The following is a 69,994-nucleotide window of genomic DNA, read 5'->3' on the forward strand; positions in this document are numbered from 1 at the left end:
GGGGGCCAACGAAAGACACACACGAAAAAAAAATATACACTCCCAAACAAAACGACACAACCCTCATCGAGGTCAAGTTTGACGGTGGTATGCGCGATCGCGATCGCGAACGCTCTGTCCTCGGGCATGATATTCGAATTTTGAAATTCAAGCGCAACCAACCAGATGGACGTGCCGACGGAGAAACGCTCAAAGCACCGTGGGGGTGAACACCTCCCCAAAACGGGTGGAAAACACTCCCCAAGGAGTCGCCCAAGGAGCTTCTCGCGTAATTTACCTACCGTGCGGCCATTTCGATCGCCAACCGACGATCGAGCGACAACCGCGTTAATGGGTAGCGTTGCGCAACGGCAGCTTAATTATTAATTGTGTGCATACACTCATACACACGTATGCACGCACGCACGCACGCATCAAGTGCTCGAGAGGAGCGTCTTCGTGCTCAAGAGCAACGGATAAGACAGGTTTGGTGCGGTTCCGGCTAGATTTTTGTTTGCCCAGCTCCCGTGAGGCGCACATTTACAGGACGCCCGTCCCATCGACGATGGGGCACAATGTTGTTGTATTTATTTAATTTTTATTTATTTCGTGATGGAAGTGTTGCTGAATCGACGCGGCCGGTTTACGATCATTCTCGTCCGGCCAAAATCTGCTATTCAAATTCGCCCGGGCACGTTAAAATATGAATTCTTTTCGTGTTTCGAACCACGCCACGCGCTTTAGTGGAACATCATCGGAACAACCCTTCGCAACGACCTCGACGGTTTGCCTTCACCGTGCGGCGGCTAAAAAGTGGGAGCTAAATTTAGTAGCAACCAACAATTTCACAACATGAAACAACCGCGCTAGACTGGCGAAATAGCGATGACCGAGCATTGTATGCGCTCTTTTTCCGTCTATTTGATGCCCGTCGATCCTTTCCACACCACAAATGCACTCGAAATCCAACCCAGAGCTCATCCCAAAACAATGGAACTGGAGAAGGCGCTTGGTGAAGCTGGCCGTGCATTATTGCGCATTTTCGTACGACGTGCAAAGTGCTCGCTGAACTACATTTTATTTTTAACTGCATCCATGCGATCGCATACCAATCGGGGAGGGAAAAATGACGCACACCTCTTAATTCATGGCCACACCACGCTCCCTCACAGGGAAAACAATAAAAAAAAAACACAACCCTCTTGATAAGCGCGACGTGCACGAGCATCGCGAATCCGGCTCATACATTCTTGAGCGAGGAAAAGATTGCACCAACCGGATCGGTTGCGTCAGCGATGACTCATCGGCGCGTTTGGTGACGGTTCTTGCATTTATTGCCACCCAGCATTGTCCCCGTGCTCGGTGGCAAGAAAACCACCCACGGGCGCTGGAAAAGCCCACCGAGAATTTCCCCACGCGCGCACCAAATGCCCTCCAAAGCGTGACCACGCTCGCTGTTCTTTTGCCGATGCAAATCAAATCAAGCCTTGGGTTGCTGTTTTTCGCCTTCTTTTTCGTTTTTCGTCTTCCCCGGCTGTTTGTTGCGGGTTTTTTGGTCCACGATCAAGCGCTACGCGCATCTCACGATCGCCCCCAGCAGCAAGTGCAGCAACACCCCAAGGGGGCCATCTTCGGGGCGCGCGATCGCGACTGCCCCCAAAAACTTTCTCCACTCGGGCCTCGCCGGCCACCGTCGTCGCGGATCTTTGTGCGGATTTCGTGCGAAATGAGCATCGACAGCAACAACAACAAAATGGTGAGCAAAAAAAAAAGCACGATCACGGTTGAGCCCTCTTCGACAACCGTCCAAAACCAGTTCACCACCACCAGACGGCCCAACGGGAGAGCCCAAGCTCGAGTGAGACGAAGCACGCGAGAGCCTCGCCGTTGGGCGCCGCGTTTTAGGTTTCATAAAAGCACGATCGGCGCACCTTGGCTCAGGTCAGTCGTTGAGCAGCCGTTGCCGAGGTGAGCACGCGTGCCAATTCGCAGTCCCGTGCCGTTGTGAACGTGTGTGAGTGCGTGTGGGTGTGTGTGTGTTTTTGGCCGTTTTTTTTTCATTGCTTCTTGGTTTCGATTCATCTCCGTTTTGGGGTGGGATCAGCGTGGAGTGAAACCGGTGGAAAAGCGGGCTGTCGAGCTTTCGCGACTCGCGGGCGCATCAGCAACAGTTGCAGCAACACCAGCATCCGGAACGGTACACGCGCGCGTGTGTGTGTGTGTGTGTGCGTTTGTATATTCGGTAACGAAACGCGATCCTCGTGGTGCGATCGCCGTGTGAAGCAACACTTTTCCGAACCCATTTTCCGACCCGATACGCTTCCTCCAGCGTGAGTGAAAGTGAAAACCACCTCCGCCCCCGTCGTGTGTGCGTGTGAGATAGAGAGAGAAAGAGAGAGAGCAAATCTTAAGAAGTAATCTTAACGCATTCTGCTTCCGTTCCCATAGGGTTGAGACGCGTGCATCATTGGAAAAAGTGAACGATCGTCGAGTGACATCGAAAGCAAAAAAAAAACAAACACATAAAAAGAAACCCTTCCAAATCCGCGATCGCGAATTGCGGTGCCCTATGTTTAGGTTTGTGTGACGCGTGTGTCCTTACAGCACGCCCTACAGCAAAGCAGGCGAAAATGAACATCAGCGCCTACTCATCTTCCGACGTCCGTGCAGCAAGGTACGTCTTTTCTCTCGTTTATTTTCCCCGCGTATGTGTATGTGTGTGTGTTTGTGTGCTTTTACTAGCCGACGACGACTTTCGGCACCGCGGAAATGTGCGAAATAAAATTAAATAAAAAAAAAGGCCCTCAACAAACCAATCTGTTGAAGCAAATCCATCCGACAGCCGTAAATTATTGCCATCGATTACTTTTCGGAAGCAAAATTAATTCGATGAAGCGATTATGAGATCAACGGATCCGTGATGGGGGGGGGGTGGTTTTTTTTTCGACGCTAATTTGCAATCAATCCAAATTGCAAGCTCGCACAATTAAAGCCACAACGCTTGGCACGTTTAATAACGCATCGCAGCCTGCGCGAACAATTCTACCGTGCAATTCCGTGCTCCCTTCGGGAGTTTATGCAACCTGGCTCGATTTCTGCACACGGCCATTTAGCATTTAACCGGGGGAATGATGGGGGGCAACAAAAAGCCCTCTAAAATTGAATAAACATTGTTCGCTCAATCGAGAAGCGAATGCGCGTTTTCCATCGCCAGCTCGATCGCCCTCCATAATTTATTTCCTGCGCGGCCTACGCACGATGGAGAGCACCGAAAAGGGTGGCGGCGTGGGGAAGTGAAACGAAAAAAAAAATTAAAGAAAATCTCAAATCCTCCCGCTCGACATCGCGCGCATCATTGTTCTTCTCGTTTGGACCGTTTTTAACTCCTCCGGTCTAAGGTCTCGATCTCACGATCGAAACCGAGGGACGTTACTTTTCGGCAGCGACCCCGTTATTTGCCACCCCCGCTAGCTTGGTGCTTTGTTTTTATTTTCCTCATCTTTCTTTTCTTCTTCCCACCCACCAGTTGCGTAAGATAACAAAGTAATTTCATTGAAGCATCGGCTTTTCCGCTTCGACGTTTCTCGCCGCCGCCGCCGCCGCCGCTGCCGCCTGTCGAACTAAGTCCAGATTTGGCGCTTATTATGGCAAAGTCCACCGCCGAGCGAACAAACAAACGAAAAAAAAAACAAAAACCGCCACAATTTTATTGTGAAACTAATCCCTCAACACACTTTTTTTTCGGCCCCATCCCAAAACCCCTCACACCGTGGAATGTGCGAACCGCGAAATGTTGCAACAAAGCCGCAAACACAACCAGAGCCAGGGTGCATTAGATATTGCTTTGATCAGTGCGAAATCAAGAAAAAAAAACCTCGTGTGAACAATTAAAGTTATTCTCTGCAAACATAACGGAAGCGTTTCGATCGCGTCGGTGAAACGAAGCCGAACCGAGATTGATCTCGATCGTAGCCTACTTATACGATATACCGTGTGTTTATGGCATGCGACGAATCGTGTGATCGGCTCAATTTTGGCACAAAACTAATGGAGCCACACAGTTTATAGCACAACACTTAACGGTTTGGTGCTAGAACAATGTCACGCATTGACGAGCGACACTTGCAATCTCATTTTTGTTCCATCGCCCGATCGATGAAAAGTAACAAAACCGCACAACTATTCAACGCATCAACGATCAACGAACACGGAACCGCTGTTTGCCTGGCAACAGCAGCCTTTTCCCGAGTTGCTGCAGAAAAACCTGTTAACAGTCGACGAACCTTGCGCTTGGGTTTATGTCGAAAAGTTAAAACGCTTCCTGGAACCTCACTCGGGATGGCTCCATTGTGCCGACGAGAAGAAGATGGTGCCTATAATCGCAAATATTTCGGCCAGGAAGCGAAGTCTCCCGCGACCCAAAGCTGCCGAGACCGGTCCTGCCAGAAACTGACCCGGGGGGAGGTCCAGCAAACCGGCCGTGGAAATGGGAAAGAGAAAAACGACGACAAATTACCGTCGTCGTACTGTCTTTCCTGCACCTGCCAGCTTGCGAGTTTGGTGGGCCACAAATCAACCGGCGAACGGTGGTAAATCAGAATCAGCGAGCGTACACACGCACAAAACGGTGACGTAGGCCCGTATCGGTGTCGACGTAACAACAGCTTGTTGTTTGGACGCCTCGCATCGCGTTTATTTGACCACCCGGCGGATCCCAGAAACCTAAAACAGAGGTGGAGGATCCTTTCGCCCGCCGATCGTGCTTCATTAATAATACATAAGCTTTCCGTGGGGACAAAACTGGCGGCTTCACCAACGCCCGCCGACCGAAGGCCTGGCCCAGAGATAACCTTCCCTGGGCGGACCGCGTTACGCCACGATGGCGGCCAAAAAGCGAAGCCAATTTATTATGCACCTTACGGACGCGTTATACGAGTATGCTTGTGATTTTTTTTTTGCTTGTTTCTTTTCTCACTTTTCTTTGTTTATGTATGTTGCCCCTCTTCACGCAACATATTCGCGTTACCGTGGTCATAACTTGCACATCACTCCTCGTGCGAACATATGTTTCCATGGCACGTTGGCGCGCAACTCGATCGGTCGGTTGGTTGGTTGATTAGACACCCAACAAACACCCCGAATCGTTGCATCTCCCCGTCGCTGGCGATCGTGCTATCGGACCAACAGGCAAATTTAGGCCACGCGGGACCTGTTTCCAACCGGACCGGGTTGGCTTTCCCGGTGACATTGGACATTGGCGGTCCATTTGAGACACATCGTGAAGGACACTCCTATGCCAGCTACAAGTACCCACTTCGGTGTCACCATCGTCGACACCGATGGCAACTAGCGACGTGCCACGATCGCGATTGCAACCGAGCGTGGTGACTCAAGCGTTGGTTTATTTACTTATTTTTTTTATTATTTTATTTCATTCGCGGAGTGGCGTATTTTGATCTTTACATCCTCTCGAAACACGCCTCGTTTAATGCAGGATATGCATAAACACGAACGGTGCGGTCTTTGTTCATCGACTGCGACACACGCTACCGGTGAATTCGCGATATAATATGGCGTTCATAAACTCGACGCGATTAAGACGAGACGTGTATGAGCAGGAATACGAAAATGAGTCAATCGGGCGGACACCCGATCGTAATCGGATCGGTTAATTCGGATGAATTTTCATGAACAATCGCAAACGCGGAAGAACGATCAATCAAGAGTCGGTTCGTCGCTTGCACACGCGCCCAAGTCGTTCGTTGGCCGCATGACAGATTTCGCTTGAAACAGTTCACAGAACATGTGCCTTTTACGTGGAATCGTTCCCAACCTCAACAAGGGTACCTGTTCGACCATCCGACCATTCGTCTTTGCATTCTCGCACGCGGGGCACGAATTAACATAATCCACCGCGAAGGTGAATGAATTCTGCACCCAATTATGCCCCCCCCCCCCCTGGTCGGTGTCGATGGGATATTTTGACCGAGCATTCCACAAACCGATGATCCGACAGTGTGATCGTGACCGGTTTGACACCAAAACAACAAAAAAAACCCGCCAAACCCTTGATCGATCGAGCGGCTTAGTAGCGATCGTTCGCCCATCCAACAGCAGCAAGGTTCATCTAGCCAACTTGGCTAGATCGAGCAGCTGTTGTTGATGATGTGATGACGCTCCCACGGAAACACTTACAGCGCTCACAAACGAAAACTCCCGAGAACCCATCAGAATCGCGTACCACCTCCAGGTAAACTGCGCCACTCCCAATTAACATCATTAACCTTTTCCCTCTGGTTGCGCCCGTTTCGTTGGGTCGTTTGCGAAGGTACCTCGAGATCACTCCACCCCATGTGTGTGTGTGTGTGTGCTACCGGTTGCTACTAGTGTAGAGATCACCCGGCAATCCCGGATTCTGATCGAGTGCGATTTTCCGGAATCACTGCAATTCATTTGCTGTCAGTGTTGTGTGTGGGTTTTTTTTTCTTGTTTTTTTTTGCAATGCGATACCGCAACCACGTGTAATGCGAGAAGCCGACGTGAGGCAACGAACACACGCCATCCAAAGATCCGGGATCGTAACCGACACTCGCACGCTCGATAAACCGGCACGCAACGTAACGCGGCTCGTAAATCTGCCACCCTCAAAAAAGGAACCAAAACAGCTCTCTCGCGAGCTCGAACACGCCCAAATTGTCGCGGCCCTGCTCGTTCGGTTACGGGACCTCTGCTGGAATGTTTTATCATCCGGATCCTTTCAGGAAACCGCTTCCCCGGGTGGAGAAGGGATCCACACGAAAACTCGTCGCTTTCAACTGGCGAAGCTCGGCGTCGAACGGATTGCGGTTTTGTAATACGCACGTGCAGAAAACCGGCTCCGGTTTTGTCACCTCCGGGGGTTCGGTTGTTTGTCTGCGTGTGTTTGTGTGTGTGTGTGTGTTTGTTCACCCTCTCCATCCGGATCGACTGACATCATCATCATCATCATCATCATGCTGATGATCGGCACACCATCACGGCCCTTCGCTTGTGCCAACGCGGGAAGATGTTGCTTCCTCGCGCTGCTTTTGTTCCGTTCGGTTTGTCGCCATATTTCACTTTCTACTTCCCGCACCTTCCACCTTCGACACTCCCCTCTCGCTCCCCTCTCTCCCTCCCCCACCATGACGGGGGTGGGATGCCAGGGAGGTCACCGCAACAGCCGCCAATCCATCACACCGCGAGAAAACGCACCTCGCAACGCCAATGAGCTGTCAAACGAGCCCCAATCCACTCGATCTCTCGCCAACGCTCGATCGTCGTCTGCCAAACCCGATCGCTTGCCTGCCAGCCGCCAGCTGGCTTTTCTCGTCGACGCTTCACGCCGTAGATGCATTTCCTCGTTCCGTCTTTAATTAGCATACAAAGCGGCCGCCGAACGGCACAGCCAGCGCAGCGAGTTGAAAGAAAAACAACGTGTCGGTGATCTTCGCGCGTCACCCAAAGGCGAATCGCTCCACCACGACGTTTCCGATGATTGATCGCTTCGGTGGGAGGAATGTGTGGCACACGGCCTTTGCGTCACCTCGGTTTGGGCTCGGAAGGGTTATCTTGGCGTGAACTTGAGGTTTGACAAATGGTGACATTAAACACCTGCCCCATCTGGCAGCAAAAACCCGTGGCAGAAGAACGAACACGAGCACGCACATTTATTTACGCAAATTAACGCAAATCCACAGCGCCAGACGAGTTGCTGCAATCTGCTGGCTGTCCGCAAGGTTGTTGCTCCTGAGCCAACTCAACTCCCACCGATTGCATTTGCGAGGGCCAAAATTCTGCCGGACTCGTTGAATCGCAAAACCACCGCCACCACGAAGGCAGATGCACACCGTGTCGCGTTGCATCGAACCCAAGGCAAACCGGTTCCGGGGATGAGCACGGCAAATGTCCCCGGGTCACATCCGAAACGGCCCGCAGGGTGGCAGTTTAATTTTATTTATTTCCCCTCACGATTCTTTTTTTTCTTCGCGCTTCGCAAAACTTGGCAAAGCTGGCTCGCTCGATCGGGCACGATCGGGTGATCGCACGCTGCATTTGCATGCTGTCGGGATTTGCGGACGTTCTGACGATCGATTGGGATGTGTAGGTGTGTGTGTGTGGTGGCTCCGGATCCGTCACAACCGCCAATTAGCACCGTAATGAGACAGTTTAATTTCAATTCTCACCTTCACACCGATTCGGGCGAAACTGGCAAAAGGGGGATAATTTAATGTAATTAGTAAACCATCGCTAACACGCGGGTTCGTCGTTTGCCCGCCCGTTGCAGTCTTCTGATCGGTGCATCGTCATTAATGCGGCTTAGGATGAGCAGAAAACCGTCGAAATGAAGCATTTAAGCTAGAAAACTTCACAACACGCTTAGAACCAAAACGGGCTTTTGAATGCTTTTTTTTTGAGCATCCAAAATCCACGCGATCGACGGATCGATGTTGCTTCCGGGGCGTCCGATCAAAAACATCAAATGGCCACGGAAACAAAGCGACAAAGTGACGTCCAAAAAACGGCGCCACGACATATCTTGCCTGCAGATCCGGTCCGATCGGAAGATGTTATATTTTTTTTTCTTTCGTCCGCGTTACAACATCTCACCGCTCGATGCCGTCCGTAATCGTGCCTCACTCGCTAGGAACCGGCCTGCGCCAGTGAAAGAGCTTCCACTTCCTTTCGCGAGCACACCAACCGTTCGTCAGTTACGGCGACTCTCGCTAGATGAAGTAAGAGCCGCAGAAAAACGATCGAAAGTGAATGCGCAATCCGGTGCGAGATCGAACCCCGCGGTACGATCGTGCCTCGTGCGTGAAAGTGTGCGTTGCCGGCATGCTGGGCAGCACCTTTCGCACCTTCACTCCGAGTGTATGGGAAATGGGCGCCAGGCTTTCGTTTTCCGCAGCCACCGATAAGAAAAACCACTCGGTTCGTGTTCGATTTGAATATACGCGTGCGATCGTACTTTGCGCGTGCGTTGGTTTGAGTGTTTTCAAGGGAGTCTCTCCTTCTCTCTCGCTTTTTGTGTCTAATAATAACGTTGCAATTTCTCTATCCGGCGCCATCGGTGGGTACGAACCGATCGGTGGCCTAAGCGTTCCCAACGGGCTTCGATGTGTTTTACTGCCACGGCGGTCATAATTTACCATCGATGGTCGTGACATTTCCCGAAATTACCCTCACTCGACCTACTCGGGGGTAGGAGTCACTTATCTCTCTTAAGCCTCCCGCGCAACATTTAAAAACAGCATGCCACCAACGACACCAACAAAGCAACAGCAGCTTGCATAAGTTACGCGGAATGAAGGAAAAAGACTCGCGGCGGCATGGTTTTAATGAATCGTTTTCCCACTCGCTTCAATGTCCTGCGACTGTCCGAAGCGAGTGAGGGCAGCAACAAAAAAAACACAGAGAAAAAAAAATTCACCCTCTCACTAAACGAGCGAGCTTCCAACTTTCCAACGGTCTGAAACAATGTGTGTTAAAAACGTCCCCGTACATGGGTACGCGCAAACACCGTTTTTCGGTGACCGGTACTGGGCAAATATTTCCGGCCTCCAAAGGAGAAAAGTCGCGCTTCTCTCCTGCGTGCGGGAGAAAAACATTCACCCACCCACCCAACAGCATCCAGACGGTCGATCGGTCGATCGTCACGGAACCGGAGTCGTTATTGAAAATGAAAGTTTACGCAAGCCTCTCCCAGCATGCGATGCAGCATCCACCGCTCTACTTCCGATGCATGGCGCGTTTCGGTTTTAACCTTCCTTTTTTTTTTCCTCATTTTGCCTTCCTTCAACCAGGAGGGCTTCGCTGGGGAGACCTCGAGAAAACTTTCTCCTTCGTGGCTGGATCGTGGGTGGTTCTTTCGGTGGCACCGTACGACCTTTTCTGCGCAAACGATCGAGCCCCCGCTTGTGATCGTCGGCAAACGTGCAAATGAGAAAATTTGTATGCGTCTGCTAACCCAGGCTGGGGTGCAAAATGAGCTTGCAAATGTGGCTGGTTTATGCAATGACATGTTGAAAAAACTCGCTTCCCTCGGAGGCAGATAAAGGAACATGCGGGTGCGTTTTTTTTTTGTTGGCCACCAGAACGGAACCATCGTTCGTTTGAGCATTTAAAACCGTTCGTGTTTTTGTTTGTGTGGACCAAATGGACCACACCGCAAAGATGCACAAAAACGCCAGCGATGCCCTCCCCAAGGCCACGAGTTTCTAACCGAATGCACGTAAATTTAAATCACCATGTCGTTGGCTGCCGACTCGGTCAGGATGTGGCTGCTTTTCGTTCGCCTGCGGCCGGATTTCACTAATCCGGTTTGTTTTTACTCTCTCGCAACCCTGACACCGTGGTTCTGCGTGATCACAACCACGGAACGGTTAACTCGTGAAACGATCGCGGTGAAATTATGGTTGCACCCCTTTTTCCCGCCTCGAACGTTTGTGTTAGAGTTAGTTTTTCCCACTCGCAGCGGCAATGATGTAAGGCAAGAATTTATTATTTCTTCATTTTCCAGCACGTCTTTGGTTAACCAGTAGTTTGGCTAACGATCGTTTGTGGTCTGCAATTTCATTGCCGCTGCCCTTTCGCTTTCAGCCAGATTCTCCCCGGAAAGGGTGCCGAATTTCCACAAACCGGAACGGTCTCTCGATCGGTTCAAAACCCTGCATCAGTCACGGCCCAGTTTAGCTTGCGGAATCTCGCGGTTTGCAAATTTCGCATCCATTCGAGCACTGGCGATGAAAGAAGCGCACGTTCCCACGGATCCGCGATCACGGGGTCTCCACTATCACGCCGATCGTGCCGTCCATTAGTGCCGAACTAACGCCCTGGGAAATGTTCGATCTCTCGCAAACCGCGAATAATGAATCGCATCGCTTTGCAACGGGCGCCAAACTTCACGGAAGTTGTCGTTGCGAAAAAAAAACACACACGCACCACCCGGGGGCCTGGGCTGGGAAAGCGACCGTGGAGGTTGAAAATGTTCACACCAATTCTTCCCAAACGGCCGCCAGAGCAACCGTACTTCCTGATGGAGCGAGATGTTCCCAGCACCTCGAGGGATGCCGTTGAACCGGGCATACCTTAGCTCGAACCGTATCGATCGAGTTTAAAGTCGACTTCACCGGCTTCTCGATCGTGGGTGAGCTAATTGCGTGGAAGCCGATCGAAATCGTTAGGAAACGAGGGTTCATTTGTGAGATGCTTCGAGTGATGATAAATATTTACAAAAGCCCCCTTTTTGATGCATTATCGAACAACGCGATCACCGTGGAGGAGTCAACGACCTGCTGACGAAATGCTAGCTGTTGGATCTGACTCAATAAATGCTGCTGAACCTCCCACACGTTGTCGATCCAACCCCCGAAGGGCCACTCTAGGCTTTTGTGTCTGCATCACGTTCATCAAAAGGCAAACGTGTCAGTTTTGCAACCTCGAAAACACCGATCCCGAAAAGCCCATCGCACATGGTCATCCTACCAGCAGCACATTGTTCGCAAATGCGTCGTCTTGCTGGCGGCCGTCTTGGACGTGGTTTGCTGCACACTCTTGCGCCACCCACGCGACGCGTGCACAATAATTACGTGCGACGCGTACCAAACTAATGCGTAAATTGCTACCGTCCGTCGAGTGGCAGACGAACCGCAAACGGGGGCCTATGTCATTACTGCATCCGACCTACTGCACCAGAAACCCCGACGACGATGGCGTCAAATTGTCACGCGCCAACAAAAAAAAAGGGACGATGATTTCGCTTTCGGATAAGCGCCGTTGTCTGGCGCAAACGATTCCCGTCTGCCTTGGATCGCTGATGCCGGTGATGGTTGATGCTGCTATGCTGAAGCGATCAGCTGCTAGCCCATGCAAATCCTCGACCGGGCTCTTGAGCTGAAACGGCCCACAAGTAGGCCCTCTTGTTGCCCCATCGAGCGAATGGAATTAACCCTTCCCTAGAGCACATTAAAGAGCACTCGAAAACCTTAACGATCGATCCCTTTGGGCCCAAGGAACGTTGCCAGTGACGATCACCTAACGATCGAGCATCGGTTGATGTATTTTCTTTCGCTTTCGCGAGTGGTGATCGTGGCTAGGGCAATCGAACATAGAACAACAAACAGACGACCAAGCGCGAGGAATGTCGTACTAAATCGAGGTAAATCGAGGGCACCCGATCCATGATGAAATGGCGTTGATCAGTTTTACTATAGCACTTTAGCGGCCATGCACCACTCATCGCTCAAGGAACCAGGCTTTTGTTGAGATTCTCATCGCAATGGCCAATCCACGGCTGTGAAACGTTGGATGACATGCATTTTTTGTCTCATCAGTTGATAGCAAAACATCGATCGCGACACGAGAAAAGGATTTTCAAAGGGGAGAAAACATATTAATTACAAGCTGATGTCACCCGATCTGCACTAAATTAAGGTCACACAAAATTTTAACACTCATGATCGTAGTTCACACATAATAACCCACCGATGGCGATCAACAACGTTTTTAATCAACAATTGTAACCTTTCAACCACCGAAAGGTCGTGTGAACTACACGAAACAAATGGAGGCTTGAAATTAAACTAAGCAAATTTAATTTACCATCCAGTACGGCAGCTATTTCCCTGGGATTTCCCTTCTAAAACAAAACAAAATCTCGAACGATGACTTCCAGGAATGTGACACTGAACTTTCGGCAACCCTAGAACGCGCCGAGAACCGCGCTAAATTTGCGTGTCGTGAGCGTTTGTGTTAGCGTTCGCGTTTGCCTAACCACTTGCCTTTTCATCCAGCCGTACGGCTTAGAGTGGTGAGCAAATAAACCGCTGTAATGTAAAAAGCCCTTCTGGCGAGGCGCAAACAAACAGCCGATTAACCCACCAGATAGCGCAAATGTGTGTGAGGATCGTGCGGAACAATCATTCGCCATTTTTCTTGTTTTTTTTTTTTTTGTTATCGAAACTCCCATCCGCTGTCAGTTTTGAGAGATCTTTTTCATTGCCGATGTCTTGGGCGGCTTATGATGCATCATTTGCAGATAATCTCGTTGCTAAACTTTATCATCACATCGGCATCACCGGCACTTGAGGGGTTCGTCGCCTGAATTATTCATTCGACAAACGGCCAAGTCTTTTGTTTCTCCCCGCCATGGGGCTGCCGACCGCGCAATCAGTTTCGCTATTTGCATGCGAGCTTCGGTATCGGTAAATCACTCCAAACTGCCACGGTACAATGTAGTGAAGGTGCACAAACCCGCCTCAATCCACCATTCATAATTATCCGATCCGGGAGGATGATGATTTAATCAAACAAACCAGGACCGAGTCGCAAACATGCCCGTGCCGATCGTCACACTTCCAGTCATGTCTCGTACCTGGATCGGCATCAGCACTCTTCTAGTCATCGTCGGCAAGAATTTGAAATGAGCACTCCTCGCAACGGCGAAAGTACAGAAGCCGGTCAGGGTCTACCTAAGCACGGGCTTTTCGTGGGCACGACACCAACGGCGGACGATTTACGATGGCTGCCGGTGTCGTAAATTGGCACTTTGCCGTGCGACCTGCCATTCGCATCACGAACCGGCGCTAGGGCCTTCTCATCAGTGTCCCTTTGGCGTCAGGAGATGACTCTATTGAAGCCTCAACCTTCTCGAGGCGACGCCATCGAGCGGTGGGTAGCAGGCGCACGCTGTTAGGTTAGGTAATTGTACGGTCCTTCTCCCGCCAGGGCCGAACGCTCGAACGTCGCCTCTGATGGGTTGATTTATATTCTTATTCGCACTCGATCGATCGCAGCGAAGGTGTTTGCACTGTTTTCTGCCCATCACACCACGCAACGGTCGCTCTACCCGTCCGTTTTGTGCCCTAGAGGTGGCCGCACTCCAATAGTACTTTCACTTTTTACCGAACAGGTATCATTGCGCCTACGGAGGGGTACATTCTTTTGCTGTTCAGACGAGCCTCGCGGAGGATTTATTACCGCATGTTTCCGTGGGTCATTTCACGGCGGCATCGGTGCGAGACATTCCGCACACAAAAGAGTCCATTTGTCTAACGCCACGCACGCAGCTGATTAAAGGTCAGTCCGTCGAAGGAATTGATCGTCGAGGATCAACACGAGGATCGGCAAAAGGAATTTCCGACAAGGGGCGAGTGATCTAACGAGACGTGATGGCTCCTAAATCATCGCCCATTCGTTGTCGAAGGTCAGCGGAGATGTTTGTGTTTGCATTTATTCTTCGTGTCTTCGTTCTCCTCGCACCGGTTGCTAAACCAACAATATCGTCAGGGGGATACCCGGCGTTGTAGTTCTTTTCCAGCGTGCCCTCCGCTCATGGCAGATCTCCGGCAACCCCTTCAACCCCTAATTCAATTATCACGCCAATCAAGTTGCAAATTGTGCGACTGAGCAACAGGCCCAATAACGATCATGCCGATTATCTGTGCTGGGCTAAACCGATTCGTCAATGTTTACCTGCGGGGTTTTCGCTAATGGTTGAAATCATTATTATCGTTCTCGCTACGGGCAATCCATCCGCCACTGGTTCGATCCTGTTGGTATCTGCATTGGTTGATATGATCCGTCCGCAGCTGTACGCATCGGGCATGACAAGTGATTTTGGAATCGTGCAAGCACTATCAAGAACCACTGTCAGAGCGAAAAAACGCGCCAAAACCCACGGTTCGTCAGCAAACGACAGAAATGGAGATGGGGTTTTAAAGATACAACCGCTTCGCGACTGGATAATTTCCAAATGGATTCGAGTTCCGGGTCCTGACACGCCTAACAACATCCGCATCCGGGATGCGATCATGATCTTAAATAAAGTGTAACTCATCAGAATGGTATGAAGCAAATGCTGTGTAGCATGAAATTCACAAATATTGCAGTTGTTAATACGCATATGTTCTTGCACTACTATTTACTCGCATTTTGATTATCGAACGATTAATCTATTTCTATTGCATTTATAATTACATCGATCAAATGTATTTATTATTTATTTTCATATTTCAAAATACACTAAAAATAAAGTTGATACATGATGTCAACGAGATCATAAAGAATTTGAACCAGTTACTTCAGCTACGACTTTAACGGTTCGAAATTTGACGTTTCTAACTTTTGAAAATTAGCTGACATCATACATTTGACATTCACAGTGTCAAAGATAATGTCATATCGTGGCGTGATCGAACTTGTTTTGGTGGAAATGTTTTTACTGAAGTGAAATGTAATTGTTCAATTTGAAATAATTTAAAGCTTTCAATTACATTAACATTACAATCAAGAAAGAAAGCAGCCTTCAAACAACCGTGTAACACATCGTGCGTAAGTGATTTTCGCCAGCAAATCTGTGCCGGTTGGAAGAACGTTCTCTCTGATTGATACTTGGTTTCTATTTTAGGTTTTATGCAACAATTTGTGATTGTTTTTCTGATGCGACCCGTTACCGCAGCCAAAGTAATCAATTCCGTCGGTTATATTTCTTACCTTAATCTGTCAGCGGGCACGGCGTTGCCACGTTAGGTTAGGGTATCCGTTCCGGTTCGTCGCTTGTGTTTGCCGGTAGCTCAACGGCACCGTATCTCGATCAAATATTTTCTGTGTATACTCGCAGGAGACACCTCATTTAACGACTCATTTAATCATTTAGAACCGTGTCTTGTCCGTGAATATGTTAGATAGTAAACCACGTGTTACTCTAACTGAAAAGTCAATATCGTAGTAGTTTGCAAGGTGACGTGACGCAAGCAAACATGCGTATTCACATCAACTGGTTCAATCGAGTATAAGCTCATTTGATTTTACATTTTATATAGTGTCAATTCCTTGTGTAGGTGCTACGTAAATATGGCTACGGCCAGTTGTAAATAGTGTTGTTCAAATTCAAACATTCAAAACGTGCATCTCGGTGAGTTTCTGTACCCACTGTAAGATGTCGAACATGGCTCCAAAAATTCTCGCCATCCGGATTCATTCGCTGACGACAGCGTTCAGCCGGTGCTACCATCGTGCGACCGCCCTGCACCGTCCGACAGGCCCACCAAAGCTCTCACCATACGACGTGCGTATCCGTAGCTTCAAAAACAGGTTATCTAACGACCGAGCGCTCGGACATTTACCATTTTGTTTCGCCCGTTGTTTCCGATGCTCTCCAGGTAAATTGTATTTTGCGGACGAATGAGCACACGCAGGAATTTTTTAGCGGCTCTGTTAAGAGTTATGACTCGAACCAGCTCGCGTCGAACTCACCGATCGAAGATTCGCGCAGCGAGGGAAGTTGCGTGCACACGTCCGGTTTGCTGGTGGGCATTTTCGATGGCCACGGAGGACCCGCCTGTTCGCAGGTGATAAGCAAACGGTTGATGCGCTACATCGCAGCCTCACTGGTGCCTCCGGATGATCTGCGCCAGCACATGCTGAACGGTTCGCAGAGCTTCTCCTTTCTGAGCTGTCACAACGATAAGGCAAGGCATAGTGGAACAGTATCGGGTTTCGGCCAGAAAACCGGTCAAAACTTGAATGGTCAATGAAACAGCAAAACATTAACACGTATATTCGGGCCTTTGCAGCTTGAGTTTGTTAGCGAAATTAAGGAACTGTACGAGAAAAGCTTCATCCAGTTCGCGAACGAGCTCACCAACACTACGCTGGCCGGCTTCCAGATGCACCAGACGCTAGAGAATGCGTTCGTCCGACTGGATCAGGATCTCTCGCGAGAGGCTATCGAAATGCCCAGTCTAAGGACGATGTCGGTGGCCATGAGTGGTGCTGTGGCGCTAGTGGCGCACATAGACGGGCCCCACTTACACGTGGCCTCCGTTGGCGATTGCTCGGCGGTGCTCGGAACCGTCACCGACACCGGTCAATGGATCGCCAAAAAGCTCACGAATGAGCACAATTCGGACAACGTGGGTGAGGTGCGTCGGTTGCTCAGCGAACATCCGGCCACCGAACGCGACACGGTTATCCGCGGCGAACGACTGCTGGGTCAGTTAGCTCCGCTGCGAGCCATGGGTGACTTTCGGTACAAGTGGACACGCGAGCAGCTCGAACAGCTGGTCGTGCCGCAGTTCGGGGAACAGGTGATTGCACCGTACTATCTCACTCCGCCGTACCTGAGCGCGTGTCCGGAGATCACACACCACATACTGACACCGCGCGATAAGTTCCTCATCATCGCCAGCGATGGGCTGTGGGACACGATGAGTGCTATGCAAACGGTGCACCTTGTCGGCGAGCACATGTACGGGAAGGCTTTTCTGCAACCGCTAAAGCTCCCGAAACAAGACATCATGCTTGGGGAGATTAGTCAGATGCTGAGCACACGGAAGGCGGGCTTGCAAAAGAAGCCACTAGACCGAAACGCAGCGACCCATCTCATTCGAAATGCGCTCGGCGGCACGGAATACGGCGTAGAGCACTCGAAACTATCGCACATGCTGTCCCTGCCGCAGGACATCGTGCGGCTGTTCCGGGACGACATCACTATCACGGTCGTGTACTTCGACTCGGAATACCTCAGAAACTGTCCTACCTGAGACGTGTGGCGTGTCTGTCGAGCAGGAAATGATTCGCAAAACACGCAAACAAACCCAGGGCATTTAATCGAAATGACGCCCGCGCTTCCCAACGAAGCACGAGTCTCAGTGTCGAGTGTCTGCGAATCACTTCCCCCAAAGGCTGGCCTTTTCATGTCGTAACGCTCAATACTCGTGTTCGTGTTTCAAACCCTGCCCGGTTTGGTGTTTGGTGAGTCATTTTTGCAGGACGAAAGCAAGCAGCTTACGACGAATATCCAAACAACGAAATCCTACGGGGTATTTTTGTTTCCGTTTTTTGAGACTTTTTTTTTAAATGTGTGCCGATTTAATCACAGTCAATCAGAAACGTGTCTAGAAATGTTTATAAAACCTGTTTAGCGTTTAGCATGTACAACCGTACGGGAAGTAATGTACGAAGTGGAAACGGGATGTGATGACGTGTCATATTAGTTTTGAACTTTATTTGTTGATTTTCTAGTTAAAAGCTAATAAATACAAACTATTTATGTGGATAAATGGTCTATCTGTGTCTGACTTTAAATGTATGCGCCTTATTTAAAACACACGTTGGATGCAATATACCCAAAGAGTAGAGATATATTAGATAAGCATGTAAATTCACGACACGGTTTTGCAAGCGAGCGTGATCCTACGTGAAGGTCACGTACGTGTCTCACTTTCAGCTTTAAAATCCGGGCGTGACCACAATCGGAAGCAAAGAAGAAAAAAAACGAAAGGCAACAGACCGGGATCGGTAATCCGGAGAAAGTGGTCCGGCTCCATTATTACGCCACTGCTCATCAACTCCACTGTTACGCCATTGACGATCGAGGCTCGAGTCCGGGAGAAGAAGAATCGCAACCCTTTCCCGCTTTGACACCCAATTCCCAGTTCCGGCTGACCGCGGGCGAAAAAGTGTGTTAATTCGCGTTGCGCGATTCGTGTTTGTACGGGGAATTTGACCGAACCTGTTTACCGACGGTGTACGCATGCCACACCGAAGCACCGGCCGCGGTTCCTCCTTTCGCCGGGAGGGCGAGTAAAGTAAAACGAAAACTATGTCTTTCCGCTCGAGTAACCTCTAATGCAACCCGAGGTGCTACGGACGATCGATCGTGATCGCCGGGCCGGATGGTTGCGCGCCGGCTTTTGCACCCGTCGTCTACGGTAGGCGGCTTACGTACCCTTCGCATGAAAGTGAAACCAAAACATAACCTAATTTCTCCCTCCCCACGGTTCGGTCGTAAGTGGTGCCGTAAGATGGATCAATAGCACCCAACGGACAGCGCCGCCGGACGGAGCGGAAGTCAAGGATCAGAAAACAGAAGGAGTAATTTCTATCAATATGTATGAAGCTTTTTCTTTTGTTTTTTAAAATTCATACTTGACTTACATGAACGCCAAGGAATGAAACTTCAACGAGTAGATTCGTGTACAAATTATACGCGAGTACTTTCACACAAGGTTACAGTTTTTAAAAACTACACTACGATTGTTTAAATGGCTGTTACTTTCTGATCACAACGATCACCAATCACTACTGATACAACAAAACATGCAACATTTGACGTTGCTGTCATTTCAATTGTCTTCAGCTGAATCTCATTATTTGAATTTACTACTCCATGTAGTAGCTTTCGTTGTAGTAATTCTTGGCGAATCTTCACACATTATTCAAAACACATTTAGCATAATGTTACAATAAAATACAAGAGCTAATGATCCGTCAATAAGAAGTAATAAGACTGAAAAGCAAAAGAAAATATATTCGATTCCAGATGAACACCGACTATGGCTGCAAACTACGCCAAGATGCCGATGAAATTGGTTTTTACATAACACCATTTTGTCTACCCATTAAGCATTAGCATTTCTCAACGAAACCGTCAATGATCATCATTCAACGATCGTCCGTGCGCGAATGGGCAGCCATATCGTAACCATTTCTCTTCTTCCCCCATTCAAATGGATAATCAAATCAGGCGCCTGCTTTTCGGATGCGATTTTATCCATCCGTCGTCCGACGAAAAGGTCGTCTGGCCATTCGGGCGAGACTAGCTGGCTATTGGCGAAACCCATTCGCGGGTGATTTATCTTCCCTTCGATCGCGTGATCCATGCGCCGGCAGACAGATGGATTAACCTTCCGTTCGTCGCTGCATTCATCTTCGATGCAACGAAATAGGCACGAATAGACCTTTAGGATAGATTAGACATCATCAATAACATGCCTCCATCATTACGCTGCCAGAAAAGCAACTTCCTTTTTTTTCTGCGAATGTCGTTGATTTCGCGCATTGCAATAATAGCTACCTAAACAGCCACTTTTATCTTCTGAAAACCAGCATTACTTCCAAGTGTGGGCATTAAAATTACATTGACTGCAATGCAGACAGCTTTAGTGGGCTGCAACTGTTCCATCCAACGTATATGCAGGTCATTTTAAACAGATATAAATCGGTACATGATCTCAACAATCGCGTTAAAATATTAAAAAAAATCAGATTCGTACGTTTCGTTAGCACACATCGTCCAACCACCGTTGTTCCATCCACCAAAATGCTTATCTTTGTGGCCATGTTTTCGAGCAACAGCGCCATTCGAGGCAACTGGTTTTTGAAATGTTCATAAATCGAACGCTGTGAAACACGTCTGCACACCGTACAACAAATTTGTCAAGCCTCCATATTTGCGAGGGAAACATGGCGCTGGTGAGATCAACATAAATTTAACTCACAGTATACTGTATTCGTTTCCGTTTCGCCTGTTTTCTTAACCCCGATGCATTGCCATGCCGAGAAAGTTGGAGTTTATGATTCTGACCCGCGACGAGACGCCAGGCATTTTTTATTGCACCAAGTCTCCGGGTGAAATGAATTAATCTTGCCGAGAGGGAAATTATGGGTGCTTATCGGAGATACTTATTGCGGCAGTAAACCGCTTTTGTTTCCTTTTTGTCTTATTTTTTCTTCGGCGCAATAAAAAAACATATGCACTTCTATGGTGGTGCCATTTGCTCGAATGCAAACATCCTGTTGAAGATATAAATAAAGAGAGAGCGATTCCAAATTCCTCGGTGTGTTTAAAAAATATACGTTGTGGGTTCACTTTCGCTGGCTGATTGCAAACCCGCGCCCGAAACTGTTCTAACCACGCATATCTTTACCATGCAAATGAAATCGCCTCACGGTCGTCACTAAACAGGAACTTTATTGTAGGCCAAAAATATCCTGAACTAGTCCCCCTGTCCCGCGCCATTACTACCGGTGGCAGGGGCCCGGGGAGAAGATTCCAAGAATTCTTAAACCGCCCGGGTGATGGCACCACCCAAACCGGATTCCGACATTATCATTCTATCACGCCATACAAGCGCCACCTCGGCGGGTGCGACGATAATCAGCATTCCTTCGTGGCAACTTAAATCCGCCATCGTCACGTAAGCCCTTGTCGCGTGAGCTTTGAGGCGAATGTTTATTTGCCGTGTGGAGGAACCAGAAGATGCTGTGGCGTCTTCACACCAACGTGCCAGATGGTCCTGCCCGGTAAATTAAATATTCAAATGAACTTTCGTCGTCTCGCCCTGACCGTTCCTGAACCAGCTGGTCGTCATGACGACAGACTCGCGATTAGCAGCCGCCTTAGATTTGCGTTCAAAAACGCCAACCCGTTTGATCCCCGTGTTTTGGGAGTTTCTTCGCTGGCGAAAGCGGCCATAAAATTAGAGAATTGATGCCACGTGCCGTGAAAGACGTCATTGACCTTCACGCGAAAAGAGTCCTTCGTTCGATCGATTCACCTGAGACGTTTTGATTCACCCGGTTCCTTCTGTTTCTTCTCCTATTTTACAGACCAAGACTATGGTACCTGGCAGCTTGTGGGCTGGTGCTGCTTGCACTGGCACACATTACCACGGGAGCCGACCTAAAAGAGCGGGCCCGTGCGGCACTTCTGCTGGAAAAACCAAACGGTCCAGCCAACTGTCAAGTGCAGCAACCACAACCCTGTCCACCCAGTAAGTTCCGCTCGGCTTCGGGCGAATGTAACAACTTCAACCACCGGTACTGGGGCGCTCGGAGTGACCCCTTTATCCGCTTACTCCAACCGGATTACGCCGACGGACGACTCAAACCACGCACTTCGATCGGAACGCACGCTCTTCCGGTACCGGATTTCGTCGTGACCCATCTGCAACAGTTCGTCGATGAGAAAGCCATCCATCCACACATCACGGCCATGTTGCCGGCTTGGGGTCAACTGTTGGCGTACGATTTGGTGCAGATTCTGTCACCAAACTCGCAATATCGGTGCTGCCGTAACGATACACAGCAAAACAATGGCGCCCAGGAGGATGACGTGGTGCAGTGTTACGTGAATATGGGCGAAGGTTGCCGCGAGTACAAACGCTCCATTCCATCGCACGATCCGGCCAACTGTGAGTTCCACTATCGTGATCAGATGAACGCAGCCTCAGGCTTTCTGGATGGTTCCGGACTGTACGGCACGACGGAGAAAGAGATCCACGCGTTACGTACGTTCCTCGATGGAAAGGTTGACACCGGTGCGTGTCTACGGTGTAACGAACCTGGTGCGATTGGGGCACTACACACGGTGTTGCTGAAGGAACACAATCGGATCGCGGAACAACTGGCCAAACTGAACGTGGAATGGAGCGACACGACGCTGTTCTACGAAACGCGTCGCATTGTGATGGCACAGATTCAACACATCACGTACAACGAGTTCCTGCCGATACTTCTCGGCAGCCAGATCACAAACAATCCCGATCTGCGGCTGGAAACGGGAGGACATTATACCGGGTACTCCAGCGCTAACCGTGCTGGGATCTTTGCGGAAGTCGCAGTAGGCGCTATACCGGCTTTCTTGACGATGCTTCCACCGGATATGTACAACGATTCGATGTCGGCCGAAATTTTGCTTGCATCGCCGGCCATGCAGCAGACATTCATCCCGGATCATGCCAGCTTTAACGACGAGTGGACACCGATCTCGTTGGCGATACAGCGTGGACGCGATCACGGTGTACCGGCGTACCATAAAGCGATCAATCTGTGCGAGAAACGCTTCGGGAAGCCATTCGGTGCTAGGCTCAGCTTCGACGACATGCAGTACTTCGGTCTGAACCAGGCCAAACGGGAGGTGTTGCAGCACATGTACCAGTAAGTAGAGATTCAGTGTTTTGAGCAGTGCAGTGTTTAATTGTTTGTTCCGTCGTTCCGTGTTTTCAGGAGTCCGGAAGATATCGATCTGTTGATCGGTGGGTTGATGGAAACGCCCGCTCTCGGAACCGTTTTCGGACCAACGCTTACCTGCCTGATGGCGATCCAGTTCGCAAACATGCGTAGCAGCGATCGGTTTTGGTACGAGAACGATCTGCCGCCGTCCTCATTGACATTGCCCCAACTTCAGGCTATCCGGCGAGTGACACTGTCAGGAATGCTGTGCGAAACGAAGAACGTACTGCGTGCCCAACCGAAGGCCTTCATCCGTGAGGATCCGTATCTAAATGCACGACTCAATTGCGAACAACTTGCCGGGCTGGATGTGTCCGCTTGGCGCTCCGAGCAGGACGACGCAGTTGAGGAGTACATGCAGGAGGAACAACCGACACCGCCTGAGTTTGAAGAGCTGAACGTGGACCTGATCTCTAGTGCCATCAACAAGGCCAAGACGAAGTTGAACGAACGCAAACGGCAAGAGTACGAGGCATGGGTTCGCCGTAAGTATTGCGTACGCTAAAACGAGGTGACAACGGAACTGACGGGTCCTTTTTCTTCTGCATAGAGGGAGGAATTGATGCCAAGTCCCCGGACGGTACAGCTGCCTCGTTTAGTAAGGCCAACCGAAACGCGCTGATCATCGCCAACACCTCGCTATTCTACGAGCTGGCCACGAACGAGATCGTCAACTCGCTGCACACGTAAGTTATCGTTGCCTTCGTCCTTTTTGCTTGAGCTTCCAGGACACTAACACGTTCACTTTCCATTCCCACAGCCTGAGACGTCGCAAGCGCCAAGTATTCGACAACAACCTGGGAGGGTTTGCGAGTGACGATTTCAGCAACGCGCTCCAGAGCGTTGACGTAAACCAGTTCATTACCGGATCGATCTCACCGATCAACCTGGAACCGCAATGTGAAAACCTAGAGGCACCCTGTGACACTACGACACCCTTCCGCACACTGACCGCGCACTGTAACAACCTGCGCAACCCGGAGCTGGGTCAATCGCTCACAACCTTCGCCCGATTACTTCCACCGGTGTACGACGATGGTGTGTCCCAACCACGGTCACTCTCCGTCACCGGTACACCCCTACCGAATCCACGCTCGATCTCCTCGCTTATCCATCCGGACATTTCGAATCTGCACACGCGCTACTCACTCATGGTGATGCAGTACGCTCAGTTCCTTGATCATGATCTTACGATGACACCGATCCACAAGGGTTTCCACGAGTCGATTCCAAGCTGCCGATCGTGCGATTCACCACGCACCGTTCATCCAGAGTGTAGCCCGTTCCCGGTGCCACCACGTGACCACTATTACCCGGAAGTGAACGTGACAAGTGGAGAGAGGTTGTGTTTCCCGTCTATGCGCTCCCTACCCGGTCAACAGACGCTTGGACCGCGTGAACAGATCAACCAGAACACGGCGTTCCTGGACGCGTCCCAGATCTACGGCGAGAACGGGTGCATTGGCAAGAAACTGCGTGGGTTCTCCGGTCGTCTTAACTCCACAATCCATCCCATCCAGGGTAAGGAACTGTTGCCACAAAGCCCGGTACATCCGGAGTGCAAATCCCCGAGCGGATACTGCTTCATTGCGGGAGATGGACGCGCCTCGGAACAGCCGGGTTTGACGGCGATTCACACCGTGTTTATGCGAGAGCACAACCGCATCGTCGAGGGATTGCGTGGTGTCAATCCGCACTGGAACGGTGACCAGCTGTACGAGCAGGCACGCCGTATCGTGATCGCCCAGAACCAACACATCACGTACAACGAGTTCCTGCCGCGCATACTCAGCTGGAACGCAGTGAACCTGTACGGGCTGAAGCTGTTACCGCAGGGCTACTACAAGGAGTACAACCCGACGTGCAACCCATCGATCGTGACGGAGTTCAGTACGGCGGCGTTCCGCATTGGCCACTCGCTGTTGCGACCGCACATTCCACGGTTGAGTGTGCAACATCAACCGATCGATCCACCATTGCTGCTGCGTGACGGGTTCTTCCGTACGGATAACTTCCTCCAACCCGGTCTGGTGGATGAGATCTCGCGTGGATTAGTCGCGACACCGATGGAAACACTCGATCAGTTCATCACCGGTGAGGTGACGAACCATCTGTTCGAGGATCGTCGCATTCCGTTCTCCGGGTTCGATCTGATCGCGCTTAACATCCACCGGGGACGAGATCATGGCATCCCGTCGTACAACAACTACCGCGCGCTGTGTAATCTGAAGCGAGCGCAAACTTGGGAGGATTTGGGACGGGAAATTCCACCGGAAGTGATCGCTCGGTTGCGCCGGATCTACGCGCACGTGGATGATATCGATCTGTTCCCGGGTGGTATGTCCGAGCGGCCACTCCAGGGTGGTTTGGTTGGACCGACGTTCGCCTGCATCATCGCTATCCAGTTCCGGCAGTTGCGTAAATGCGATCGTTTCTGGTAGGTCTGGTAGTAGGTGGAATCGTCTTACGATCGTTTGCACTAACGCTCTGGTTTATTCGCCTTTCTCCCCCTCGCGAACAGGTACGAAAATGAAGATCCCGTGGTGAAGTTTACCGAGGGTCAGCTGGCGGAGATCCGCAAGACAACGCTGGCGAGGATCATCTGTGAGAATCTGGACATCACCGGTGATATGCAGCGTGCGGCGTTTGATCTACCAAGCAACTTCCTGTAAGCACGTGGCTCCGCTTATTCTTGATGTTGATTTGTCCATTAACTGACCCGTTCCGTTCTGTTCCGTTCCGGGCTTCTTACAGCAATCCACGTGTGCCGTGCAGTTCCATGCAACAAATTGATCTCAGCGCATGGCGGGAAAACATCGTGCAGGGATGCCAGATTGGCGGGAAAAACGTGAACGTCGGAGAATCGGCATTCCCGTCACCGTGTACCAGCTGCATCTGCACGAACGAAGGGGTAAGTTGAGGGCATTATCAAACCACCGGAAATGGTGAACACTTACACGATGTCCTTTTTGTGCTCCCCCACTAACAGCCTCAATGCGCGTCGCTGCGTATCACCGACTGTGCCCAGCTGGCCCGCGAGTGGCCACGGGACGTGATCCTGCGAGATGACGTGTGCAGTGCCCAGTGTGGTCTGGTGCTGCAAAACACCACTCCTCAGGGTCGTAACATTCCGATCAGTTTGCGGCCACCTCCTCAGCGTATTGCGCGGTCACGCATCGTGCAGGCACAAACGGGATCGGCATCGTTCAGCTTCCAGGGCTTCCAGTTTCCCGATCTGACGCAGTTTATCGGGTAGAGAGAGGGTGCACCAGACGTCGGAGCGCCGAAAAAAAAAACAACACACTTTTGTACATATTGAGCGGCCATAATTGATAGTTTCTTTCTGTTGCGGTTTTTTTATTATTATTTTACTCGGTATTCTACGTCTGCGCCGATAGCCGGATCCTCGGTGGTCCGTTGTTGATCGAGCCGTATCTATTACCACTGCCTCACCACACACGTGTGGTGCGTCTTCGCAGGACCTATGCGCCTGCTGTTTGTCGTCTATTTTATCGCTCTATTTTATTTTATTTTTCGCATCTATGTGTGTGCTTCCTTAAGTTATGATCTGCCCCGAGAAGGAGGAGCGCTCTATCTCTCTCTCTCCGTACTTCACGTTTTAATGCACGTATCAAGCGACCTAGACCTATTGTACTATTGTAGAGCAGCATTCGAACGGTATTCGATGCAATGAGTTAATCATACCATGCAACAGTGAAGCAACCGCGCGGCAGCAGTAGCTAGTGATCAAAATGATATGTAGAGCATATATGCTATGTAAAAAAAAAAGACCCTGGTGAAGCCGTAGTACTGTTAGACTGCGAGCGATCCGAATCCAGTAGGACGTCATCGAGTTAAAGGATAATAATAAAGTATAATTCAATTTTCTGATTACACAACGAGTACAGTTTTTAATTCCTCTAAAGATCCGTTCCGAGTCCCAGCTGTGCAAAGAGGGTGCGGGACAGGAACCGGTACACGTCCCGGGCATCCTCGGCACCGAAGTAACCCGCCAGCCAGTTCTGTATCGTTCCTCCGGCCACCTTAGAGCTAAACGGTTGATATGTCAGCGAGTACATGAAGAGACACTTTGCGACCCGTATTTCGGCGCCGAACTTTCTGAAAAAATCACCGGCCAACCGGAACACGTAGATGATCATTTTGATGCCACCGACAACGCCCGAGGTCCTGGAGGATGTGACGAATGTAACAGGTTTATTAAAGCAAGGGGTTTTTTCGTTAGAAACGTTGTTGAACTTACATGCGCGAGGAAAGCGATTCATTCACATTGAGAACCCTGTTGGAGAGGGAAGTGTCCGATCTGGTGGCATTCGCCAACGTTCCGTTGTACGTTGGCAAGTGTGTCACGTTGCTTCGGTCGAGGAACTGCATGACTGGTTTATGGATCAATCCACCGTACGTTTCGTTAAGCAGTTGTCCCGAGCATCGTGTGCATAGCAGCAGCGTAATAATCCACAAAACTGCCATCGTTACATGCCACCGGCCATAAAGCATCGGATCGGATTGAAATCGGCTTTCGATGTTGAACTCTTTCACAACCAGAACCAAGGCACGTTTGCTACATTCCGGAGCTGCATTTGGACTGAGCAGTTTTGTTCAGGTCCCCGGAAACCCCATTAGTCTCGGACGCGTCTTGAGCGTAATGGGAATTAAATGGCTCCGAGAATCAAGAGAAAATGGAAGAGACAACACCATGAAAGGACATAATGCTTTGGGTCTTTTTCTACGCGCCGTTATTCGTCGCAGACACGCACATGCATATAAACCGAGCGGATTTCCTCGTGTGTCTTAATACGCAGGATTTGTAAGTGTAAATAATTTTACTTTATTGAAACAGGGATGCTAACAAACTAAAATGTGTTGCGCCTCTACTCGGCATACGGTTACTTCTTCGAAAAAAAGCTCATAATGGAACCTTGCTTTGTTTTGGGAGTTGGCGGTGTTTCCTTCTTCTCAACGGAAGGAGTCTTGCCTAGCGGTTTCGTTGACTTCACTGGATTGACTTCCTTCTCCGCGCCGCTTCCCGTCGTTTCGTCTTCCGACACCATTTCGTACTCCTTCACGGTGACTGGAATGAGGAAGAAAAAAAAAAACGAGACAAAATGAAACGTGAACTCCCTCCAGCGGACCATTCCTACTCACTCATATATCCATCTTCATCGGCGTAAGTTTTTGTGATCAGCTTCTTGACTTTGCCTCGGTTGCGATTTACGCTATTCGAATCATTTTCCACCGGCTTTTCCGGCGAGAGTGACTTGCGAGCCTCTTTCGCGGGTGGTTCCACCATTTCCTCGTCAAGTTCGATCAACCGTTCCTTTCGCTCCTCAGCAGCCTCTCTGGTGTCCATTTCCTCGTCGCTCGACGAATCACATATCTCGAGGATACGAGATTTCTTTTTCGGGTTTGAGGACTTCTTACGCTGCAGCACCGGTTTGGCGCCACGCTTTTTGACCTCGCCGCGTTTTTTCTCTTCCTGCGGCGTATTCGGAATCACATCTTCGTCGTCCTCATCGTCGGTGATGGTTCGTTTGCGTGATTTTTCCGGTTGCTTCGCAGGTTGCTCTACCTTTGCCGCAGGCTTCGTGTCCTTTTGCGACGGTTCCGAAGAATCAGAAGTAACGGCTGGAGATGGTGGTTCTTGTTTCACAGGGATACCAGCTCCCGTTTTCGGTGTGGCCACCGGTTGGGCGGGTTTCGATGAAAAAAAGGCCGAAATTGATCCCTTCCCAACGACGGACGTGGTTTTCGTGTCCTTTTTGGGTGATTGTTTTTTCGGTGATGCCTTTTTGGCAGACGCTTCTTTGGGTTCCACTTTCACCTGTTTTGGCGTTGTGGGAGGCGTAACTTTTTCCTCTGCCACCTGTTCTACATTCTTTTTCGCCACTGATTTGCTGGTCGTTGAAAACAGATTGTTTGTAGGCTTGGACGCTTTGGCTTCCTGTTTCACGGGCGCTACAGGCTGATTTGGAGCTGACGTGATTTTAGGCCGTTGATCGATAAGGCGTTTTTGAGCGACCAAGCGCAGGTTGATCACACTGAACTCGTTATCGTTGACAACGTTCAACGGTCGTACGTCCGACGCGACCTCCACTGAGTAAAGCATTTTGAAGCATTTCGGATTCACTTTACATAAGTTTTGTGTCCTCTGTTCGTTCGCCAACTGAAACGGATGAATTGTTAGTGCAACCCGTGTGCAAATATACATAATCTTTGTTACTCACGGTAATGTGAACGTCTCCATTTTTATCGACCAAACGGGTGATGTATTCCATCGAAAGTTGCTTCTTTTCTTTATTTTCATCGATCCATTGCTGCAAGACTACCATTGATTGCTGGGTATCAAGGTTCCATGTGTTGCTAATCCGACGCACGGTGATCTTCGGAAGATAGTAGAGCATAAATATGCGTTTGGGATCGTTTTGCTGATAGACGCGAGCGTTTTACGGCGTACCTTTTCATTTCCATCGAAAACAATGTGACCGATTTCGCGATGACACGTTTTTAACAGATCGGCATTCATGATTGGGCACATTTAATACACACCGGGTGAGTATCTTCTAAGCTGAGTAATATTCCTACTAAAATTCAATAAGCGACCAAAATGTAATACATCGAACTAAATGAAAACAACATTTTCGCGCAATTTTCCCAAGCATCTGACAGTGCAGCTGTCAAATGATGTTTACATTGCAATGCAAAGCATGGATCAAATTTGAGTTGTACGCATTTTGAAAAATTCGTTACAGGTTTTATTCCATCCACGTGGAAAATAGGATCTTAAATTGACTGAAATTGTGATCACGGAAATACGAAGGCCCAGGAAGCTGAACTTCCTTTTACTTTAAAATGAACACAAGTAATATTTCACTACGAATCAAACACGATGCAAAAAAAGAAACTCTCACTAGAGCATGTATTAAAGAGCTGCCAATTTTTATTTATCTGTTATATCCACAAGTTGCTGCAGTTATCGTTATATATTTACCTAAAAGTATGAACTGAGCCAACATCATCCAGTGCCGTCGGTTGGTCGATTTATGTTTGTTTCAGCATATTACCGGTTTTGTTTTTTTTTCTCTATGTCTACCTCGGATGTGGTTTTTATTTATATTCGCTTAGCTTAGTCAATTGTCTACCTTACATCCTTTCATACTATCCATCCGGGGACAGACCTACGGATGGTAATGACGGTGCCACTGGTGGTATAAATTTGCATGTTCGTTAACGATTATATTAAACGGCGGTTCGCCTTCGGCGAAATATGATGCATTAGCTCCCAACACAAACGTATCGTCCGTAAAAAAACAACACACAATGCAGTCTTGCACAATCCCACTGGCCTGCCTTCGACGCGCGGAAGCTAATACAAAATGTGCCGATTATGAAAGGAAACGGCACTATAACGGAATATAGCATAAGAACGATCGAGTATGCGATCTATCCCCGTCGCAGCAGCCCTGAACATAATACTAACTGAAGTTGGCGTAAGTAGCACAATGTTTTTTTTTGGTATGATATAATACACAGTCAAGCAAATGCATCAAAAGGGCCGGTTTTAGGAGCCAAAAGCAAATGCAACAGCTGTCTATAGCTAAGAAGCTTTACTTTGCATGCACAATAATGCCCTGGCTATCCTTTCGACCTTGCAAGATGAAGCTCTGGCCTGTGAAACTGATCACTATAACAAATGATTAAGCATGCTTCCAATTCCCTTTTCCCGACAACCTACAGCTGCAGTCCTTACGGAACATTGCAGTAGGTATGGTATGCCCAAACAAGCGAACTGTACAGTTTTGCTGCACCCTAAAGCCTTTTAGCCCCATTTCCACCGTTGGTATGACACAACCCATTTCAGTACGTGAAATAGGGTAAAAGGCACCTAAAAGCAATATTGCGCGTAACCTAGCGGAAAGAAATCTATGCCCTAAAATAACAACCGATTACACTCTCGAGCTATACACAACCGATAACATTTGGCAAGGAAGGATAACGTGGCTTTGCCGGGATGTGCGACATTAAACACAAACTAACGTGCGTCGGTATAAATAAAAAAAACATACAAAAGTAGGACCGCGCAGGATCCTGATCAACACAAATGCCCTCCAATTGGAAAGGAAAATCATCAGCTAGCGCCCTATAGTATCTACCTGGCGACGCTAGTATCATCACTGGAATGCCCATCGTGCGCGTGTCCGCAATATCCCCCTCTGCTCTAGCTTCCCAACCCAATCCCCGTCCCTCGGTAGGTTCACTTGAGCCATATATCGTCCATCGTATCGTCGTGCAACTCGGCCACCGGCATCGCGCGCAACGTCCGCAACGTTTCCATGTAGAACGTAAGCTCCGACACGACCACACCGTGCTGGGGCCCCCCGTTGTTGGTGATGTTGTTCTTGAGCAGTTGCTCCCGCAGCTTGTCCTTGAAGTTCCGCTGCACTGTCCGATAGATCGAGTGGACCTGCTTCTCTGGCAGTATAGGGGCGATCGCTTCGTGCAGCTTCACAAACTGCCGGCTGATGTTGCGGAATGGCTGCGACGGCACTGGTGGTCGGGCGTCCCAGTTGTTCAGCTGACCCGTCACCACGTCGCACACGATCGACAACACCTTGTTCTCGATCTCCTTGATGTGGCTGACGAAATCCTTCTCCACCGAATCGTACCCCGTCGGGGTGGCCGGTTGATGCGCGTTCCCATTCGTTAGCTGTCCCGGTGCTCCGGAGGTAGTATTGGTGATGGTGTTGGTGTTGGCGGTATGCGCTGGAGGTAGCGTCGGTGGATGCGGAACATCCAGGGATCGGAAGTGGCGCTTTACGTGCGGCAGCAGCCAAAGGACTAGTTCAAGCGCGCGGGACACGAGCGCTAGGTTGCTGCTCGTGATCGTTTTCAGACCGGCCACGTGTAGCGCACCGGCTCCAAGGACGAGCTGGCAGCAGCGTGAGTTGAACATGCGCAGAAGATCCACGACGTTGCGCCCGAGCTGGGGAGCGATCACGGGCAGCTGGGACGCACATCGGCAATACTCACCGACGATCTGTACCAGCAGCAAGGCGGCCCCTACCAGGGCGAACGGTTCTCCTTCCACACGCAGCACGGATTGCGGTGGTGGCGAAATGGCTTCCTTCGTGCCGTTCGCCAGTTGAGGTCCCACCGGCGGCACTGGTTTGCTCCAGTGAAAGTCTCCCCGTGCTATGCTATCGACCATCGTCTGAAACTCGGCTGGCACCTCGGCTTGTTTCCACCGTTCGCTGTCGAGAAGCAGCGCCAGCTTTGACTTGCGTTCCGTGTGGAACTTAAGCGCGAATCGATTGCCCTGCGCACACAGGGCCAGCTTCAGGGGAACGCTTTGGACACCGCACGCTGCCTGGCAACCGTCGGCAAATCGCTCGACAATTTGCGCCAAATGTGCAATCTGTTCCGCGCTGACTGAGCTGCTCTCGAGGCTCTGGTTGGACACCAGATTGGCGCACCGTTCGTGGCAGTAGTTGCAAACGCTCTGCAGCAAGTTGGCCAGTTTGCTCTGCACAACGACGTAGTCAGCTGCCGAAAGGAATGCTTCCGTATCGATAAAGCTCACATCGTCCGTAAGCCGACCTGCGCTTGCATCGGCCGTCTGCTGCATCACGTCGTGTACCGCTCGAATGCGCCGGAGCAGCTTCAGCAGCGTCCCTGTGGCGCTCTCGAGCAACAGGATCCACTCAGCTAGCGAGAGACTTTGAGCTTCCTCGCCAGCACCCGTGAGGCACACTTCTGCGTCACCTGACGCGATCACCTCGATCACGAGCTGCTTCACGATCGCCCGGACCGTGGTTATCGCCTCATCACGATAGGTGTCGATGAAATCGAGACTGCGCTTCCGCAGCAACCCAGAGATGATGCAAATCAGCTTGTCCTCCTCGAGTGCCCGATCCTCGCCATCCTCCACAGGGAAGGGACGGTTGAGATCGGCCGTCGAGTACCGCTCGAAGTCCGTCTTAAGCATTTTATCGATCAGCAGTTCCATCTCGCACAGCTGCGAAGGTAAATGGCGAAAGCAGTGCACACCCGTCAGTTCCTGGCCGAGGATTTCCTGTGTCGTGCTGATGAGATCGAGCGCTGCCACGTAGTCCTGCGTGCTGAGCAGCAACTGTATCATCGGTTGCGTCTGGTGCACGGTCGACATGAGCTTCAGCTTCTCCAGCACCACATTATTGTTGGCGCGGATCCGCTCGGCCCGCACGACCTGCAGTGATTCCTTTACGACTGTGTCGTCGATCTGTTGGATTCTGCCCCGAAGCCGCTGTACGTTCGCGAGCGCTTCCGTCATCTGCTCCATGATCGCGTCCTGTGAGGTCATTGCGTGGAAGAACGCCGACGATTTGTCGGCCACCTGTTTCGCGATCAGCACCTCGACAATGTCCAGATAATGGCTGAGCCGTTCTTGCAGCTGCCGGCTGGACTGCCGCGTCTGCTCGCCACCTTCCGTGCCGATGCCCGCGAATACGGCCCCGAACGTGCCCGGTTGATGTAGTTCCAGGTTCTGCTTGAGGAACACCTCCGGGATGTCCTTCAGACTAGCGGTGGCCCCATTCGGTAGCCGATCGCTCACAAGCGCCTGCTGACTAGTTGCATCCGCCGTCGGTACATTCGCGATGCGCGTATGCACCCGGTAGCGCTTGCCGATGCGCTTTAGGTACGCATCGAACTGATCCCACTTGATGTCGGCAAGCCGCGTCGTCGGAGCGACCGGTGCACCCTCGACGAACGCATCGCCCCATTTTTTGGTGAAAAAGTTTGTCTGTTTCCCGCGACTCGGATCGTTCAGCACAGCCGGCAGGTTCTGGGCGGCCGAAAACACCGACCACTTGATCTGGGGTTCCTTTTGCTGCGCGTTCACGTGGCACCGGGTGACGTGCATGTCGTAGTCACGATCGCTAACTCCATCCAACGGCAGCGAAGAGCACACACCGTTGTAACCATAGCGACACACGAACGAGCCTCCTTCCACCGTGCAGTGCTGCTGTCGTAGGTGCCTGTGGAAAATGAAAAAAGAAATGAGTACAGTGAAACCCCGTGCGAGCGATAAGGCGTTGTGCCGGATTGCGACACTCCGGTGGAATGCACGAACGGGTGGACCGGACCCTTGCCGCAACGGGTGAGGATTGCGCAAAAGCAAACGCGTAAAAACAATTAAAGATCAATTCGCTGGCAGCTGACCTCCGCCGAACGGGGGAAGCAACGACGGCCCATGGCACATCGACGAGGGTCGCCCGCGAGGGTTTCGTAAATTGGTGCTAATTAAGAACCGTAACTGATTCCACGGGAGTGCGCGCCCGCTCCAGGTAGCGATGGTTGTGGTTGTGTACCTTACAAAATCAGCAGCGTTTTTGAAGATAAACAACTGCTGCTGGTGCTGTGGCGGTTGTTGGCGAGGTTGCGGATCTTGCGTGTCCCACGGGTTTCTCGGCTGGTCGGCCCTTGTCGTCGACGCAGGAGAAAGGCAGTATTGACAGCTTTGCCAAGGCGGTGGCTCCTTCAGTTCGAAGCTTCCCGAGGTAGACTTTGCCATTGGCACATATTGTAGCAACGGGAAGACGCGTAACCCGTTGAAAACACTGAACGACACGATAACGATAAGTACACGCAACTGGGGAGCGAATTTTCGCTGGGTCAAAAGACTCTCGGCGACCCAAAATACAACCTCTGTTGCGGTGTGGTCTACGTGGGACCCGAGCCTTTTTCCAAAGCACAGCGAAAAACACACAACGTATTGCACACAATTTTACGAGAGACAGAGAAAGAAGCACTTTGACAGCATGTCCTTCTCTGTTTTACACGGTCTTCCACCCGGCTCGCAGTGCCACACAGCACCAACGATAACCAGCTGTCAAAAATGGCCCTATCATCGTGTCACACCTCAGCTCAGCGAACCGGACTGATATCGAACTCTTGCCACTATTATTTTCTTCACTTCGTTTTAAATTGATTCGATTTACATTGCAGTCATTACCTCTGATACGTAGCTTTCTTATGCTTACATAGCTCTGTGATGGATTTAAGAAGATTGTTGCACTTTTTAAAAATATACTACTTATCATCTACAACCAAGGTTTCTATACACGGCACTATAGGACAATAAGGATCATAAGCGGCCATAAATATGCAATCGTCTGTTTCATTTAAGTATTGGAGCTGGTCACTTCTATTTGAGGGATTATAATAGTTCAGTCTCGAAGTTGTTTGAACGGTATGAGCCATAGGACATAATTAACGTTCATGTGTCCTCCAGAATGGAAAGAGGATAAAAATGGATACCAGACCAGACAAGAGTTTCTTTCGAAATGACACGATGTAATATGTAATTGCACGAATTGTTTTCTTTATTTTCGTCCTTTTACGTCACTGTGAACACCGATAAACATCTAGCAATACTCAATCTTACGAGGAAGATAATCTTGTTTTTGCCTGGGTATGGGTTTCTTGTTCTCTAGGGGGGTGGGTGTGCCCAATGAAGGTTTTCCTGGGGTATTCTCACGATGAAACATTACACCAAAAAAGGACAATTGATCTACGTCTTCCATTCATAGTGTAATCCACCTAGCCGTAATAAACAACAAGTACCGAGGATAGCGAAAAATATTCTCACTATTTTACCCCTACATGATACACATGATTAACTCCTCCACTCGCTCGCTCACCAAATCACATTTGTTCCACTATAGCGGGGGTGCGTTAAACGTATTTTGTTTTGTCAAATCCGTTCGTCTTAATCGAATGAATGATTTCTTGCACCTTGTACCTGTCTTCCTAAGGACAGGCCATTTTCAGACGTCGTACCATCAGAATTCGAGAGGTTGGTTGCTTCTCCTTTACAGGCTTGCTCTTTCTGCTCTGTAAGAGATATTGATTTCACATCTCGTACCACATCGGTAATCTATTATCTATTAAATCTCTTTTTGTATAACACACGATCGTTTAAAGCATTTGTGTGTATACCAAAACTCGAGGTTCAGAAAAAAATCTTAACAAAACGCGGTTGTAAAATAACGTATCTATCTAAGGCAACATAAGTAAAAATATACTCCGCAGCTCGCCGCTCGCTCATAGGTACTAGTAATATGCAACATCAAATTGGTTTATTTCACACGTGATCACTTGCATTCTCGCCACGCCACTTCGTTCCCTTTCTAAGCTCATACCGTTCGGGAACTAAACTATCTGCAGTCAACATTGTTTCATCGTGTCTATCTAAGTAAGCCCGCGGTGCATCTCGTAAGGCGCATCTAAACACAACCATTGCAGCGCAAACAAAGTAAGTAAAATGTGCCCAATATATTCGGTACCGCGCGCGCATCTGCCTATCGTGAACTTCTTCTTGTTCGCTTGTTTTACCTTAAACTTTACGACGTGTTGACCACACGATATAACATAATATTTTCATATCAACGAGAGTCATCCAAATTACAGCAAAAAGCAATAGGATGGACAAGACTAAACCATTAACTAACCACATTGTTGTAGAAAAATAATCACCGATAAACGGCCAATATAACTACTACACATCACATTCATTCCTCGTCTTTAACGGGTAAGATGACTTGGCGCAAATCGCTTCGTTGGTAGCGTTTCGCTCACGCGTTGGCCCGCACTTATAAATATATTGAATTATATAGGGAAAAGCATAAGAAAACGTAAATGGTGGAGCAAATAGAACTCTTCCATCAATCCGTTTGTCTTGGAAACCATGTTTTATGCTCACTTTGCACGGACTACGCGGTCAAAGGTCTGCCCCATCTGCCGACCGCGTATTACTTATGACGGTCCGTGTCAGGTCACTTTAAGCAACTTTCTCTAGTAAACCATCATCGCATACAATCTCTGGCAATAGAAATAGCTCTTACGCGAACGTTCATAAAGATGGTGGGCTTGGTCAAAGGTTCGCGTTGTTTTCATTTTATAATTTTTCTCTAGTTGCATTCAATCGAACAGTCGGGATGTTAAGGTGCACGTTTCTCTACTTGCTTGGGGGAGGACCTCTTTTATATTCAGTAAAACGTTACCTTACTGGATCGATTAGTTGATGTGAAACCACCACATATGTGTGTTGTATGTGAGAAATGTGAAGCTATAGCTGCTTTGAACGTTTTGTTCCTATTCGTTCTAGTTTAGTTGCGTTATTCTTCTTTTGTTGCATGTCTTTTAGTTTCTCTCCTCTTTTGTTTCCCACTGGTCTTGGATCGTTGTTCTAAAACGTGTTCTATGTTTTCCCTTTTTTGTTTCATTTTTTTACTTTGTCTTCGGGTTTCAAATTTAAGTGGCACTTTGAGAAATTGATCTATGTTTATTTAATTATTTTACTATGTTTGTTTTTTTTCTCTCGCTAAACTTTTTCAACTATTCATCAGCACTATTCTTTATCTCTCTCGTTCGGTGAAGATCAGGTAAAAAATGTGGAACAATTTTCGTGGCAAACCAGAAGAGAATGTTGCTAAAAGTGGAGGATCGATATACAACGGCCACGTCATCGTGCATCGACAATTTTTTTTTAACTATGGTGGAAGCGTTTTTCCTATTTCCCCTCAGCTAGATTTAGTTGGTCATCGTTGTACTGATCAATAATCTCAATTACGTAGAGGAAACTCTATCGCTTGGTTTGCTGTAACAAAAACAAATCTCAGCACTGCTTCGAGGGCCTAGAAAAATTCTTGGTTATACAAACCAAATCTACTAGCGATATTTGGCAATTTGGTAATAAAACCAAATATTTTACGTGTGAAGTTTTTTGCAAACGTCATGAACAGTCTTGAGCGTTTGAAGCTTCAAACCAGATTATATTCCATACTTTCTCTCTTTCCAGTCCGAATATAATTTGTTAGGTTGGTTTTGTTTCTCGTAGACCTGGACTGCCTTTATGTCGATTTTTGCTAGTAAGCCACATCTATGTATACAAGTTTACGGCACACACATTCCATCATTCCGTTCAATCAATTTCGTTTATCGATAATAGTTTTTAACATTTGTGCATCCATTCTTTGGACCAATCGCTAGGCATGTCTTTACGTATCGATCGACTGTTGAACCAGTTGAATCGAAAATATGTACAGCGTTAGGCGCATAGAGAATTACACAGTACAACATATTCCGGCCACCAGCGTGCGTTGTGGCATAACTATTTAAGATTTGTTGCAGTACATTTGCTGAAAAAGCGCAACCAAAACAGTAGACTTACACAGTATAAATATTCCGTTAGAACACGGGACGACGAGTACTTTGTAAAAAAAGGACAACCTTTAAGATTCGTTCACACAATACTTTTTCTTGTACACGGGTTCAGATTCTCCTCTTTCAGGCGGGAACGGCTATAACGTCATGCAATTCATGACATAAGTGTGAGTGCGTTGTTACAGCTTACACTTTTTTTTTCTCACACCGATAGCAGTGACTAATAATCATCATCAAAATTGACAACATTCGAAGGTGAGTATAGCTTCAGTACGTGCAATCGTAACAAGATATGGCAGCAGCTTGTGGAAAGAATGACTCTAACCACTGACCAATACAACCAATGCGTGTGCTTTTCGCCCTCGACCGACTATCTTTATCTGAATCGGCTGATTTTGTTGTAGGTTCGATTCTCGATACGATCGGATGGTCCATCGCACACGGCAATTGAATTTCGCAGATTCTAACTTAAGTCTAGTCTATAGCTTAAGATAACTGCCCAGATGCAGGTATATATATACACGTTGTAACTATTAAATCAGTTCACCATACTGGTTTATCATCTCGTCCAGTTGCTCCAGGAGATCGCTAAAAGTTATGCGCTCGTGTGCGTTCCGCTTAAAGCAGGGCGTCATTAGTTTATCATACACGTAGGAAAACTCGTCCGGCAGCTGCAAACTGAGGGAAAAAAGAACGCGAATCAACATTGGAGCTTGTCTTCCGCTCCCATCCCATGCCATAATTCCAACCACCGTGTAAATACGTACATCTTTTTCTCCGTCTGCAACAGTTGATACAACTGTCCTGCGCTCGTCACGTCCACGTGTGGATAGGGTGTAGCACCGTACGTGAACATTTCGTAGAGCGTCACTCCGAACGACCAAACATCAGATTGGAAGGAATATTTTTGCGTTTCAAGCGTTTCCGGTGCGTACCACAGAATAGGAAGTTCGCGACTGTGTTGCGCCACGTAGTAGTTGCTGCCTTCCGTAACCTGCGCCAACCCAAAGTCCGATATCTTCACACAGTCCACACTCTCGACCAGAATGTTTCGCGCCGCCAGGTCGCGGTGTACGATCTTCTTTTCGAATAGGTAATGCATTCCCTAGGAAAAGCGAGCGAAAAAGAATAAAAATACAAAAAAAAAATGACACATCGATGACGAAACAAATTTCATTCTGATTGCTATCGTTTAGCGAGTAGCTTACAGTCGCGATATCCCGCGCCATTCGTAACAAATGAAGCTGCTCCAGATCGTAGCGCTTGTAGCCCAGGTACGTGAGCAGCGATCCATTCGGTACATATTCCATCACGACGACGAGCTTATCCATATCCTCGATGAAGCAGATGAACTGCACGATGTTTTTATGCCGCAGACTTTTCATAATGTCCACCTCACGGCGGAAGTCATCTTTGGCGCGCCCCATATCCGGTCGATCATCGTAGATTGTTTTCAGAGCTACTTCCATCGAGGTGTTGCCCTCTTCCAGGGTACCACGGTATACCCGGCCATAGTTTCCCTCGCCGAGCATGTTGTGGAACAAGACCCGCGCATTGCCATGTTGGATGTAATCCGGACAGTCGTAGAACGTTCGTTCTAGATATGAGTCACCGCTGAAGCGATTGGCATGGTTCGAAAGCAGCGGCAAAGAACTGCTCCCGCTGGAGGCATTACTTCGCAGTTCGCTGTCGCTTCCATTGCTCACGTACGAAGATGATGTACAGTCGGTGCGGGATCGTACCAGCGTGGAGTCTAGAAAGATACAACGGGCACACATAATGTTATTCCAGCTCAAACTTGATAATGCCAACACTCCTTTCCCACAACGCTACTCACTAGTTTCCATCGACAAAATGCTGTTTTTAAAGTTGGATCCATTCAACATGTGGTTCGTCGAGTGTTCGTTGACGTGCCCATTTCCAACGGTACAGTAGCTGCCGTGCAGTTGACCTACACGTTGTAAAGAAGCTCTTGAAAACGACTGCTACTAAAATAGGGCAATGCGTTCGATACTCACGTGCATGTACCAACAAACCCACGATCGTTTGTGGGGCGATGCGTTTGTCCGGATCCGCCTGCCAACCACAACTGAAACACTCGTAGATTTGCTTCGAATCCTTCAGTTCCGGCGCCATCGTCTGGAGCCACTTGCGGGAGGGAAGAAACTCGGTCGGTTTGTACACGTGCATCTTGATGCCACGGCTAAAGATTTCCCACAGCGTCGACGTGCAAGCCCATACGTCCGTGGCCGGATCCTGACGCAGCTTCGCAACGCTATGTTCGCTCAGATCTTGGTACTCGTACGGTATCCACAGCAAGTCGTGCTTGGTTAGCCGACGCTGGGCGTGCATGCCCGGATCGCCCAATTTGGCGTGTACACGCTGCTCATCCGTATCGTACTGGGTGACCAGCATAGAGGAACACCGAATGTTCCCGTGGATTATGCCGTGCTTCTGCAGGTAGTATAGCGCCCGGGCGAGCGAGTGACCGATTTCAATTAGTGACGTAGCTCGCACCGCATTACGGCGCGCCCGTAGGAACTCATCCAACCGGCCGTAACGTGGAAACTCGAGCACCATCGTGATTGGTTTGCACACCGTCATACCGTACAGCTTAATTATGTCGATCGAATCGATCGTCGCCCATTGACCGGCAATCTGCAGGAAGTCCTGAAGAAAACCCACCATACACAAGAGAAAATTAGAACGGATGATGTTTGATGTACTTCTACGTCACGATGCCTACCTTAAGATATTCGCCCTCTTTGTCGTTTTTGAGCAGCTTCAGAGTAACCTCCACTTTGCTGTTGTTGGGAAGCAAAAAGTCCGCCCGCGTGCGCTTTGTGAAGCCATCGGTTTCGTCTTCCGCCGCGTCTACAAAAGAAAAAATAAGTCTCACCGCTCACAAAAAAGCGTACATGCTAACTAAAAGTACACTTACTTCGATTGATAACTAGTTCTTTGGCGGCATTGATGATACAAGCCCGTTTCTGGCCCAGTTCTTGTGTTCCGCCGCGAACCAACCGCTTCGGAGATGACTTTTGGGCGGGCCGACATAGCAGCAGGTTCGGAGCGGAATCGTTGTCGGACGGCGGCAACCGATAAACGCCCGATATATCAGGATTGAGACTCTTCAAAGCTTCCGTCAGCAGTTTGAAATGGTACACCTGCTTTTCTTTTTCGCGCTGCACGCGCCATTGGTCCTCCGCATAGATGAGCTTGTACGTTTTTATCAGTCCGCTGTTTAAACGTAATCGGTGAACAATTAACCACGAGTGACAAATTACATCAAACACACGGGCGAACACTGAGTTCTTTCACGAGTGCATGTGTTGGTTATCGCAAGCATGTGCTAGAAGCAAGCGTGCGATAATAATCACATTATACTTACGCGTCTTCAAGCATTTCGACGAAGTACGTATCATATTGTTCTTCACACTGTCGTATGATGCATGCACCACAACTGCTGTTCTTTTCGCGAATTTTATCTGTGGAATATTTTCCGCTGAAAATGTTCAAGTACACTATTAACATGTCCAAACACCATTACTAGAAATAAGCTTCATTAGAATGTATCGAATGTCGTTTACTTTTTGTCAAAAAAAAACTGGTAAAATCAAATCCAGCGACTGTTATACACTAGGAGCAGTTTTGTTGCATTTACCTAATCATATTTCTCTGAATTTAAACTAAATCAGCTATCGTTATCTATTCGCGATTTTATTGAAACTATATAATGAAACAGATTTTTATTGTAGTCTCGATCGAATAAAAACAATTACATTTTTTAGTTTACATTTAAATGTTCTTCTTTATGGTTGGTTCCTATATACGCAAAAATACGATAAATTACAAGGAATGCAACCCCCCCAAAAGCAGAGTCGGAGATCGATACATCCTATCGCACATTTCGAAAGCAACACTCACCCGACAGGTCCGTGGCACTTGAGTTCCTTCAACCAGTTCAGAGTCGGTGACGAAAGGTAGTCTTGGCATAAATAAACGGTCCATTTGCACATTAACCTGCGGACGGAACGAACAGCGCGGCAATTACAAACGTTCTCCGCGTTAGCTCCTGTCTGGCGCTCCAAGACAGAAAAGGGGTGATTCGGTTCTTACCTATAGTAGCCGGCTAAGCAGGTTACGAAAGAAATCAATTCAGTCTGATCGTGGAAGTCTATGCAGTACGGTTCGGTCTGATCTTCCAGCGCAAGCTTTACCGTCAAATTTTCCACCAGTATGGTAAGTATTTCGTCGATATTCGTCACATGATGCCACTGTTGAAAAAATGCATACCTTGTTAAGCTCTCGTACTCTTATTTTGGATTACGAGGCTCTTACCTTGCTTGAATAAAGTACTTTCAGTCCCGGAGTGGCCGTGGCATCGTCCGATTCTTGCGTTCGCTCCAACCCACCGCCCGTAGAGCCATATTTGGTTGTGTCGCGTGTCGAAACTGGCGCACCGTATGGTTGGAATCGGACCTTTACCGGACACTTGCCGTTGCGTGACCGGAACTCATCTCTCGGGTACCGAATTTCACCGGCGTACTCCTCGTACAAGTAGCCCGGTGCAATATTATCGATATCGTTTATGTACACATTCTTCACGTAGCTGCAGATGGCGTTCAATGAGGCGTGAAAATGGAGAACGAAAAGCGTTAATTCGCGCTACTGCCAGCCGAAGATCATTAGATATATGCTTACTTGACATCGTGATCCTTGTACTGGATGGAGCTGAGCGATTCAAAGATTCGCTTCTGGGCAAAGTTGACGAAGCACACCGAGTGTTCCTTGCTGATCTTGCGCGGGATGTACTTCTCGAAGTCGCGCTTCAGCTCGTTGACACCGACGTTGTCCTCGATCATCTTGCGGTACATGTCGTTCACGACATAGCCCAGGATCTTGTTTTTATACTTGCGATAATCGATCTCCTGGATGCGGTTGTGCAGGAGATCGTACCGCAGTTGGCTGTAGTAATAGTTGAACAGCTCCTGATCCAGGATCTTCAGACAGGACAAATCGGGGACCTGTTAGAAAAAAGGAGCCATATGATGTAACAAAGAAAATGGACCAAATCGACGTATTTCAGCGGATGTTCTTCTATCGCAACAGTACATACACACAAGACGTATCCATTTCATATCTCGCCACAAGCGCACATGACTTCACGCGCGAGTGAAGTGTGCAAGTAAATATAACAAGCGGATTTTGCTTCAAATGCAAACCGACGGTTGGCTGTGTCCATATGTTTGCCTGCACTTGTTGTCAGATGAGCTTTGGTGCGCTCGTAGTGGCATCAGGTACGAAGATAAATTGCGTCTTAGCTACTTCGCTGATTAAAATCCCACCGAGCGGTGGTGGATTGTGACGACAGGCTCCCTCTGGGCAAGGAATGGGTAGTTTGCTCAATGTCTCAAACCATGATGCCCCTCCTCGGTGAGCAGCGTTCAAGGAACGGGTAAATATTTTGCAATATCATCATTTTCGTTTATCTTGCGCGAAAAGCAAACAAATGGGAGTGAGAAGCAGCTTCCAGTGCTCCCAGCAGCCTCGATTGTGTCGCTAGGACGTGACCATAAACAAGACTTTTAGAACGAACTGGGGGAACGATACGGGAAGAAACTTTTACCCGTATCATGGAATGGATTTTTTTTTCTCGCTAAATGCATAATTCAGCTCTGATTGATGCCTAGAACTGCAAACCCATCAGAGTGTGCTGCCGTTCAGCTGTGGCATAATGCCTTATGCATCAGTCAACAACAAAGTTACTACCCGCTAAACTGTGCTCCACTGATTCGGTTTGCATTCCGCTTAATTGCTCGCATGCCAAATACAACAGTGCATTAATTATGCATGCAACGAGTAAAGGCGGATGCAAAGCAAATAACTTAAATCTGGAAAGGTTAGATACGCGAAAACCGCACCATTTGCAAGCCATAAGTTGATGTTTAATGCATTAATGTTTAGCAGCATCACGCAGCATGAACAATGCGTTTTTTTTTTCAACATTGCGGTTCAGCGAAAGTGTCAGTAAATCCTCGCACACTCCAGACGCAATAAGGTACTAAGTCGCATTATATAATTTTATACTCAATACAAAGCAGACTGTTTTCATTTGTTCGATTCTCACTAGAAATTATTCACAGTGAAGAGGGTGCTAACTACACACGTTTTTTCTCTGACATCAAATCTACAATTAATGTTCGTGTCCTTTACCTTTCCCCCGACACACTTACCTTGAATCGCAGCCGGAAGTCATACTTCTTGTCGGCCGATGGCCGATTGCTGCCGGCGAGAAACCATTTCTCACCGTGTATCCGCAATCCGATAAGCGGAAAGCCCACCGGTTTGATCTTCAACCGTTTGCACATCCACCGGCAAACGTACTCGCTCGTGTTCTCCTCCGACCGGCTGGGAACCGGTACGTCGATGAAGCAATCGGCCACATAATTGAACACCTGGTAGGACTCTTCATCTGGCATATTTGGTTTCGTTATGGTCGCGCGTTCGAGAAATCACCGCACGAAAACTCGACGATTGCTTTTCCACGCTTCGCGGTGCTGGAAAGCGTCCACAGGACGAGACACAAAACGGACACCACCACACGTTTCTTTTCCCCCGGCTAGTGCACTAGAACAAATTGCCTTACGATTGGCGGTCACTGTGCCATGCTGCTGCTGCTGCTGCTGCTACACGATGCGCTGGTGCCGTTGGTGGGTGGGTAAAAAATCGACCAACCCACGATAACACACAGCCACATCTCGCAAGGACACGTGGCCACGACGAACCAAACCTTTTGCTGGGCCGACTTTCTCTAATGGCACGATCGCTGATCCACCACCCGTGACCGTTGACATTTAAATACGTTCTACAGTATAAACCACTCCCGAAGGGCTCGGACCGCCTACTTGGACCGGAGTGTAGTAGGCGCTGAACCACCGAACAACGCACATGTAACACGTTAAAATCCGAAACCATCCAATCACCGGCGGGTGAACAATGGGGCACTGCTCTCAACCGATAATCCACACCTCATCGCACACGCAGCATTACTTCGAGCACCGATAACGCACTTTGAACATATCACAATATCACAGATAAAATTCCACTTATCAATTTCACAGGCGCTTATCTATGCATGTCGCTTAGATTAGCTGGAGGAGGGATACCAACACCGCCTGTACCGTGTACTGTCTATCTTTCACTCATCATAATCGTCTCTCTCTCTCTCTCACACTCTACGGTATCGATTTTCTGGCATCAATTTTGCCGCATTTTATCCGCAACATTTCACCCATCAACACTCGTTTGTTTCGCTGCTGGCCATCCTTAAACACACCAACCAAAAAACCAAAGTTAGTTGCTTCTTCTGAAACGAAACGAACACGGGCAGGGGTGGTTTCAATTCCTTTGAAAATGTTAATTATATTCCAAGCGCGCGTGCGGAATTTTGTTTGATCGCGATTTATGCAGCAAAAACGGAGCTGGTGCTCAATTTTCATTCCACATCGAAGCATTGAGCCAGAAAATCGGAAAGCCACATTAAATGGTTCCACATTTAAAACCACAAATCGATGGTGCAGAAACAGGCGGACGACCGCGACGGGAAGTTAGGCCATATCGAAAGCTCTTTTCAGCGCTTACTGCGTTAGCAACCGATAACGAGGTGAGCATGATGCGTGTTAATGAGAAGCGCGGGTTCCAGATAGGACAGCGCGAGATATGGATTATTAAAAAAAAACCCCACCACGAAACTACATGATGATCACTGCTGATGAAACGCTGGAACACAAATTAAATAAGCGGAAATAAATTGTTTGACCATAATTACAGCACCAGTTCAGACGTGTGAAACCTCGCAGATGCAATACGGCGGGTTTTGTTGGTTGGTCTGCGGTTGGCTTTCAATCAACTACCGTGGCGCGGTGGCGATGAAGTTCTCGCTCGTTAGCTTCATTTACCGGTCCCATCCAATTATATGCTGCATTTAAAACCACATTTTGGTGTATATCGTCAAAAAGTTCTTTCTTGTCGCTAGGGTGACACCGCTCGTGTTGAGTAATGCCATGTTACATGCAAAATCAACAACAGCAACAGCCATAAAATAATCAGGAATACGTGGATAAAGCATGGAATTCAAGCGTTCTGACATTTTTCCCGCTTGCAAGGCAGACTGCGAAGGGTATGCATTATTTGCGAATTAAAAGTAAAAATACACGATATCAGCCGCCAAATCAAATATTGGCCCGCGAACGCTACCAAACATGCATCACGCATCAAACGAATTGGGCTATCAACGAGCGAGGCATTTATCGGACACTATTTATCCATCGTACACTGCGCGCGCTGTCGGTCATGAGTAATGTATGGAAAACATAAACCAACACCCGACGGCGTGACGCAGGAGAAGGTTTGCTGCTGCAAGGAAAGCAACTAACGGGGAGGAAAAACGAAACGAAAAGCCCAAAAGAGACACGATGAAAATGCCCGTCAAAAAAGGGGCTTAAAAAGTTAACTTGACGCGTTAATAAAACGTCCGCTGGTACACTCGTGCCAACATCAACACACGCACACCAAAAAAAAACTCCATCCATCAAAGAGGAAAATGTGTATTTTAGGAGCAGAAAGAGAAATGCCGCCACCACCTGGGGGTTGGCCGCCACCCCAAACGGCAGCGGATCCTCGGTGTGGAGACTTTTCGTGACCGAAGGCAACAAGGCATCAACAAAAAAGAGCACATCAGAAGAAAATCGCCGCGGGTGGAAAAACCAACGGCGATTTCTCTAACGAGAATCAACCGAGAGCTGCGAAAAGAAGCGCAGCACGTGCGTGTATTTTTGCTCCACGTAAGCCGAGCCGATCTCCTCCAAACCAACGGGCACAAATGATAATTAATGCACATTAAATGCAAACAGCACACAAGTGAAGTGGAACTGAGCGAGAGTGAGAGAGCAGATGGATTAATTCTTCGCGGTCAGTCAGGTGCGCTTCGCACAGTTGAAGGCGAGAAAATTCAAGCCGTCACGCCATTGCATGACATTGCGAAAGAAAAACATTCCTTTTCCTGCTCTGCTCTGCTCTCTCTCTCTCTCTAGCGTGGAGGATGTCGTGATCTGCGTGACGCAAGAGAGGAAAAAAAAACAACACGCCAACACCCAAACGCACACACGAATAAGTGCAAAATCCACCCTAAGCAAATGCACCACGTGGAGGGAGGGGATGCAATTTGTGCATCTCGTGGGTGGTGAAAAGTTTTATGTTATTTGCAGTGCCCTTCATCCTGACGTAACGATGGGTGTGTGACGATCGACCAATTGTGAGGTGTCCTTACACTCGATCTGTGTGAGTTTGTTTGCACTGCTGCCAATGACCCATCGGTGGGGAGAAATGTATTTCATTAAACCCGGCTTTTCATTTAACTGCTTAGCCACAAGTGCTGAACGCTTTTCTATTGTCCCGACAAGCAAACACTCAAACACGACCTCGCTGTTTTTCAAACGGACTAGAACGGGGACGGCGACGCGATGTGCTGACGCGCTATCGCGAGCGCAACTGTAGCTGACTGGTGCATTTTAGTGCACTGCGATGCACATGCACCGCATACCCAAGGGTGCAGCAACAGCAGCGGCGACCGATCGTCATCGTTGCATTTGTCGGGGGTTGCAATGCACTCCAATGCACACACACAAACGCGACCACCACACGCAAATAGAAGCCAGGATCGCGCGAGAATGGCCAGGGGGCTAGTTGATTGCATAAATTAATAATTTTTGCATTGTTTACACTTTCCACACCCGGTGGTGTGGCGGAAAGGTTATCTTTAAATGCAAACCTACCCCCCCCCCCTCCAATACGTGTGCGTGGCCCTCATCTTCAAGTGCAAGTTCCCCGAATGCCACAACACCCTTGCTTAGATGCTTTCTTCGATAATTGCAGTTTTGTGCGACGCTGGATACTAATACTGCTGGGTTCGCTCGATGGCAGAGTGGTGTACCCACGAGAAAGAGAGAGAGAGAGAGAGAGAGAGAGAGAGAGAGAGAGAGAGGTCACTCCAGGCAGCACTCCTTCCCAAGCGCACTTGTTCTTCCCGCTCCTCGATGCAACGCGATGCAATTGAGTGCATACGCAAGCTTGCGCAGCAACGGCACACGCATTTGCTTATGCGTCTGTTTTTTTTTTAACTGTCGACTCAACACACGCGCTTCGCAAACGGAATGAGAAGCCACCTCGCGCGATCGAGGAGTCGTGGCGGACTTGGAGTCATTGTTTTGCTCCCTTAGGGTGGGAATCAGGCAGGAGGAGAGCAGACACTTGTAACATGAGTCCCCTGCACGAGTCCGTGTGCACTGTATTATGCTGCGCGGCGATGATGTTGAAATGAACTATCGTCCCTGACTCGTTTTCCGGTGAATCGCGTGGCCTTTGGGACGAGCGATTCCTGTGAATGGAAGAAAGAAAGCTTTCCACAATCGTTTGGTCGGGAGGGTGGGGAGTGTTGGCTGTTTCTCATTAAAACCCCATCAAACGGGACGGGGGTGAGTGTAAAAAGGAAAGAAACAAAAAACCACATGCCCGTTGGAATGTGTCGCCATCATCAACGCAGTAAATGCACCACAAAACGCGAGCCGAGCGCGCGCTGTTGCAATTCTGCTGTGAGTGGGCCAGGATACGCTGATATGATTCGGGTTTCAACCAGGATCAATTAAGCCACGAGCTACCACGCTAATGCCACGGAAAATGGAGCAATGTTCACGTCCTGCGCTAGTGAGTAACACAGCTTTCAGTTTGATTGATCGCTCCATTGCATTACTGCATGTTGGGCAAACATTTTCGATAGACTTTCGAAATGCACCTCTGAGGGGTTCTACTACCCCTATATCCTTCCCAGCGCGTTTCAATTTCAATTCCGGAGGGATTTAACGACAAGTGGGAGAGTCCGATCAGGGGCTTCATGGCGTATGGCTGCTCTCCCACAGGCTGACGACAATGACAAGAAGAATGGGCGTAGGTAGAACGGAAGTGCTCAAATTACAACATTTCATACACCCACAAACGCACCATTTTGTGGCGAGAAAAGGATGAAACACGACCGCGGGAGCGCTCTTACCAATAATCGTGGTTATCATTACCGGGAGGCAAATATTTCGTACTAATTACGCACAAAATTGTCGAAAATGCGTCAGCAATCACGCGGGCCCGTTAAAAAACTCGTTAAAAAATTGTTTGCTCGTTTATCCGCCACGTAAAAATGAGCCTCACATGTCCATTATTCTGTTCCGTTCGCGGTGTAAACGCGCGTAATGGAAAAAAAAATGAATTTTATTCATTAATTAAGCTGGTCATTTCTTTTCGCGTTGTCCGCTTTTTTACTCTCTCCCTCTTTCGATGTCCATGATAAAGGCAAACACGCATCATTTCCTTGACCGATTTCAGCGTTATCGAAAAGCGATCAACACAAACGCGATGAAAATTAAAAGTTCATAACGCACAAACTGGCTGGCTGGTTGTTTGCAGGTTTTAATTAACTTTTTAATGGCAAAGAGCTGCGCATTTTGGAGAATTTGCCATTACGGGGGAAAGCTTCGAAAGACAAAATTGGCATGCATTTCCAAGGGGATAGGGTTGGGAACATCTCGCCGTCCACGCAATACAACGATGTACCAGAACTTTCTAAAAAAAAGAAACACGTCACCGATTGCGCAAGAATGCCGAAAACTTGCCACATTTTCCAGCCCATCTCTTATGCTGCCAAAGGGTAAAAAGGTAATTGATCACAATGTTACCACGAGTGTTGTGTGTTCGCTCAAATAAAAAAAAACGCTGCTCAAGCAAAAGGCTGGGATCGATTTCACTGATCACTCGCCATCATATCATTAGGATAGAAGAGGAGAACACAATGAAAAATGAAAAAAAGAAACACCAACAACAAATGGAAACAGAGCCTCCTGCGTTCCAGTTTTGATGCTTAACGACCGTTGTTATCGCATTTACTCCCCGGGGGGCGTCGAGCTGCTCCGTTCCCCAACACAGATTAGCTCTGCCACTGCCAGGGCCTCGGGAATATAAACGAACAAACGGACAAATGCGGACTCAGGGCGAGCTAAAAACCAAAACCCAACGCCGGACACAGCCACACGAAAAAAAGCAGTGGCTTCTCCCCCTCCTGAAAGAAGGAAAGATTAAACTTTAAAATGCTAAAGGTCTCCTCCATCCCCAGGTGGACCCCGTGAGTGTGGAGGAAGAAAAGGTTTTATTTTCGTTTTGGGCCAACTTCGGAGGGACATCCCTATATTCCTATCCTCTCCACACGGTGGGGTAGAGGGCGAATGGGATCGAACATAGGGGAGAGCCTTCCCGTATTGGTGGTGGGTTTTTATTCGATTACGATTCGAAACGGCGCAGCAAAACCGGACTTCGCCGCACATCACGAGGAGGACACACTAGTCGACCCTGTTGGGATCGCGAACGGGCTCACTGGTGTCACTTCAGAAAGCACATGGGGGGAGAGGCGCAAAAGATCGGTCCGAGGACGAGATTCGATTAATCAAGCGAAGTCGCTCAAGCGAAGGAGCATAACGAAAGAGACAAGACGCTCAAGCATACAAAACCTCGCAGCCGCCCTATGCTGCCGTGTCACCGTTTTCCAACCAACAAAAGAGAGAGAGAGGGAACGATCAAGGGAACTAGGATCCGATGGTGGGCTCGACGAAGGTTGGATGAAGAAAAAGGAAACAAAAACAACCGGGACAAGCTAAAACGAAAACGAAACCAGACACATAAATATCAGAAAACCGTGAAGTCGAAGCCACCACCCTCGGTGGAGACTGGGAAGGGAGGGGGAGCGTGGGGGGGGGGGGATGAGCAATTAAATGTGTGTGGCTTTTTTATGGCCTTTTCCACACGCACACGCTCGTGCTAGCAGGGCGCTCGCGCGTGTGCATACGATCTACCGGCCGGTTTAAGGGAAGCATAAATGCAGCAGCAGCAGCAACATAAAGGGCTGTTCTTTGCCTGGCCAGTCGAGTGTGTGTGTGTGTGTGTGGGGCGTGGTGTTGTATTTAAGCAGCGATTATCAAGTCCGTCGTCGCGTCGAGTTGGGGTATTTCTCCTCGCAAACGCCCAGAGTTTTCTCTACTGCACGACCCCACGAAGGGATTGCTGCCGTCCGTGTGTGAGCATGTTTACATGCACGAACGAATGGTGAGCCTTTTGCGCGCATAACACGCAGCAGCAGCACACGTCGGGCTTTGGGATGCGCGTTTTTGTAACGGAACACTCTTGCGCTAGAGATCGGAGTACGAAAAAAAAAATTCCCCAGGAGGCGCGTGTTCGCGGGATTATTGCGTGAATAAAAACGAGCTTGCTTTCATAATCCGGCGATTTTTAATTTACTCCAGAACCGATTAGTAGCCACTTGCGCATTAGACGCTTAAAATCCAATCGGTAATCGAAAACCAGAATCTGGTAATTTTTTGTATTTTATCCTCACTATCCAGCTATCGCAGCTTATTTTGCAACTGGCGCACATTTAAAGCTCTGTTATCGCAATAGCAAACAGCTTAGCGCGAGAACGCAATATTTGCGATTGCACAGTGATAACAGTGATAGATAATTCTTTATTGCTGAGTCCCAGCGGCGAAAGCTGAAAGCAAAAGCAGCATATAACGATGCAATATAAATGCAACAAAAAACCGCTCTATCACATTCAAACCCACACTCACGATACACACGAATTCGTGAATGATTTAGCCGTACCAAGCATTACTTTCTATGCCTTCAAACCGAAGATTGTGCCCAAAACCAGCGGCGGTCTTATTGGGGCAGTTATGTGCAACATAAATAAAGTGCAAAAAGGTTCCCAAAAGCTGCTACACACCACATTCGCCACACGCTGTGGATCATAAAAATCAATTAGCCACGATTCGCACGCACGGACAGCGCTAAATGTGACATTTGTTCGCAACTTCACAGAAGACCAACACACGCAATTGGTGAGCCGTTCTCTGAGGACAGAGGGAGTTGAGGCGAATTAATGCACGAACCTCAACGACGACGACGAGGAGCGATTTAACATCGTGACCGTACCCCGTAGAAGGCGGCCATTCCCCATTAAATAAACATAAAAACATACATTCACCTCCCGAATCGACAGTGCCACCCTCGCTCTCGTCATCGTCTCACCGTGATAGAGTATATTTCAAAGCCACTCAACCGCCAAACAGCCAAATTAAAATATGTCCCTTAATATCGAATTCTAGCGCTGTACGGATTCTTCTTTCCGTCTTGCTCCCCAACAAACAGGCGCCACACACCCGCCCATTGCTTGAAGTGAACATATTTGTTATTGTTTTTTTTTTTCGTTGTCTCCCATCGCGGCTTCTCTTCTGCTTGGCTTTTCCCCCAGTATCAGGGGGCTCTCCTGAGGGAACAAACTCGGGAGTGACGAGGCGGACAAAGTCTGGGCTGTTCATAAATTCATCACAGCACGCCATCACGAGCAGGAAGGGACAGGGGGAGAGGAACGACAAAGGCGGCACCGAGGCTGCTTATGGGAATGAATAACCAATGAGTCGCTGCTGCTGCCACACCGTCGTCCCTCTCTCATGGGCGAATCAACCTCCAACCGCAATATAAACCCGCCCGCCAGGGACTGCTGTTTGGTGGAAAAAGGAAACATGAAAAAAAAAGTCGCCCTGCCACATCTATCTCTACACACACACACACACGCGCGCGCGTGGACAGAACATGGGGCTTGAAGAGTGCTTGATTCATATGGTCTTAAAGCAACGATGAACCTCCCAAGCGGACTACGAAAGCTCCAAAGTCTAACCGGTCTCTGCGTTTTGGGGCGAGAATGACCAGAAGAGGAGTTCTTCTTTGGTTCTTCTGTCGGTTTCCACCTTCCAGCACACCCAGAACCACCCCTTTTGCCCATCGCTGGGTGCATAAGCAACAAACATACAACAAACAGGAACCCACCTCACCGGTTGTCGCCCACCCCGCTATCCCGGACATCTGAATTCGTTCGCCAGGGACGCCAATTCTTCGCTCACTTCTTCGGCACCACATCCTGCGCCACATGCTCTGCTGACTCTGTTAACCCTTTTTTTTGGGATGTTTTTTTTTACGCGTGCATAAACCCCACGAAACGGGGCTCGAGTGATCTTATTTTTTTCTCCATCTCTCCTCTTTGCTCCTTATCGCTGCTGGAGCTCGTATTCTGCGTTGTGGGCCATTCGCAAAGGGTGACCCCTCAAACGCTGCTGCTCAGCCCTCAGCAACGGCTTGGTTTAGGCTCTTGCTGTCTGTTTTTATTATTTTCCTGCCACGCAGGGAGCTAATTCGGGACGAGCCCCTTCTCAGGTCTACAGACAGCGCAGCAAAGCGGTGTGTAGTCGCGTTTTTTGTGTGATTCGATCGCCGTTCCAGAATAGTCAGGCTGGTGAATTCTACGAACAACAAGCGAAACGTTAGTGTCTCCTATTGCCAATTCGCAAGCCCCGTCGATAGGTGTTCATTTTTTAAACGATTCTACGGAGGTAAAAATAGCGCCCAACGATTGTTGTGTTTAGGGAATCAGGAACATGGAGCATTCCTCCCTCGCAAAGGAGTCACATCAAATCCAAAACAAAGCCTCTCGCCGGAGCGTTGCGAGGATATACACATTATTCGTACAAAAGAACTTCAATCCACAAAAGAGCGCAAAAATCAACACAGAAAAAAATGGGGCATTCAGTTGAGTCCTAATGTGTAGGAAAAGCGATTATGAACACCGCTGCCGACCAACAAAAAAAAAAGAAATAAGCTGATACACAAAGGCGGAACATTATCCGATAACAAAAAAGGTGCTCATAATTGAGTACCGCGAATTAACATGCATTAACCTCGCCCGTTAATTCCATTACACGATAAACTCCTACCCGCAGGATGCGTGCGTTTCTTCCCCTCTTGATCCTTGTTCGCATGCTGTTTCGTGCGGTAGAGCGAGACAGGCGTTCAGTTACGAGAATTGTTCGCATTTTTCAATCCCAATGCAACCCGAATTGCATTCCAGAGGCCGTACAATTACAGGTGCCGCAAACAATCCGGATTCACCGGACAATATGCTTGGGTTGGGGTGGTTTCGTCGTTTTTGGACGCATCAAATGGGAGGTTAAAATTGAAGCATTTACAGAAGAGGGGGACACAACAGAACAGGGCCTGTCTGTGAGGAGGGATGGAGTATGGAAGCAAAATGATCGTTTTTCCCCTACTTAGGCGCACAGTGCAAACGTACATGCGTATTATTCTAAAGCATTTTCGGGTGAAAGGAAAAGCGCACACGGTGGAAGGAACTTGTTCGCAGAAAAGCGGAGTTCACGCGCGATCCCAAGAATTGGCCACCATGGCGTGTCACGGAACCAAAACAAGACCCCGACCAGCTTTTTCCTCATTTTCCCTCACGCTCTCTCTCTCTCTCTCGCTCTCGTCGGACCTGTGCAACCACCGTGCCACCTGCGAGAGTCTTTGCTCCTGGATTCTACGAACGGATTTTCAGCGCCAGCCCGGGTGTGGCTGGAGGCGACCCCATGCGTGGGAGTATCGAATTCCGGTTCCACCAGAGGCAGCCTTGAAAGGGCCTCAGCGACAAATCTGATCCGATTCCGTAACGGGCCAACGACGAAGATTACGAGAGCTTTCTTCTGCCCAGCCAGCGTGGGGGGATAATTTCGCGTGAAGACATTATTTCATTTAGCCTAAAACTAAAATCCTTAAGGGGTGCGCGTAAAAGATTTGCCCCGGAAGAAGTGCGATTGGAACAGGGCGCGTTCGATCCATCTCTGTGCTCGAAAGACGACACGAAAAAGAAAAGGCTTCCCAATACGTACATTTCCTTCAAATGTCCTGTTCTCGCTCTCCGAATTTTCTCGCACCAACCTGATGCTTCTGGGGGAAAAACCTTCCACGTTGCTCTTTTTTGCTCACAAATCCTGTTTGATGGACGATTGCCGTGTCGCTCGTTGATTCCGCCACAAACACCCCCGTGCGAAAAAGGTCCTTGCTCACGAACAACGCAGTAGGCGCGCAACGTTTTGTTCGACGAATTTCCAGCCTACTTTTCCAGGTGATTTTGTAGCGTTCGATCCACGTTCGAACACCTGCAGCAGTGTGTTTGTGTGGAAGATTTTCTCCACTGCATGCTCACTCGGAAACAAGTTTCCCTTACTCGGTTGACACTCTCTCTCTCTCTCTCGTGCGCTTGTTCTCCGGAAGCCTAGAGCACACATACGCTTTTCCGGCTGTGAGCAGAGCACATACAGCGTGAGCCTGGCAAGGAAGATATTTTTCTTACCCCCAGCGTGCTGCTACGGCGGCGGCGCACCCGCGAAATCTCCAGCCCAGAGCACGCAGGCAACACGACGAGGCACAACAACCACACACACAATTAGGCCTGCCAAGGACCTGGCCCTTCGAGCCCGCACGACCGCGGCGAGCTGTGGCAGGACGAAGAAGGATCACGGGGTGAACGAAAAACCTTTTCCTTCAATCATTCAACGCCACCAGCAAACTCCCGGTGATGTTTGACAGGCACAAAGGTATGGGGGATCGAAAACATAAAACCAGGTTCCGGACGGACACGCGCGCGCACGCGATGCCTGGGAGAAGCGGTTTTTTCCCGGAACTCGAAATGTTTACGTGCAGTTCAAGGAAAATTTCTGTCGATTTCCACACCACACTGGCTGCGCGACACACGACCACGACGACGACGACGAAGGCGGCGATGCGACCTGACGCCTTCGATGTTCTTTTTCTCGCTCACATACACTCACACCCACACACACACACATACACTATCGAAGCACGGGTCCGAAGGAGATGTGCACTCTCAGCAGTCTTTTGCTGGATATGATTCGATTTTCGCTGGAGGAAAACACGATACCCGTGCTATTGCGATAGCGAAAACTAACCTGCGCCAGTGACACTGACCAAGTGAGATGGATTGCCTGTCGAGGGCTACCCGGGGACGAAACAACGATACAAGCACGAACTCGGGATTAAACTTCCCCAGCACTTCTTTCCAGGCACACAACGAACTTCACATTGAACGAAAACACCCGCCGTGACGCACAGCCCAGACAACAGATTTTGACAGTTCGACTATGGGTCCCAGTGGGCAACGCATGACGTCGTGACCCAACTGTCAACGTGAAGGCAGCACACCGTAGTTGTTGTTGGTGTGCTTGTGTGTGCGTGCCTTCCTTGTAGAAATGCAAAGTCTATGGTGTTTTTGTTCATCTTTTCTGCTAGCTTTGCAGGTTTACAACGTAAACATTTTACATGATTCAAAAAAGTAGTTTACGGTGTTATCGTTTAGATAATTATACTAAATGCTTCATCATATTCCCACAAAAACAAACTGACACATATTCGATGTAAATATTTTACAATCGCTATTTATTTTTAAATTTAAAACTGAAAATGAAGGTTAAAAAAGGCCATGACATTTTCCAGATCATTCAAGAGGACTAAACAGCAAATAAATATAAAGACTCTCCAAATTATGTAGGATTTACTTTATATTTGTTGGCTTGTTCATCGCCTTTATTTTGAAAAACTTTGCTTTCCTTTCGGAAACATATTTGGGTAACTAGTCATGTGAAACTAATCATGTATTGGCGACTATCTTTCTGTCCAGAGAATCGAACCGTTAGTTCAAAAAAACGCTTGATAAATTGTCATTTCATGAAGCGTTTTAAAATTTGAATTTGCCAGTTTTCCAAAATCCCTACCTATTGAAAATCTCATAATGCTATTGAGCTTAATTATCAATAACATCATAATCGGTGTTAACCGTATTGACAAACAATCAAAACAAAGTGTTTTATAACACACTGTGTAATAATGTTTTTTTTCTTCAGTTAATTTACTAAAAACTGTGTTGGTATTTTACCATAATTTCCCATTTGTTTCAAAAATATCTTTTACAAATTGATGGTTATATGATTATATGATTCTCTAAACAAGAATGTACGCATCAAAAATAAATAAAGTTTATAATTTATCGGATGTAGCATACGTTGTTTGATGCTATTTATATCCCAGGGATGCTCTTTATCATGAGAAACAAATTGTTATCATATTGCAGAATAATTTCAAACAATACTTTTCTCTTCTGTTTTTTCAGAACACATGCGAAATGTTAATCAGTCATCTTTTTATACAACTCCACTCAAGGATTCATTCGATAATAGCTTCAACATCAACATAGCCTTATTATAGTGTTTACAATCTGTAGATAACTGATACCTTTGACCAGCAGTATAAGTTATTAAAAAATCTTCGTAAAAGTGGAAGCTATGGTGTAACTGGAATCCTCAGCATGAATTTCTCTTAGGATTAAGGACTCGATAGCTATAGGGAAATTATAGGATTAAGGACTTGATAGGGAAGCTTGTTACCAGTAGCGCCATCTGGTAGGAAATTGTGCCAGAGCTTTCTTAAGTAAAACATTCCCAACATCAGGATATTCAAACGGAAAATGCACCGTAATCGTTACATTGCATTGAAAACGTACACTATTGTTCAAAATGCAAAAAAAAGTGCATCATTAATGTAGCCTTTTTGCACTGATCATTCAAACGGTACAAAAGCACCAAATTATTTAAACGCTGATGTTCATTTACGAATTCCTTCAGCGTCCAGATGAACAACGTTGCTTCACTCGAATAGTTTGAATTCCTCCTGGCTAGAGCCGGATGGTTTGCGGCACCATTCCGCCACTGGATGTTGCAAATTTTTCAAAGAGAGAATTTCCCAAACGCCCACAACACCATATCGCGCGGGCATGTCCGAGCGGCCTGGGGGAAAATTAAATCGCAAAACGTTACCAGCACCCCCAATGAAAGTTTATGTTGCGTTCAATATTTTATGAACGGAATGAAACGGCCACTAGACGGCTCGTTGGTGTGAGCGAGTGTATATGTTTGAGCGGTTTTTCATCGGTCCGGTGCATGGTGGTTGAATGGAAAATTGAAGAATAAAAAATAGGGCTTGAAGAAAAAAAATTGTATGAATATGAAATATACAACACTCCCACAAGGACGAGCTTTTGTTTCGAGCATTTTACGACCCATAAGTATCTGGCGTTTTACGACTTTAAGTATAATGAAGGAAAGCTGGGAGCGTGTCGGTTTTTCGCCTCGCCGAACCGCATTCAGCACACGCTGGCTCTCCGGCCATGCATATGAGGCTGGCTGGTGGGATTCTGTTTTTTTTGCGCCACCTCTTTTGCACAGACCAACTGCATCGGGGACCTGCTCTAAAGTGGGCACATTGTAGCCAATGTAGCATTGAAAACTCAAGCCCAAACCCCTTAACGACACGCTCGACCGGGGAAGTGCAATCATGGCGAGCATTCCGACGGTTCCCGGTCAAATTCAACCGGTAGATGGGAGCGTGTGGTCGCGCAAGGACTTCCCTTTCCCGGATCGGGACGCTTGTGTGTGTGTGTATGCACAGGGGAAGGGACAATATTCTTCATCATATTTTATGACCACTTCAGCGTCGTAAAGCAGCAGCGGTAGCGTAGCTTGTCGTCGTTTCGCCGGGGGTTTGGGCTAGCATTTAAAGATTGATGGCCGGGCCCACGCGACGTAGCAGGGAAAAATAAATGGAAATTTGATAGACTTCAATATTTCGAGCGGCAAGGATCGGCGATGGAACGGGACGAGGTTCCAAGTTAAATGTTTGCGCTCTGTGACGATGCAATACTTGACGACAATATTTACGACACCGGGATCGGGCGGATTCGGAATTATCCTTGCGTACGTTGTGTGCGCACCCTTTTATACCGTTCGAAAACCTGATTGAATGGGGAATGAAAAGGAGATGATCAACAGAGTTTTTTTTTACAGAATTTAAACCTTGTTCGTGTCGTGTTAATTCATGAAATACAATAGGAATCTAGTATGAACTATAGTGTTGTTCATACATTAAGGCAAAATGTTATTTGCAATAAGACATTTACTCACATAATTCAAATAGTGGACAATTCATCCATCAAAATGTTAATCCAACCGTGTGAGGCTAATGTCAAAAAAAGCCTAACAAGGTAGGCACTGACCAACAATAATTGTTACGTCATTCAAGAAGAAAGAGAAGAAGAATAATAATAAAAATAGAAGCAAACAAATGTGCATTGTTTTTCCTTATCCTTTACCAATATCATTCACACTTAGCTTCTAATTTACCGTAATGTTTTATTTACCAGTAAATTGCATACGTATTAGAAAACTTTACGAACTTCCGGTCAGATTGATCGACTTAACGCAGTCCTGTCCAAGCATCGGGAAGCTATTTAACATGTCAATAACACTAACCGCTTGGTCGCAGTTGATGCAAATAAACACAACCATTTCAAGCTGCCACTGCTCCCGACTGGAGAGAAAGCTGCACTTCCTCGTTCGCGACTCGTACGGGGAAGGTGTTTACGAGGAGATCGGCTGCAATCAATTTCCCGCCGCCAATTGCATTACCACGTTTCCATTTCTATTCCACGTTTCCAGTTCGTTCAAATTTTCCACGGCACTGCTTGATCGCTTCCCCAGAGGAAAAACGCGCGTGGAAAAACGAGGAACATGGGCTAATAAAAGACGAAGCAGGATACAGAACACAGAGGTTGTGGCTTCCGAATCGCGCGTCGTCACCGTTTTCCACTGCCACCCTAAACGGGGCACCTTTCGCGTGGAAAAATCGCTTCATTGCTCCTCCGAAATCGACAACAACCCTCCGGGAGCGGTTATCTCTCAGGTGAAGTGCCCGAAGGCAGTAGTGCGCCAGGGAGGGGCCTCGGGAAATGCGGACGAAAGTAATGGCCAACCCTCGGGCCAAGCCATCGGAAGTGCGGGGCTGGCGGTGAAATCTCTGCTAGCTCAAATCTCAAGAACAACGGTAGCATAAGGTGCAAAAAAAGGAAGAAAAAACGGTTCCAGTTCCGTCCCCGGAAACGAGATGGCCTTTCGGCTGGCTGGGGAGGAAAGTTTTTTTTTCACTCTCTCTCTCTCCAAGCCACCCCCGTCGTGCAGGGGGAAAAAAGGGCCTACCAACGCCACCACTTCCGGTAAATGGCTGCAGCATCAAGCGGGTGGAAGTGGCTCAAAATAAAATGGATGGTGTGAACTCGAGGCGATTGCCTTTCGGTGAGGGTCGTGTCCCCTTCGCTTTCTTATTTCCAACATGCCCAAGCGAAAATTTTCCCGCACCCGATGGTAACGGGGGCTCGTTACGGGAAAAACGCTAGCTCCTGCAGGAACGGGCCGGGAAAGCTACCACCCCACCAGCTTCGGGAGGGCTGCGGAGGCTGTGCGATTTTCATAAGTGATTTGTGGGATGCGGATGGAACGTGCGAAAGTGCGTTTGTTGTGTGCCTTGGTGGGAAACCACCAGGCAAAGATGAAAAAATCAACAATCACGCGAAACAAAGCAGAAAACCCGCCACCGGAAACCGCGACGGGTGAGAGGGAGAAAACGACGCAGGACCGAGAAACGGAGACGTTCATCCAAATTTATTTGCGACGAGATTAGAAAAATTATTTATTTATTTATTCATGCAACAAGAAGTTTCACTTTCCACGCGGTTCGATCGCAACGGGTCGTTTTTGCCCTTCCGGTGCGAGAAGAATCCTGTGTCTTTCCCGGAAGTGGAGAGTGAGAGCGAGAACTAGCAAAAAAAAGAGGCGCAAGGACGAAAGGAAGACGAGGTGACACTCGTTTTTGGCTAGGTTCCGCAAGATTGGGAGATGATGTCTTTATCCATATTTAATATTGTAATGGGATTTTAAGGAACGCTTTATTGCCTCCGGTGGGCGTCCTTTTGTTGGGTTGTGAGGTTTGGGCTTGGTTTTGGCAAGGGGGTGCAATCGAACGGGAAAACGATCCATTTCCTGCACTCCTGCGTTATCGGATCGGAAGCGTTGGCTAGGGTTAATTGTTGGAACGTGTGGCGTTCGTCCTTTTTTGGCTGCCGGTGACGAAGGTTCGATCACGATTACGCCTCGATGGACACTCGGACGGGGTGAATATGATAATGAACGCTCGATAATGTAATCGAGCACCGGCTCGTGGTGGGATGAGTAATCGAAGCGAAAAGCGAGAAAAATTGCCTCTAATCTGTGGCGCTAATGAGCGAGGGCGAAAAGAAAAGAGATCGAAATGAAATAAATCTGGCACAGCCTGCTTGGATTGTCATTCTTTAAAACGATTGTCATTTTACGCTTGCACTCACACACATAAACACACACACATTCTTCTTCTTGTTTTAATGCCGTTGGGGGGAAATAATTGGCCTGATTATCGGAAACCGATCCAAACCGAATCCTACGTGTCATCGAATTCTGTTTTTTCTCTCATTCTCGCTCACATATTATTCCCCACAACATGAAACGAATCGAAACACGCAAAATGTGGTATTTTATCACGCACTTGAGCCCCACGCGTTAGCGATAATGGTGCGGATCATTTTTGTGTCGATTAACGAGGCTGCAATTTCAAGCGTGAGTTATTGCAACCCACCATTGGTTGCCATTGCGATTGCAATATTGTTGCAAACAAAAAATCACCCCAGTGTATATTCGCCTTTTTTTTCACCCCCACCTACAGCTTCCGGATGCGCGGAAGTGACCGAAAAATTGGATGCATCCGGCAGCAGGGCACACACGGCTGGCTGCTGGCTACCCTTAAAGGGCTCGCTTCCACCCGAACGGCACGCCTCACAATTGGCTGCATAATCTTATCGAGCGTCCGTTTGGTGTGCGGGGGCGTTCGGGGGCGGGAAAAAATTTTGTTTGGCTTTTCTCCCACCGGGAAGCTTTTGAAATTCATACATGAATGCAACATCCATCTCTGCTCCCGAACCCCTCGGAACCGTTAGGGTAGGTTTTTCTTTCACATTCGTCCGACGGGCTCTTTTGCGAGCACTTTTCGGGGATGTTTTTCCCACCCCCAACGCGAACGGACCGCTGACACATGTCGGCATGCGATGGACCCGGATACTGGCCGCTCGCTTCTGACCTCGCGGTATCTGCTATCTGGTGAATTCCCTGCTCGCTTGGATGGAGCCACGCGTAATCCTTCGTCATCGGCGCAGACACGACCAGACAGCCATTGTTGTCGGACGTGGAGTCGGTTTCGTTGCCTCCAGTTCCGGTGATGCAAGTAAGGGTGGCTAAAAATACAATGGCACAAAAAAAAACTCCACAGCACACAAAGGCAGCTGCGGGTGCCGACCGCAGCTTCCAGAAGGCCACGATTCCCTGGGACGCCGATTCGTCCGACCGGCGTTGGAATCCATATTTTTCGGGAGGCCAAAAAAGTCAACCACGCAAACGGCAGCTCCAGCCTCCGGGCGCTGAAACGGTTGATGGTTGATAGTTTTTCCCAATTTGGATGCCCTCGGCCACATGAAGGGGCACCCGCGATGTCACCGGGTGGGAAAATGATGGAAATTTCTACGAGGCCACATATGCGCGGGGCATTTCGCGTGGGCCCGATGAAACATGTGTCCGACAAAGTCAGTGCCATTGTTGTTGGGCGGGGAATTCGCGTGCTCAAGAACACGGAAGGAAAACAAAGGAAAACAAGATAAAGTCTGGTGCAAATGTCACGATTAGCTCAGCGGACCAGATTATGGAGTTGTAACGATACACCCTGGTGTGAGGAGTGCTACGAGTGCCAAGCTTCAAGTTGATTGATTGACGTTCATACCGATAGGGTAGATTATTGTAGTCCATAAAAAGAAGCAAGTTGGTTTTCGGTTGTGTGGCCGAATCATATTTTTGAACATTTTTAGTAACAACATTCCATCGGTCGTTTGCCGCGTTTTAAAAAAGTTTTTACAATACGTTGTGCTAGTGATGTGCATACGAATATGGAGACACAGAAGGAAACTGAACCCTCTTTCACGGAAAAACGCGATATATAATACTAAATCAAATTCTAATTTTGATGTATAATGCTGTTACGGATTTCATTCTTTGCTCATTAAACTGCCATTTGGATTCTATGCCCCTTTGCAATGCTTATTTGACAATTTTCATAACCTATAATCCATAGAGATTGCAGCATTTTATCCTCTTTAATCACGGGTATGAAAGTGATCTGATCTAATTTTTGGGTTGTTTTAGATTACACATCTTACAGGTTGACTGTTGCTTTCCTTAACTGTCGGAACTTTTTTTTGTCCAGGAACTGTAGCACAAGAACTGAGCAGAATTCTGCTTTGAGCTCTCTGAGTTTATTTGCACAATTCAGCTTCGAAATGTTTGTGAAACGTAGTGTAGTTTACACCAAGTTCTTGCAAGATATTTTGCAATACTCAATGCTTACAATAAAATGTAAACACTTTTAATAGTTTCTCTTCCGGTTGACATGTTTATCCTTTTTAACACCTCTGTTAGGGATTTTGTGTTATGATTTAATTCGTAAGCACCTTCTTTTTATCATAACACGGGAGTGACGAAAATCTTCTGACTAGTTTTATTTCAATTAGGTTAGAATACATAAAATATCCGATTTCCATGTGCTTCCTTGAGCTAACATTGTTTGATATAGATATTTGTTTGATTTTTTATTGATCGTTAGGTGATTATATGCTCGTGTTTTTATAGTGATTATGCAAACACACATACCGGATACCTATTCGATGTTTTCACTTCCATATATCTGCTGCCAATTGACACAATTTCAGCTCTGGATGTCTGCACAATATAGCTGATTGAGTTATCTCTTCTCCCCAAAAAATAAATATACTCTACCTTTATTGCAATACAAACTTGGGCGTTTAATTTTCTACCCATGTTTTCATAAACTTTGTGTAAATATTCTATCCTGTTTGCCTGATGTGAATTTTTCGAGCATCATAAACCCGCGGCCATTTACACCGCCCTAGCCCATGGATGCCGGTGTAAAACGTATTCCTAAGCCCGGCCCACCGAAAAGCACAACGGAAAACATACGTTCTAGGTGGAACATGAACGCCACCTGAAATTCCACCCAGTGCTTTATCCACCCCGTTGGGAATCGATAAATGGACCTCGCGAGAACCACCGGAGAGCGTTCGTTCCCGTCGTTTGAAATGACATTTATTGGACGGGAGTGAAATCAGCGACGCGGAGTATCACCTCAGGCCGTACAGGATGCACACTTGCGTGGCCACCCACCCAATGGGCCAATTTCGGTCAGGCCAAAGCGTCCCGACGACGGGTAATGGAGTTAGATAATGTCACTCCACCGTACCGCGTGCTAATTGTGCCGAATGTTCATTAAACCGTGCGCCAATGTCCGATGGCCGATGGCCGCGAGCGAGCAGAGAATCCGGTCCCGTTGGTTCGGGATTACGAATGCCACTTGGCTGGGGGTTTTTCGCGGGATGAACCGTTGCGAAGTGTGTGCCCGATTAAAATGTGGTTTTGTGACGGTCGATAATTGACTGCATTAATGTTTGAAATGAGACCTTCTGTAACGTGTACCGGAGGTTGGTGCACCCTTGGCCGTGCGATAAACCACTCGCCTTTGGTAACTTTTTCGCCGGTTATTTACGGCACAAGAAAACTATCGAATGCTCTCGACATGCTCCTTACCGGATGGTTGGCGCATCGTTCGCAAGATCAAATATTCGCGTCCCGAGCCGTGAACTGAGGCGCATTGTGAATGTAGTCATGTACCGGTGGCGCTTGTTAAACATATTGTTTTATTCTTTCCCCCATTCTCCCGATCCGGTACGTGTCCTCTCGAAGCGGCACGCTTTCCCGAACGAAACAAACTTCCGACGAAAATGGTCTCGGAATACAAAATGTCTGCTCGGTTGTAACGGGGTGGTGCTGCTGAGAAGGCGGCAAACAAAGCAAAGGAAGTTGCAGGTGGTCAGGTCGCTTCCCAAACCGGGTGGAATGTTGAACAGTTCATGCATAAAAAAGCAGCCCTTTTGCGGGCTCTGCGTGAAAGGAAAACTCACTGCACTGGAGAGAGAGTGAGAGAGAGAGTGTGTTGGACCAAAACTGAATTAAAGGTTCGAACGTGGGGTACGAAATAGTTGCTCGTGCTACCAGCCACCACCATGGTTTCATGGTTCATTCGGCCCCCATTAGCTCGCGTGGGTGGGTTTATTTTCGAGATCGAGTCGCATTTTTTTTGGGGTCGCCACCATCCCCACCCGACGGAAGGTTGCGTTAACAATGGCATTGACGATCAGCGAACAGGAATCGAATTAAGTGGTAAAGTTTTCCCATTAATATTACACGCTGCCACCGCTCGGTGCAACGGTGCATGAGATGGGTTGTGTGTGTGTGTGCCAATAGTCACACCCTCACAATGCAATGCAGACGAAGCCACTTCAATTGACGACTTCGAGGAGGTTTCTAACGGTTTGGCGCAACACCAAAACGCCACGGGCCACCAGGCGCCTCCATTTGAACCCAGAAAAAGTTCCGTAGTTCGTACGCACTTTCGGTAACCGGCTTTCCGCGGGTATGGAGACAAATTTCACGCTCCACAACTTTTATACGATCGGGTGGACTGGCAGGAGGGGCGAAAATTTTTACTCCCCCAGGAATTTTTACGCCACGAGGGAAGGGATGTGCACTTTTCTTTGCCGCGCTTTCTTCGTTCGTTTTGGCTCCATTGCACGGGATTTCCGGTGTTGCTGTTGCGAGTCTCCTAGATTCAGTTGCTGTGATGGACGAAAATGGTCCCGCCATGTGGTGTGTTAACATGGGATCATTCGGATTTGAATGGCCACATAAATTATGCTCCTTGTCAACCAGCGAGTAAGACTGCGCCGAGGAAATTGCTCTTGAAATGGCTTTGGGGAAAAAAGTTTGTTCTTCCAAATTCTCAACTTCTTCCCCGTTTTTGGTGTGATTTCTCTTGCACAATAGCTACTGCTTTTACTGGGCTCATTGGTTTTCCACCCTAACATTCGTCCCGAAAGCTTGATTGCTGCCCGCACAATGTCGTTGTTTCGGTTCACCCTTTTCCGGTTGCAAATTTTGAATGGCACTTTTCCGCGCACGCGAATCCACTCGATGGGGGAAAGTTTTTGGCTACCCGCACAACGGTGTAATATCTAGTTTCAATCAGCATGCTTTCCGCGACACGCCACCCATCAAACAAACGCCACCCAAAAAAGCGCATTCACGTTGCTCATGATGCTGCTCATTAATTTTCCTTCCCCGGTAAAGGCTCTAGTTCCCTGCTTCCCGGGAAGCGGCACGTAATTCAATTATGCACGTTCAATTTGCCGCCGTGTAGTCGGCGCAATAATTAATCTTTCCGCGCAACGGAAAAGTCGGCAGGTGCCGTGCACGTTGGTGAAAGCTGAAAGCTGCCTTCAAAGGGCCGTCCGTCAAGATGGAGAGTTTTCCGCTTCTTTTTTCTTCGCTCTCTCGTTTTTCCCCGCGAAACTTGCCACCGTTTTGCCGCGAGGGAGGGAAACGGTCTGAAAAGTCCGATTTCCACCGATTGTTTGTCTGGCGCGTGGATCCACCGGGCGCGGGAAAAGTCTGTCTGTCTAAAAAGTTCTTATCCGTCGGGTGGGGTGAATTGCCGGCCCCACACGTTCGCAGTTTTCCGAGAGCTGGGGGGTTTTGTGTTGTTTATTTCAGCGCTTCGGTTTATGCAGGGCTTGGCCTTTAATGTACCTCGGCTCACGGCCGTTTGGTTTTGGGTCGGGAACTCGTCGAGCAGGCTGTACAATGGCTCGAGTTGAAGTTTATCTCCCGGTTCCCGCGGGAACGGCGTAAATTTTCCACGAGCCCACATTCCATCGGGTTGCTGGTGCTTGGGTTGTTTGGTCGGTCGGTCGTTCGCTAGCATGCTGCCCTTTTTTAGGCGGCTGGGGGACTAACCGTAGGCCGTAAACCCCGGCAAACAACACAGATTCCTTTCTCCAGCTTCAAGTGCGCTAGGTAATTCGCGTTTTTCAAAAGTTTAATCGAACGGCTAAGCCAGGCCAGGTCTAGAAAACGGGGGAGGGACCGAGATTGTGGAGCGAAATATTCAAATCGTTATCGCACCGCTCCCATCATCATTTATATGAAAATCTTTAAATTTATGGCTTCATCGATTTTCTCCACTGCTCCACGGTAGGTTGTAGGCCTCCTTTCGCTGGAGGATTGATGCAGCTCGGTGGCGTGAGGGGGATGGAGGAGGTATTGTCGGGAAAGTTTATCTCGCCGGGAGGTGGGTGGTGCCCACGAAATGCAGCCGAGAGCGACCGAGTTTCCGGGTGGCGTACGCTCGCGGCAAAGATATCGGTAATCGATAGCGCCAAAGCCCCCGAAGACGAAGGAAACGAAATCGAATCCAATCAATTGTCATTTTGCCTACGCCAGAAGCCGCCCCCTGACGACCGGGTGGAAAGGGATCGAAGCTGGGAGAGGGCCGCATTGTGGGTACGGTTGGGCGTTTGGGTGGTTAAAAAGCATTGAAAGAGTTCGTTGTGGAAAGTGTACTGTAGTTGTAGGCAATAGTGTATTAAAGGTTGAATATAATGAAAACTAAAAAAGAACCAATTTAATACTTAAATAAACATTTAAGCATACTGAGTTATTGTTATAGCATACACCAGTTATTGATAAAAACTTGATTTGAAATATATTTTCATGTGCGAGATTTGTTAGAAAAATACATAAATTAAATCTAACTGAATAAATCATTCCATATGGCAACAGATTTTCTTGTCAGTTGAACAGGATTGCGTTTTCCATCAAGTAGTCATAGGAAAATGACTTACACGAGAATTTTTCAATGTAGCCAAAATGACACAAAAATATCAAGGTGTATAGAGCATGCAGCTATCCCAAAATAAACAGGGCAAAACTGGTTCATGTAATTTTTGAAACAATTTCCACCGATTTTTCCATAAAATAAAAAACCCACCCTTCTAAAAAGCGGTTCCATTGTTCCGGAAAAACGTAAAATCTGCGACCAGCGACCAGACCGGAAACCGGGACAGCCCAATGATTGCTGCCGCTTTGCGTAGGCCAACCAATCGACAGGAAAAAAAAACCCCACCACCCAAAACCACCCCCAGGGGTCGGTGCTGGGCGGGAAATCGAAGAATTACCATATTTCAGCAACAGCATCCTCACGTAGTTTTGATATACAGCCGAGATAAACGAGGAATACGTAAAAAAGCGAAACATTCCGTGCGCTAGGCTGAAGGGACTGGCAACCCTGGATTATTGAGGAGCTGAAGCAGGACCTGTCTGTCTGTTTTTACGTTCCTCCTCCCTCAGAGGGTGGTCGCTGATCAAGTTGATTTCTTTGCCGGCTCGATTCGGGACGACCGTCACCATTACCGTGAATTGAACTGCCTTCTCGCCGGTGCTCCGGTTTATTGGGGGAATCGTGCCGAAGAAAGCAGACGCCGCCAGGAGAAGGCCTCGGAATCGCTTTATTTTCCATCCATTCACCAAGCCAGGGAAGAGAGGTCGCTTTGTTTCGTGTAATGCAGTACCGGGTGGTCGTAAAGTTGGAGCAAAAAATCCCCGAGAACAAGTGTCCTGTTTTGCTTTGTCGTGGCTTTTTTTTCTTTCAGACTCCCGAGCCACAATCACTGGCCAGTGAATATTTCAAATGAAATTAACCGATAAATTGAAGCGTGGAGCCTTCGTTCAGCCCGGTGAGTTCCGGTCACTTCCCCACCCCGGCGACCGACATTCTTCACAGATAATTAAACAAATTTGGCATTCGCCACGGTCGGGCGTGTCTTCGGCCGTGCCGACCAGCAAAAGTCTGGTGGAATCGCTCGAGTCGAATGCAAATAGCAATGCAATGAAATTCCCATTTAAATACAGATTTCGGTTACAGCTCAAACACGGGTTTCCCCACCGGAAGACGATTGAAGCACCCGAGAAGTTCTGTGGGTGTTTGAGGTTCTCGAGCCAGCCCCGTTCCGGTTCGTCCGTTTGCCATTCGGGCGCGTTAGTTGGCGCGAAAACTCGATGGTCGGTTGCCTTGAAGAAGGCACCGAGGATAGCAACCGGAAATGGTTGCAGCCTCCGAACACTTGCTTGATGGACGTCGACGCTGCGAGCTGGGAAACACTATCGAGACGACAATGGTTTCGGTTCTCGGATCCACCGGGTACACGGAAGATAATTTAAATTACATTTCAAATATTTGCCATCGAGCTGTGGGCGCGCGCCCGCGAGCGGGAATCGAGCTTTCGAAGGGTGGTTTTCGGGGTGGGAAAATTTTTGGATCAACATTTGTCTTTCTGTAAGCGATCGGTTCGGTGAAAAGCGCGAGCGCGCGCGACTCCCAACGTAAATGGGATTAGGTGGGCTGGAATCCTCATTCCCGGGGCTTGCAGAATCAAACCGAACGTATCAAAAGGTGCACCTGGAAGCGGAGTTTGCCACACATTCAACGCACAGAGCCACCGCTAGTTGGGCTTTCAGTGGGCTTTTCAAGCCACTCCGATAAACGAGAGTCATCGGCATCGGTCTGCGTAAAACGGTGGTTCATAGTGTATACTGCCGGCTTGGGAACTCGGGTCGCTCCGTGCACTCGCAGTCAATGCAACGAAAGCCACAGCCAACCGCAAGCAACAGCGTGGCCTCCCCCGGTTTCGGTCCTTTCGTGTGGTTTATTTCTATTTATTATAATCCTGCTGCATCGACTGCTGCCGGGACAGCAGCATAATGCGCTCCGATCAGCTTCCATGCATCCCAACAGGACGAAGCTAAGGGAAACCTCAACCTCAGCGAAACAATATCCGGTAATTAGTGGGAAGGCTTAAGGTTAGACTTTACACCGAAATCCAATACCACCCACCCGGAAGGGGCTGGATGGCTGTTCATTAGGGTTTCCATTCGCTCGTGCCCGGTGGAAAACCTCACCCATCGATGCGATACTTCTCGAGCCCGGATGTGGCCGGTCCATTTTCCAAGCCATTGTTTAGAAGTTTTGATATAATGTTTCTCCCGATTAGTGGGCG

At 48.3% G+C, this 69,994-nt stretch overlaps 6 protein-coding genes across 6 annotated transcripts; 2 read left to right on the plus strand and 4 right to left on the minus strand.

The window, feature by feature from the left end:
- The first annotated feature begins 1,851 nt into the window (after nt 1–1,851).
- LOC128727326 (uncharacterized) lies at nt 1,852–26,651 on the plus strand. The gene is made up of 9 exons (XM_053821222.1): nt 1,852–2,013; nt 2,428–2,653; nt 21,394–22,722; nt 22,792–23,282; nt 23,348–23,483; nt 23,558–25,234; nt 25,319–25,465; nt 25,552–25,708; nt 25,787–26,651. The coding sequence occupies exons 2-9, from the start codon at nt 2,610–2,612 to the stop codon at nt 26,051–26,053; spliced, it is 4,248 nt and encodes a 1,415-aa protein (XP_053677197.1). The 5' UTR covers nt 1,852–2,013; nt 2,428–2,609; the 3' UTR covers nt 26,054–26,651.
- LOC128727327 (pyruvate dehydrogenase [acetyl-transferring]-phosphatase 1, mitochondrial) lies at nt 15,938–17,973 on the plus strand. Its single transcript, XM_053821223.1, has 3 exons — nt 15,938–16,066; nt 16,161–16,469; nt 16,575–17,973. Exons 1-3 carry the CDS (start codon nt 15,938–15,940, stop codon nt 17,541–17,543), a joined length of 1,407 nt encoding a protein of 468 aa, XP_053677198.1. The 3' UTR covers nt 17,544–17,973.
- A 66-nt stretch (nt 26,652–26,717) lies between the features above and the next one.
- LOC128727019 (uncharacterized) lies at nt 26,718–27,285 on the minus strand. The gene is made up of 2 exons (XM_053820875.1): nt 27,059–27,285; nt 26,718–26,985 (listed from the first exon to the last, which is right to left on the minus strand). Exons 1-2 carry the CDS (start codon nt 27,283–27,285, stop codon nt 26,718–26,720), a joined length of 495 nt encoding a protein of 164 aa, XP_053676850.1.
- Nucleotides 27,286–27,692: 407 nt separating this feature from the next.
- On the minus strand, nt 27,693–29,338 carry LOC128726540 (DNA polymerase delta subunit 3). The gene is made up of 4 exons (XM_053820355.1): nt 29,270–29,338; nt 29,040–29,195; nt 27,961–28,978; nt 27,693–27,886 (listed from the first exon to the last, which is right to left on the minus strand). Exons 1-4 carry the CDS (start codon nt 29,336–29,338, stop codon nt 27,702–27,704), a joined length of 1,428 nt encoding a protein of 475 aa, XP_053676330.1. The 3' UTR covers nt 27,693–27,701.
- A 1,728-nt stretch (nt 29,339–31,066) lies between these two features.
- On the minus strand, nt 31,067–34,363 carry LOC128723019 (vacuolar protein sorting-associated protein 54). Its single transcript, XM_053816721.1, has 2 exons — nt 34,161–34,363; nt 31,067–33,827 (listed from the first exon to the last, which is right to left on the minus strand). Exons 1-2 carry the CDS (start codon nt 34,361–34,363, stop codon nt 31,067–31,069), a joined length of 2,964 nt encoding a protein of 987 aa, XP_053672696.1.
- Nucleotides 34,364–38,549: 4,186 nt separating this feature from the next.
- Nucleotides 38,550–44,498, minus strand: LOC128724115 (tyrosine-protein kinase hopscotch). Its single transcript, XM_053817880.1, has 13 exons — nt 44,253–44,498; nt 42,721–43,043; nt 42,358–42,628; nt 42,136–42,293; nt 41,944–42,039; nt 41,408–41,521; nt 40,958–41,256; nt 40,763–40,890; nt 40,035–40,686; nt 39,854–39,967; nt 39,225–39,769; nt 38,784–39,121; nt 38,550–38,694 (listed from the first exon to the last, which is right to left on the minus strand). The coding sequence occupies exons 1-13, from the start codon at nt 44,496–44,498 to the stop codon at nt 38,550–38,552; spliced, it is 3,429 nt and encodes a 1,142-aa protein (XP_053673855.1).
- Between the last annotated feature and the right edge of the window lie 25,496 nt (nt 44,499–69,994).

Source organism: Anopheles nili, chromosome 3 (assembly GCF_943737925.1).
Source record: "Anopheles nili chromosome 3, idAnoNiliSN_F5_01, whole genome shotgun sequence".
Classification (NCBI taxonomy): domain Eukaryota; kingdom Metazoa; phylum Arthropoda; class Insecta; order Diptera; family Culicidae; genus Anopheles; species Anopheles nili.

What these genes read in the sequence shown, in the direction of transcription:
- LOC128723019 (XM_053816721.1), bottom strand. Translation starts at nt 34,363, where the DNA reads ATGGCAAAGTCTACCTCGGGAAGCTTCGAACTGAAGGAGCCACCGCCT. An exon ending in AACGCTGCTGATTTTGTAAG is followed by an intron (nt 33,828 to 34,160) that starts GTACACAACCAC and finishes CATTTTCCACAG; the next exon opens with GCACCTACGACAGCAGCACT.
- LOC128727326 (XM_053821222.1), top strand. Translation starts at nt 2,610, where the DNA reads ATGAACATCAGCGCCTACTCATCTTCCGACGTCCGTGCAGCAAG. An exon ending in CGTAAATGCGATCGTTTCTG is followed by an intron (nt 25,235 to 25,318) that starts GTAGGTCTGGTA and finishes CCTCGCGAACAG; the next exon opens with GTACGAAAATGAAGATCCCG. An exon ending in GCATCTGCACGAACGAAGGG is followed by an intron (nt 25,709 to 25,786) that starts GTAAGTTGAGGG and finishes CCCCACTAACAG; the next exon opens with CCTCAATGCGCGTCGCTGCG.
- LOC128727327 (XM_053821223.1), top strand. Translation starts at nt 15,938, where the DNA reads ATGTCGAACATGGCTCCAAAAATTCTCGCCATCCGGATTCATTCGCTG. An exon ending in CAAAGCTCTCACCATACGAC is followed by an intron (nt 16,067 to 16,160) that starts GTGCGTATCCGT and finishes GATGCTCTCCAG; the next exon opens with GTAAATTGTATTTTGCGGAC. An exon ending in TGAGCTGTCACAACGATAAG is followed by an intron (nt 16,470 to 16,574) that starts GCAAGGCATAGT and finishes GGGCCTTTGCAG; the next exon opens with CTTGAGTTTGTTAGCGAAAT.
- LOC128726540 (XM_053820355.1), bottom strand. Translation starts at nt 29,338, where the DNA reads ATGAATGCCGATCTGTTAAAAACGTGTCATCGCGAAATCGGTCACATT. An exon ending in ATGGAGACGTTCACATTACC is followed by an intron (nt 28,979 to 29,039) that starts GTGAGTAACAAA and finishes CATCCGTTTCAG; the next exon opens with TTGGCGAACGAACAGAGGAC. An exon ending in CGATGAAGATGGATATATGA is followed by an intron (nt 27,887 to 27,960) that starts GTGAGTAGGAAT and finishes TCCTCATTCCAG; the next exon opens with TCACCGTGAAGGAGTACGAA.
- LOC128727019 (XM_053820875.1), bottom strand. Translation starts at nt 27,285, where the DNA reads ATGGCAGTTTTGTGGATTATTACGCTGCTGCTATGCACACGATGCTCG. An exon ending in GAATCGCTTTCCTCGCGCAT is followed by an intron (nt 26,986 to 27,058) that starts GTAAGTTCAACA and finishes CACATCCTCCAG; the next exon opens with GACCTCGGGCGTTGTCGGTG.
- LOC128724115 (XM_053817880.1), bottom strand. Translation starts at nt 44,498, where the DNA reads ATGCCAGATGAAGAGTCCTACCAGGTGTTCAATTATGTGGCCGATTGC. An exon ending in TACAAGGATCACGATGTCAA is followed by an intron (nt 42,629 to 42,720) that starts GTAAGCATATAT and finishes CGCCATCTGCAG; the next exon opens with CTACGTGAAGAATGTGTACA. An exon ending in AAGTACTTTATTCAAGCAAG is followed by an intron (nt 42,294 to 42,357) that starts GTAAGAGCCTCG and finishes TTTTTTCAACAG; the next exon opens with TGGCATCATGTGACGAATAT.